This window comes from Sarcophilus harrisii, chromosome 4, assembly GCF_902635505.1.
Source record: "Sarcophilus harrisii chromosome 4, mSarHar1.11, whole genome shotgun sequence".
Classification (NCBI taxonomy): Eukaryota; Metazoa; Chordata; class Mammalia; order Dasyuromorphia; family Dasyuridae; genus Sarcophilus; species Sarcophilus harrisii.
This window is the reverse complement of record NC_045429.1, coordinates 118,924,549-118,996,637: the sequence shown is the minus strand read 5'-3', so window position 1 is coordinate 118,996,637 and position 72,089 is coordinate 118,924,549. Positions and strand designations below refer to the sequence as shown.

Genomic DNA, 72,089 nt, shown 5'->3' with positions numbered 1-72,089 from the left:
CAATGCCTAGATATTTCCAAGATAATGGGGAAATATAGCTTATCAGTTGAAAATATGAGTTCCATTTTCCTTTTTTTGTAGGGAACCAAAGGATATATCCTTAGAATCAAAAAATTCAAAAATTGGCTAGCACATTAAAAAATGTAATAAATTAAAGTTCTCACCTACATTGTTATCCATAGGACCATTGTTATAAACATAGAAATAGAGACTGTATTCCCAAAGAATTGATGTGATTGCTTGATGACTGTATGGTTTTGTCTATGAACTAATCCTCCTTATAGAGGAGGCTCTTTTGTCATATTCTCTTGTGGTTAGGTTTTGCTGTTCATAAGGCTCAACCATCTATGCTTATGTTGCTCAATTAAAATTTTCTATTATGAAACAGTATTTGAAACTATCCATTATACTAACTCAGAAAAGGAGAAATATGTGTGGCTAAGTATATGTGTGGTACTTATTAAACATGCAATATGTACAAAGGAGAGGCAACGAGGTGACACAGTAGATAGAAGGCCAGCTCTTAAGTCTGAAAGATTCATTATCCTGCATTCAAATCTAGCTTCAGATACTTATTAGCTATGTGACCTTGGGCAAGCCACTTAACCATTTTTTAACCTCAGTTTCTTTTTCTATAAAATGATTTGGAGAAGGAAATTGCAAACCTTTCTAGGATCTTTCTCAAGGAAACACTAATTGGGGACATGAGGAGTTGGACATGACTGAAAAATGACTGACAACAATGTACAAAGCACTGGGTTATGTGGCAATTCCCACTCTTAAGGAGCTATACTCGACTAAAAAAGAAATTATGTGTATACATATAAGGGTACTAAAAAGTAGAGTATGATAGTGGGAAGAGGAGATAGTTAAAATGCTCTAGTAACATTTATTCAGAAAGAATTGTCCTTCAAGTTGATAAGGGAAAGCTTCATGAAGAAAATGGCACTTGAAATAAATTTTGAAGGAAGATCAGGATTCTGAAAATCAGAGATGATGAGGGAATAGAAAATAGCACACCTGGAAATGGGAAATGTTATATTGAGTTCAGGAAACAGTTAGTAGGTCAGTTTCTTTGAAAGATAGAGTATATAAAGTGGAATAATTATATATATATATATATATATATATAATAGCTTTTTGTTTACAAGATATATTCATGTGTAATTTTTTAGCATTGACAATTGCAAAACCTTTTGTTCCAATTTTTCCCCTCCTTTCCCCCACCCCCTCCCCCAGATGACAGGTAGACCAATACATGCTAAATATGTTAAAGTATATGTTATATACAATATATGCATACATGTCCATACAGTTATTTTGCTGTACAAAAAGAATCAGACTTTGAAATAGTGTACAATTAACCTGTGAAGGAAATCAAAAATGCAGGTGGAGAAAAATAGAGGGATTGGGAATTCTATGTAGTGGTTCACACTCATTTCCCTGAGTTCTTTCACTGTGTGTAGCTGGTTCAATTCATTACTGTTCTATTGGAGCTGATTTGTTTTTTCTCATTGTTGAAGAGGGCCACATAAGTAGAATAATTATAAAAATGAGATTGTAAAGTTAGGTTGGAACCAGATAAGGAAAGAACATAAATTCTGAATTAAGAAGTTTGTATTAGTGATAGGCTTGGCTCTTTTCAACAAATGAAGTGATTCAAGGCAATTCTAATAGATTTGTGATAGAAAGAGTCATCTGCATCCAGAGAAAGGCCTATGAAGATTGAATGTGGATCACAACATAGTATTTTCATCCTTCTTTGGTTGTTGTTTATTTGATTTTTTCTTTCTCATTTTTTCCCCTTTTGATCTGATTTTTCTTGCTCAGCATGATATATGTGGAAATACCTTTAGAAGAATTGCATTTCTTTAATCTCTATTGGATTACTCTCTATTTGGGGGAGGAGGAGTATGAAAGAGGGAGAAAAATTTGGAACACAGGTTTTGCAAAGGTCAAAATTATCTTTGCATTTTATTTTGAAAAATAAAAAGCTGTTATAAAAAAGAAGTTTGTATTATTGCCTAGAGCAGGGGTTCTTTATTTGGAGTTTGTGAAATTTAAAAAATTACTTTATTTAAATATGATTGGTTACTTTTGTAAAGCTATATATTTTATTTTATGCATTTAAGATCATGATTATAAGAAGTGGTCCATAGGCTTCATCAGATCTCCGAAGTCAACAATCCAAGTGAATAAGTATATATTACACACTATTGTGTTTCAGGTACAGTTTTAAATGAGGAGGATTATAAAGAAAGGTAAAAATTGTCCCTCTCCTCAAAAAGCTCATATTCTAGTGGGCAGAACAATTCATGACACAAAAAAGTTTAAGACACAGGGGGCACAGGGGAAGGGGCATGATCAGATTTGCTCCTTAGGAAGGTAAAATGTATGTGGAAGATGAATTGGAGAATGCAAGACTGGAGGAAGAAAAGTCTCTCAGAAGACGATTAGAATTATCCAGATGAGAGGTGATAAGTGTCTCAACTAGGGTTCTAGCAGTATAAGTGGAGAGGAGAGAAATAGGAGTTATGCTGTGAAGACAGAGAACTTGGCAACTGATGAAGGAGAAAGGAAAAAAGGAATAAAAACTCATGGAAAAGGATTCACTTTGTACATAAAGCAGCAGATTGAAACTTGGTTATCTCTATTAGTCTGTTTGCTCTATTGTAAGCCTGGTAGAACACCTTGTCCTCTTGGATTTCAAAAGTAGCGCTTTCTCTCTCCACCGCAAACAGGAAATCATGCTTTAATATCTCCTGACATGTAATATGCCATGTACTGTTTAGAGTAACAGTAATCACAGGGTGTTGAGAATATTAAGAGAAAGTGGAAAAGTCAGAGGATAATAACTAGCAAAGCAATCATTTAAGTAGATTCAGAAGAGAGCCAAGACAAGAATACTTCTAGATGCTTTCCTTTTTCCCCTAGATGTTTTTATGAGTTAATAAAGTAAATACCTCCTTTCTAAAAGGATGTATTTAGGAAGCTAAACTGTTCGCCTTTTTTAATGAATGATCTATTTTACAGAGCTTAAAAATATGTCAAGCTTAACTGCAGTAAATCCTTCTCTTGCTGTAATAGAGTAATGTAAGCAACTTGGGTTGCCGTTTAAACAATTCCCAGTGTGTGGCACAGCCAGTGCAGTTTGAAATGCCTCTGTCTTTCTAAACAGAAACAGATGTTAGAATAGCAGAGCTGTGCAGAAGTCATTCTTCAAACAGTAGATTAAAACATCTGTCAGGAGTGCTGGAAGGGGCCAGACTAGAAGCAGTAACATCAGCTGGACCTGCCAATCATGATCCCTTACATAGAGAGGGGGAGGGCAAACGCGGGCATTGGTGGAGGAGGAAGAACCTCCAGGGAAGAAGAGTCCCAATCCCCTTGTATTATTTAAAAGGCATTTTTAAAGCTTGTTTTTGAAATGTCCATTGCCAGAATATCCTGCCCCAGGCCATAGAACTATCCCTCTGGCCTATCCAATAGCAGAAGCCCCTTAGACGGAATCTTTTAGGTCTTCCATGAATGTGCTACTCTTCTGTGCCCAGTGACATTGAAGCTGATATCTTAAAGGTGACTGGGTATGCCTGAAAAATAAACCAGATGATTTGGGGATTCCTGATGCACATGATCTCCAGGGTGCCCTTCCAATTTCTGGGAAATTTTTGCTTATTGGTTTAATCGGCTTGGGGAGAGTGACTGGTCCCTTTAAGCCTGCCTTAACTCAAAAACTATTCTTACCTTCATATTTCATGTAACTTGCTAATGTCTTGAAACTGTTAGAAAGGGAACATATCACAATTTCAACATCTAATATAGGTTTTATAAAAGGAGGAGAAGTAAGGGAGCATAGAAGCATTAAGTCCAATTTTATTACTATTATTATTATTTTAGAAATGAGGAACCTGATGCCCAAAGAAGCAGAATAATTCCTAATTTCAGATTCCTGTGGTATAGAACAAAAAACAAACCTTATCTCTGTAGTTGCCCATTAAAAGAAAAATAATACTGCGGATCTCTAATATGTCACAAGATTGTATGATTTTTTTAAACCTTTTCCCACATTGGTTCCCAGAACTTTCAACTTTTATTTGCATAGGGTTAGCTGCCATTGCATTGATAGTACAACCAGGTATATAATGGAAGTCCAGCCAAGACCAGGTTCTCTTAATCAAAACTCCCTCTTATAGAACATTGGAGTCTCTTCCTTAAGATTTCTGGCTCTTGCATTAAGCTCTCTTTTTGGAAAATATGGACCTGGGAAGGAGAGCACTTTCACTTAATTAATGCCTGTAGAGAACAGTGGCACTCGAAAATCATGTGAGATACACTAATATGCCACGAATTTTGCTAGATATAGCCTGAAATTTTGAATGCTGTCATTGAAGACAAAAAAAAAAAAAATTAGAGGGTCAGCGAGGTGGTGCAGTGGATAGAGCACCAGCTCTGAAGTCAGGGGGACCTGAGTTCAAAATTGGCCTCCAACACTTAACATTTTCTAACAAGATGACCCTGGGCAAGTCACTTAACCTCAATTGTCTCAGGAAAAAAAAAGAAAATTTATAAATAATTTTATTTGATATTTATTTACTTTAGATATGCATTATGATAAGCATAATATTCACTAAATAAAACTTGCCTATTACACATGGTTACTAAACTCAAAAAATTAAACCTTGAATTTGCAAATAATGAAAAGTGATGTTTTTAATAAACTACACAGTGAGCCTCTCAATTTTCTCGAACTCCTGCTAAATATTTAAAGTCCTGATAATAATGTATCCTTTAATAAATTTTGGGTCTCCTAATCACCTTCAAGAATAAATATAAAAGGGGCAGCTAGGTGGCTTAGCGGATAAAGCACCAGCCCTGAAGTCAGGAGGAACTGAGTTCAAAATATAATCTCAGACACATAACACTTTCTAGCTGTGTGATCCTGGGCAAGTCACTTAACTCCAATTGCCCCAGCAAAAGAAAAAAAAAAAAGAATAAATATAAAATCTTCTGTTGGGCATTCACAACTTGGGCTCCTCCTATCTTTTCAGTTTTACATCTTATTCTTCCTTCCTGTGCACAGGGCGATTTGGTGACATTGGCCCATTTATTGTTTCTCATACAAGTCACTCCATCCCATTCACTGTCACTGGTGTTTTCCCTTGCTGTCTCCCAAACCTACATTTCTATCTTCTTGTTTCTCTGACTTCCTTTAATTTTCAGCCCAAATCCCACCTTCTACAAAAAGCCTCTCCCTGATTCTACCTTACTACCAGTGCCTTGTCTCTACTGAATTCCTTCAACTTATTATTTCCATATCATTTTTGTACATAGATGTTTGCATGTTATCTCTCCCATTAGGCTGAGTCCTTTAGATGGGGGAATGTTTTTTTTCCCTTATGCTTTTCTTTATCTTCAGTGATTACATAGCATTCAACAAATAGTAGGTACTTTTACATTGTTGATTGACTGACTGCCATGAAGAAAGAGTTTGAGTATCACTTCTGTTGAAGGCATCCTAAAATACTGACTCTAAACACCAGTCAGATAGGGTGTCATGCTCTAGGATTCTTAAGATCCTTTCCTAGAGCAGCAAAGGAATAAGGGTCTCTTCTCGGATTCTTAGAAAAGGCCTGAGAATGTCTCTAGATTGTTATAGCTATGCTTTTAGCTGAAAGGAAGTTCAACATTGTAGATAGTCCATGGAGCATCATTACAGGGTACTGAAGAATGCTAGAACTAATTGATAATCTTCAATAGACCTTGTGGTCCTAGAAAATGGACAGCTTAGAATCTTTTAAAGAATTTTAAATATTTGTTTATGTCAACAAAGGAAACGCCTCCTTTCTTGATAATGTATATCCCACTATGAAATTTGCCTTTGTCCTTTCTTTCTCATATACAAGGCCCCCAGGGTTAGGACTATACAGTTTGGAAAAGCCACCTGGGTGAAGAATGGTATATTTGTTCATTCCTACATTTTGTCATTAATTATCATCTATTTAGCACCTGCTGTGTGAAAAATCATTGTGCTTCTCATTAATCAGAGATTCAAAGATAATTTTAGAACATGGGCCTTGTACTATTAATGGAGCTCACTGTCTATCAATAGTTTATCTACACTAATATATGATACTATATAAAAGCCATAATGCAGGTTTTAATAATTCAATTCAACAAGCATTTGTTCAATTTTCTATGGATTAAATGAGATAATATGCAGAAGACTTTGCAAACCAAAAAGCACTATATAGATGTCATTGTTATTATTGTTAAGCAGGAGTAAAGCTAAGCATTGGGAATACATAAACAAAAATGAATGTGTGGCCTCATGGAGGTCATCACACATATGTATATACAAACATAGGTATATGTATATATAAACACACATGTATATATTCACATGTATGTATGTTAGTTGGTTGATTGTTGTCCTTCATTCTTGAGGAGGACCAAAATGGCTTTACTATGTTACTTTATATTATGAGTCAAATTATAGTGTGTCCAATTGTGAATGACCAGACTAATAATACAAGCTTGGAATGCTCTGCCTCAGATTGGACACAATTAGTCCCTATGAACATTTGGGGTGACTTCTCTTACCTTGTACATCTTGCATTTCTTCTGAGCTAATTCAATTATGCTTTGCTCACAGAGCACAGCATCTTCTCTGATGAGGGCACCCTATATTGGGCGATCTCTCCCATATCATAAATCAATCCCAAGTTCTTAAGTGGGTCTTTGAGAGTGTCCTTGTATTATTTTTTGTGACAGCCTTGTGAGTGCAAGCCCTGTTTGAGTTCTCCATAAAATAATCTTTCTGGCAAATATACATTTGGCATTCAAACAATTAACATCAAGAAAGTACAGGTCCTCTGTCAGTCAGTACCACACCATTCATATGTGGAATAACCAGTTACAGCAAATGGAGAAGTTTTGAATTCTATGGATGAGTTCATTTACCTTGGCAGTATCCTTTCCAGGGATGTCCACATTAATAATGAGATGGACACATGCATTGCCAGAGCTGGCTCAGTGTTTGGGAGACTCTGAAGGAAAGTATGGGAAAGGAGAGGTATTAGACTCATTACCAAACTGAAAGTCTACAGAATAGTTGTGCTGACCTCATTGTTATATGCTTTGTATACCAGCACCATTCCAGGAAATTGAATCACTTCCATTTGAATTGTCTTAGGAAAATTCTGAAGATCACCTGGCAGGATAAGATACCCGACCCTGAGATAACCTTTCTCAAACCAAACTGCCAAGCATAAAAACATACATACTCACATTGTATATTATATATTCTCATTATTTCCTACCTGGCTGTTCTCCTGGTCTTCTTCATTGTCCCCAGAAACTCTTCTTGCAAGATCACATCATCTCTGAAAATCACATCTTCTTCTTATCCCTTGCCACTGGGGTCCATCTTTCCCTTTGATTAGAGAAGGTAGAAAGGGGACATCAGGAGAGTTACTTCCGTATTTTCCATTTAAGGAGAGTGTCTAAGGTACTCTTATTATTTCCCATCTGGCTATAGGACTTTATCATGCTCCTAAATCATTCTCCCAGGAAGTGTCCTCCTCCAATCCTCCCTCTCACTTTTCAGCTTTTTTATCTGTTATCTTCCTCAATTGGATTGTAAATATCTTGAGGGTAGGAACTATCTTTTGCCTTTCTCTATTTGTTTCTGCACAGTGCTGGTCATTTGTTGTTCTTCCCTTGTTTGACTATTCATGACCTCATTTACAATTTTCTAGACTAAGATATTGGAGTGGCCCTCCAATTCCTTCTCCAGCTCATTGGCAAATGAGGAAATTGAGGCAATAGGGGTTAAGTTACTTGCCCGAGTGATGTAGCTAGTAAGTGCCTGACACTTAGAAGGCATGACTGACACAATAAAAGTATATTATAAAGTGCTTTGTGTAATCTGAGAAAAGGAAAATCATTTCTTCCTGGAGAACTGAATAGAACTTTGTTCTCCTTGCTTTCTGGATGAGCTAAGTTGCACACAGTTCATAATCTTCCATGTATTTATACTTTATGTACTTCCTACTTATAAGAGGATGAATCAGATACATTTCTGGAGTTTTCCCCATGTGAATTCTATTGTCTCTAACACTGAAAACTGTCATGTTGTCATAGACATAAAAACTAACTAGTGTGCTATACTATAGGAAATGAAGAGAATAATGTGGAGAATTAATATCCAAGCCTTGAATAGCTCAAATACCTTCTTTACGACTGTCCTTCTTCCCTACTTTTCACATGTTTAAATTTTAAATAGTAGTATAGTAGCTTAGATTTTTGGTAAGTTTCTATTTGTACATTTTTATCCCCATTGTAAAAGAAAAATAAGAAGACACAAATTGAGATGATTTTGTCCAGTCTAACATTATACCAGGGAGGCAGTCACATATCTGGTTTCTTCTTATGATGTTGAATTTAGCAGATTAGTAATTTCCAATTATAGTGAAGGTACATGCATATAACCATACATTTCCTTATAACTAGGTTAGGAAAAAATGAGAATGGATCATGTGGAGCTCCTGGACTTGAAAGTTCAGATGTCAATAATAAAGACAGGTGGCTATGAGCACAAACTAATTTTTTTCCCCTAAGCAACATCTCAGTAGACCTTAAGTTACCATTTCTTCTATATCTAATTTTAAGGCTATCATTGAAAAACTGGTGGGGGGGGGGAGGGAACCCAACTGTTTTAAATTTGCTCTTCAAGGTGCCATGTCTGGAAACATCTGGATCATTGGCTACTTCTCATTTTTCATCCAGCTGTCTATTGTTGTATAGATGCAAATTGCATCCGCATGGTTAATCACTTAGGAACAAAGACCATGGTCTTTTCTATTCACTGTAGCTCTCATCTCATCATTGAGCTGTCAAACTGCCAGTCCCGTGTTTCCTTCCCATGAAAATGGCCTCACTGCACTGAGATGAGTTCATGTTTCATCCTAGTCTTATTTGGCCACACTCATTCATTCATATGGGTAATGTCCATCCACCCAGATCTGACTCAGAATCCCTTCATTTTGGATTCAGGACATCTCCTCCCAGGCAGCCCACATCCCACTGCATGTACTGTACTTGGATTGCTCCAGCCAGACCTTAATTTGGTTGATAGCTTTGGAATAAGTCAGAAGTTTTTGAATAATGGCTTCTATGCTCTCACAAAGGAGCCTTTAAGAGATAGGCAGTGAGTGCCCTAGGTTTTAAACAAAACTGCTGAGCCTTTAAGCCGAACCCCTTTGCAGCTGGTGTTTTGCTAGAAGTCCTTGTGCCAAAGAACTTGTTGGTGCAAATGAAAAGAATGGGAATAGGGGAATCCTGTGCAGTTGAATGTGGAGTGCATCATGCATGTTTTCCAACTACCCACACTTATATTTATGGCAAAGACCAAAGCTGTGGCTCTTTTGTGAATGCTTCTCCTAAGCTGCAAGATAACATTCACATGACCAAAACTGAACCACAATTCAGTTCTGTTCAATGCAATTCCTTCCTCCTTTTCTTCTTCCATCTCTTCCTTCCTCTCTCCCTCTTTCTTTCCCTCCCTCCCTTCCTTTTTTCTTCCTTTCTTCCTTCCTTCCCTTTTTTCCTTCCTTTCTTTTTTCTCTTTCTTTCTTTCTATTACTTAAGAAAGGACTCAGCATATAGTATGTGTCTAATAAATCCTTGTTGCTTGACTGCTAGAAATTTTCAATAAGCATTTAAGATAGGTCAACAGTTATTTAATAAGCACCTACTATGTTCCAGGCACTGTGCTAACTTAAGTATGGGAGATACAAAAAAATAAGAAATTGTTTCAGCTGTCAAGGAACTCCAAGTCTAATGGGGGAGACAATCATGTATAAAATACACATATACGTGATACAGTGGAGATAATTTCAGAGGGAAGGAACTAAGATTAAAGAGGAATAGGAAAGGTTTTATGCAGATGTGCTTTTAACTGTGACTGAAAAGAAGTCAGAGAAACCAAGAAATGGAAATGAAGAGGAAGAGAATGAAAAGAAAAGAAGCATGAGCTGCAGCTAGTGGAAAAAGCCAAGAATCAGAAGATAGAGTGTCTTGTGAGAAGAACAATAAAAACAATATTTTCATGGGATCACAGAGTATATATGAGGTGGGGATTAAGGTACTCCCAAGGGAGTTGGGGATTCTAAGAGGCAGGTGTGGTAAATTTCAGGTCTTCTGTGGATCAAATGAGATAAAATATGTAAAATACTTTGCAAGCCTTAAAGTACTATTTAGGTGCTGTTGTTATTCTAGACATTAACAGACATGGGGGATGATCCAAGCAAAGCCTAGAGATGAAAGATGAAATGAAGAAGAAAAGTACTTACCTTGAAAATGCCACCATTTGCCAGCTCTGGAACTTATCCATGGAGGCTTTACAACCAAAGCTTTTGCTTTGTATAGTGTTCAGCACAGTAATTCAGTGTTTATTTTTTTTATTTTTTTTTTGTGGTAGGTATTTTATTTTATTTTATTATTATTTTTTTAATAGCCTTTTATTTACAGGATATATACATGGGTAACTTTACAGCATTAACAATTGCCAAACCTCTTGTTCCAATTTTTCACCTCTTACCCCCCCCCTCCCCTAAATGGCAGGATGACCAGTAGATGTTAAATATATTAAAATATAACTTAGATACACAATAAGTATACATGACCAAAACATTATTTTGCTGTACAAAAAGAATCAGACTCTGAATTATTGTACAATTAGCTTGTGAAGGAAATCAAAAATGCAGGTGTGCATAAATATAGGGATTGGGAATTCAATGTAATGGGTTTTTAGTCATCTCCCAGAGTTCTTTTTTCTGGGTATAGCTAGTTCAGTTCATTACTGCTCCATTAGAAATGATTTGGTTGATCTCGTTGCTGAGGATGGCCTGATCCATCAGAACTGGTCATCATCTAGTATTGTTGTTGAAATATATAATGATCTCCTGGTCCTGCTCATTTCACTCAGCATCAGTTCGTGTAAGTCTCTCCAGGCCTTTCTGAAATCATCCTGTTGGTCATTTCTTACAGAACAGTAATATTCCATAATTTTCATATACCACAATTTATTCAGCCATTCTCCAACTGATGGACATCCATTCAGTTTCCAGTTTCTAGCCACTACAAAAAGGGCTGCCACAAACATTCGTGCACATACAGGTCCCTTTCCCTTCTTTATAATCTCTTTGGGATATAATCCCAGTAGTAACACTGCTGGATCAAAGGGTATGCACAGTTTGATAACTTTTTGAGCATAGTTCCAAACTACTCTCCCAAATGGTTGGATTCGTTCACAACTCCACCAACAATGAGTAATTCAGTGTTTAAATAATACCAATATGTGATGATAATGAAAAGGAAGTCAGGATACTGCTGGCTAAGATAGTGTTTGACTTAAGAGCAGGACTATTTAGATTAATTTCAACTAATCAAAGGATGCAAATACCTCATTTGTGTGGCTTATTGCTTGTGAGGAGATCTGTCTTTAAATGAATAGAATACTGAGCTAAGAAGGGAGTTTGACCTCAGCAGGTATGAGTGACTATCACTCTCTCTTTGGTTCTTATTGTTTCTATCCGGAGCTGCTTTTGGGGAATTTTAAAATTTGGTTCAAATATAATCTAGGTTATCAATTATATAGGCAAAAGGATTCCTAAATCCTGTACAAATATTGGTGGGAACAAATATCTGTATTAAGCTTGGACCATCTTTGTCCTAGAAAATGTAGAAAACATACCCCAAAAACTCACAGTAGCCCATAAACAATAGATATAATGCTCCTCCCTCTCCAGTGAATTCTGCCTCTTCTCATGGTCCTGTAGTCCTCCAGACACATAGCACCACCCTGTGGTTTGCCCTCTTTTTTTCCAGAAAGAAAAGGAACTTGGGGTTGCTAGACAGAGAAATGTCTTTCCATTCCAGCTAATCCCAGAAACCCCAAAGAAACTCACAGAGACTTCCACTTTCATGGTTTGGACTCTTCTCTAAAGGGAAACACACTTGGAGCTGTTAAACAGGAAATTCTTAGACAATTCTATCCCCATTGCTTAGGGTTACTAGTGAGTAACCTTCTCCTTCTTATAGAATATGCATTGTCTGAATAATTCATAACAAGAGCAGAGGGCACAAAGTCAAGGTCTTTTGTGCCTTATCTCTCCAATTGTGCTTTAGATTCCCCTGTGGTTTCTCTAGCTTCATGAGCCTAGAAGCTGGAACTGCCCAAGAACTCTTTTTCTCTGACTATAGGATTGGATTCTAGGAATCTTCCCTCTATCAAACACAGACCAAGAATTCCTCCTCTCTCTCTACAAAGCATAGTTAGCTTGCTGAACTCTTAGTCCCATGTTTCATTTCCATGAAGATGGCTTCATTTAGATTAGAACTGGTAGTTTTGGCCTGGTGGTCTGATTTTCACAACCTTCAAAATTGTGGTTGCTTGCAAGGTGATCATGAGACCGTATAGCCTAGGACCTCACCTCCTCTCTTTACAAATGTGGATTCTGATGCTGCCCAGGAAGCTGGAATGTAGATCCTCTTCCAAAAGCTAGGATTCAGGAACTCTCACCACACTGACAATGTGGTATTTCTCTCCATATGCCTTATCTCAGGCAAAGAGGTTGTATCACTGCCTTTTCAAATGTGGGATTAGGATTTGGAGTCCAGGAGCTCTCTCTTCAGTAGAGTTTTACAGTCTTGAGAATTAAGAAGGGCAGATATTATTCTTATCTTACAGATAAGGAAACAGGAGCCCACTGAGTATAAGATCACACAGCAAATTGGCAGTAGAGTTCATATTGGAATTCAGGTGTTCCAATTTGCAAAACAAACTCCCTTTTCTCTTTACTATGTTTGAACTAGGAGTCTGGATGGGATTTTCTTAGACCATAGAATTTATCCCTGGAAGTGTTGTCTGTCCCTCAAGGTATCTTATGCCTGGAGTAGGTTTCAATGAGAGGCAGAAGGAGACACTGTTTAATATTGATTTTATAGGCTGGGGGGAGGTTCCTATTTATTTTCCTTTTTGTGTTCTGAGTGTACTTCAGGGGTGATTATACTATTTATGGATACTTTCCAAATAAATATTGATTTATTGTTCTGAGGTATTCTTCTGCTTTTATTTTATATTTTGTAACTTTTATCACTGCAAATAGACCAGAATGGATTGGATTGTATGTGTGTGTGTGTGTGTGTGTGTGTAATGTACACACACCATAATTTGCTGGCTGATTTTAAAGTCAGACTGAAAGAGTTAACTTTTCTACTCACAACCCACCCCTACCTCTCTACCTCCACCCTCTTAAGGAACTGTTCTGTGGCACCAACTTGCTCACTCTTCTAGGATATTATTCTGCATGGGGAGTGGATAGGGGAAGGTGGGGTTCGGAAGCAATTTTTAGGGACAAACCCAGCAAGAGCTATTTGGTCTTCTATTAACTCTGCTGCTTTTCCTCTCTGCAGAGTTAATTACAAATCAGTTTAATTGTCCTGTCGCTCAATAACTTTCTAATCTCCCCGAGTTGTGTGGCAAGCACAGCAGGCTGTGGGGTTATGTTTTTATCACTTCTTTTCCCTGAACCCCACTGTGCTAGCCACAGGTCTGCTTGTCCCCCCCTCCCTTCTCCTCGCCCAACAACCCTCAGGTTTAACTATGACATTGATTTAAGTAGACTTCCCCAGACTGCTCGGTTCAGATGTTCCTCCTGGACTTTGCCATCCTCCTCCCTTCTTTCCCCCTACACCCCCAGCTCCTTCCAGACTAGTTAGGCTGTCACAGTGTAGGGTCACATGTGGCAACTTTTTGGCCCCAGACCTCCCTTCCAACTCCTGCCAAATCCTTTCAGGAGACAGGTCTGAAAAATTGTGCAGTGACACATGAAGAGAGTAGGATATTTGAGAGAGGAAAAAAAAACATAGAAGGTTGTCTGGAGAATGTGTCCACTGGAGTTTGAAGGAAAAAAGAAATCTGTCAGTCTATGAGAGTTTTATAAACTCACCTCAGGCTACTCATAAATGCCATTTCTAATGGCAGGTTCTCATTGCCTCTGTTCCCTTGAGACACAATGCTTAAAAGTTTTCACCTTTGGTAGCTTCGTTTCATTGGTGGGCCTGTAACTATAAGGGAAGGTGGGGGAATAGAATGCAGAGTCAAATGGTTCCTTGAATGGCCATATACCTGCAGCTATTACAACTTAATGGAGGTTGGTTTCAGAAGACCTCAGTGGAATGGGAAAGAGACATGGAAAGAATCTTCTGTTTGATGGTAGAACTTATGAAACTTTCAATTGATTTCACCATCCAATTAGCTATTTTCCTAATTTCTTTCCATTCTCAGTTAAACTTAAAAAAAAGTCCTCTTCAATTGATGTCTCCACTTTTCCTCTCACTAAGTTTTACATCCTCAATGTTCTGGCTTCTGATTTCATCATTCAAATGAAATTGCTGAAACTTATCAATGATTTCTTAATTGTCAAATCTAACAGTCTTTCTCCATTCACACCCTTCTTGATTTCTCTTTGACCTTTGACACCATTGGTCAGATCCTCCTGAATACTCTCTCTCTGTCTCTCTGTCTCTGTCTCTGTCTCTGTCTGTCTGTCTTTCTCTGTCTTTCTCTGTCTCTGTCTCTCTCTCTGTCTGTCTATCTGTCTGTCTCTGTCTCTGTCTCTGTCTCTCTCTCTCGCTGATCTCTCTTAGATTTTTTCCTATCTCAGCCTCCTAATTGTTCTCTTTACTACAAGTTTCTCCCCTCTCTAAGCCTTCCTCCATTCATCTGCCAAAGTGATTTTCCTAATGTACAAGTCAATAATATTCTCTCTCCTCCCCTCCTCTTCTCAATAAATTCTAGTAACTCTCCATTACTACAAAGATCAAATATAAAACCCTTTGGAATCTGAATCCCTTCAAAGCCTTGAATCTTCTAGCTTCCTCACACCTCACTGATATTCTTTCTGTCCTCACTTATGGCACTCCATTTCTCTAGTTGTTACAATATATGCTGGCTGTCAAGCCTGCAATGCTCTATTTGCTCATTTCTGTCTCCTAATCTCCATAGCTTTGCTTCAAGATTAATCTCAAAGCCTATCTTCCAACAGAAGTCTTTTCTGTTCCCTTCTCTGTCTTCCCTCTGAGATTACCTTCTATTTATTCTGCTTATGATATGACATAGTTGTACTCCCCTCATGTTGTCTTCTCCATTAGAATGGAAACTTCTTGAGGGCAGAGACTGTGTTTTTTGCCTCTCTTTGCATCCCTATGCTCTTTAATTGACTGTCTGAATAGGCCTGGTATCAAGGATGCAGAGATCATTAACTGTATTTGTTATGCCATACTAAAACCCTGAGTCAATGTGGATCTCCTTCAGTTAAGGAAACACCTAGAATTGATCTAAAAGACTACTTAGGGTGAAGGGCAAATCTAGTTTTCCTGGTGTCCCTTAGAAGAGTATGTCACTCTGTGGGCTTGCATTTTAGTTATTTTTTAGGCAGCTCAAATATTTCAATAAAAAAACAGTCTTTTAAATGTAGACATTGGGAGGTGAACATTGCATTCTTGGGTTGCAAGTATAACTCACTAGGTAAAGATTATAGGACATTTACTATATCCTGCGGTAGGGTTAGATAGAGGGTATAGTAGATGAGAGCGAATAATGGAGCTATATAATCATACAATGTTAGGCCTAGAAGTGACAATAAAGAATTTATAAACCTGGTCTTGATAACAAATGCTAGTGTTTTAGAATTCTCATAGTTAGGAGGTTTGACCATTTCTAAGAGGAACTTGGATGTTTCCTTGTTGGGGATGTTATAGGCATTAGTTTTCAAAGGAAGCTAAATGAGAAGATCTTGGAAATTACTTTCAAATCTGTACTACCATAAATCTATATGTTGCTGGGTTTTCATTACCACTGCTAAATTGATTGCATTCACTATGGTGGACATGTCTGATCACAAAAATAAAGATAATCTCTCCCAGCTCCTTAGTTCTCCACAAGGAAGGAATAAGGGATCAGATACCTAGAAATCCTTAAAGAAATGATACTAAATTCTAAGTAGAAGCCATTTAACATCAGCAGATAGGGATTCATCAGTTGGTGTTGTGAATATGCAGGAACTGTGAGACAACATTTTCTACATCTCCTCATTGTCTATAATTTCTTTCTTTATTCTTCTATAGATATTTTTGGAGGATGTATCCATGTAGATACCTTATTTTCTTTCTCTCTTCTTAGCTCCCTCTATGGGCTGGGAAATGATGGTGATAAAAGCAGACATGCTAAAATAGGGTGCAGCAATAACTGGGAGAGGTAGAAATGACAAGAGGCTGAGGTAGTTATAGCTGGAGCTGATGAGACATCACAGCACATAGGACTCAAAAAAAAAAAAAAAAACAACTTCTGGGAGCAGTTGGGCCAAGGCATTGGGTGCAGTGAACTGATGGAAGGTGACAATCAAGCAATTAATCAGCAAATATTTATTTAGCACCATTTAGGTTCCAGGGTAGAGGAGGAAAACTCCAAATGGTGTCATGACTGAAATGTTAGGCATGATTGATATGACTGAACAACAGCAACAGCAATTTTTCAGGTACTAGTTACTTTGTGATGGGAAAATAAAAATAAACATGAAAAAGTTCCAGTCCTCAAAGAGCTTTCATTCTATCAGAGGAGTCTCTATGGTTCTCTAGGCACATACAAAAGAGTATAACATAATTTGGAGAGTAACATCAGGAAAGGCTTCATAGAGAATGTAGACCTTGAGCTAAATCTTGAAGGAAACTGGGGACCCTAAGGTACAAAAGTGATGAGAAAGCACATTATAAGCATGGGGGATAGGGATTGAAGTTTCATGTACAGGAAAAATAAAAAGATTAGTTTAGCTGGACTGAAAAATGCATGAAGGAAAAGAATATGTAATAATGTGAAAAGGCATAAATGCCAAACAGAAGACAATGCAAAAACCTGTGAAAACAGAAATAAATGGGGAAATTATTCCTTCTCCCTTCCATTCTGCATTTTGTCTACAATTGAGATATGTTTAAAGATATTGAGAAAAAGATAGAAAATAAAGGTGGGAAACCTCTAAAAGGGGTGTTTTTTAGTATCTAGGTATCTCTTTCTCATGGCTTACTGACTCTAGCCAGCTATGGATTACTTTCTGGAGTATTGTGTTCTTTTCTGAGATGTACAATTCAAAAAGGATATTGATAAGTTGGAGGGTATTCAGATAGTGAAGGGGACTTGGATCCATGCCATATAAAAGGATCAGTTGAAAAAACTGGAGTTGTTTAGTCTGGAAAAGAGAAGAAGAGTACAAGGTAGCCATTTTCAAATACCTGAAGGGTTGTTACATAAGAAAAGAATAAGCCTTTTTTCTGTCTGGCCCCTAATGTTAGAATAAGGAAGATGCAAAGAAGAAACTTTGTGTTTGCTATGAGGGGAGGGAAAAAAAATCCTTTTAGTTAGAACTGTCCAAAATTAAAAATGGCAGCCTTGAGAAGGGCTTGATTTCCTCTCTTTAAATGTGTTTAAACATGATGCTAAGTAAGCGGAACCAAGAGAACATTGTATACAAACAAGATTATGCAATCATCAATTTTGATGGATATGACTCTTTTCAATGATGAGGTGATTCAGGAGAATTCTAATATACTTGTGATGGAGAGAGCCATCTGTATCCATAAAGAGGACTGTGGGGATTGAATGTGGATCACAACATAATATTTTCATCTTTTTCATTGTTTGTTTGCTTTTTGTTTCTTTCTCATTTATTTTCCTTTTTGATCTAATTTTTCTTGTGCACATTTTTCTTGTGCAACATAGATTACTTGCTGTCTAAAGAAAAATAAAAAGCCATTTTTTTTAAAAAGGGTGAATGTTGAAAACTATCTTTGCATATATTTTGAAAATTAAAAGCTATTATTTTAAAAAAGAAAATGTTAAGCAGAAGTCTGAAGATCATTTATTGGATATGTATGTTACAATGAGTATTCATTCCTATGTATATATGTTGCACTGGATGGCCAATGAATTCCTTTCTAATTTCTAATTTCCGATTCTGTGAAAAAATTACTTTAAAATATAATTTCATTATTATTCCTTTAAAACATTTTTATTTTGTACTTGTGTTACAATATTATAATGTGAATATTGTATCAGTATACTATATGGAATTTTATAAATAAAAGCTATTTTTTAACTAACAGCAAGGATGATTTTTTAAAAAATAATTATAACTTTTTATTGACAGAACCCATGCCTGGGTAATTTTTTACAACATTATTCCTTGCACTCACTTCTGTTCCAATTTTTCCCCTCCCTTCCTTCACCCCCTCCCCCAGATGGCAAGCAGTCCTATATATGTTAAATATGTCACAGTATTTTCTAGATACAATATATGTGTGCAGAATCAAACAGTTCTCTTGTTGCTCAGGGAGAATTGGATTCAGAAGGTAAAAATAACCCAGGAAGAAAAACAAAAATGCAAACATTCATTTCCCAGTGTTCTTTCTTTGCAGGTAGCTGCTTCTGTCCATCATTGATCAATTGAAACTGAGTTAGATCTCTTTGTTGAAGAAATCCACTTCCATCAGAATACAACCTCATGCAGTGTTGTTGTTGATATATATAATGATCTCCTGGTTCTGCTCATTTCACTTAGCATCAGTTCATGTGACTCTCTCCAAGCCTCTCTGTATTCATCCTGCTGGTCATTTCTTACAGAACAATAATATTCCATGACATTCATATACCACAATTTATCCAACCATTCTTCAATTGATGGGCATCCATTCATTTTCCACTTTCTAGCCACTACAAACATGGCTGCCACAAACATTTTGGCACATACAGGTTCCTTTCCCTTTAAGATCTTTTTGGGATATAAGCCCAGTAGTAGCACTGCTGGATCAAAGAGTATGCAAAGTTTGATAACTTTTTGGGCATAATTCCAGATTGTTCTTCAAAATGGTTGGATTTGTTCACAACTCCACCAACAAAAGCAAGTATGATTTAAAAAAGTTTGGAGGCACTTGCTGAAAAAAAAAGATTTGTGAATATATCACTGAATTTGGATCTGTATCAAAAGACACTGTATTTGTACTTGGATCAAAGCTCACAAACACACATACACTCTCTCTCTCTCTCTCTCTCTCTCTCTCTCTCTCTCTCTCTCTCTCTCTTTCTCTCTCTCTCTCCTTCCCCTGTACTCAGTCCTGCCCTCCTCTTACCCCCATCACCTGCCAAATTAGACAGGGGCATCTTCTGTTGATGTGGTGAGTTTGAAGAATTTGGAAGACAAGCTTTGGGAGAATTAAACAGAACTAACTAAAAGATTTTCCAATGCTGGCAAAGGAATATGAATTTTACTTTGTTCTTGCCTTAAAGAAATGTATATTTAGTGTCTTTTACCTGGTGTTTCCAGGGAAGTGAAAGGTACTTTGATAAAAATAAACTAAATTCTGACATTCTCAGAGTCTCTATCTGGGGTTATGAGCCATTGGGATTATTTTCAAGCGATTCCTCTGAAAACAAATGTCAGAGATCAATGGATGACACATGGATTATATATGATTCTTCTCACTCCTAACATATTTATGCTATTGCGATTTATATCATCGTGGTGTTGGATTGAGGCTAAGAACAGAGTCAAACTTGTGATATAAGTTGTCTGGAAAAAAGCATTGTGGGGGGGGAGGAGGAGTCAAGTAGTCTCACAAATATCAGAAAATATCCTTGTAATGCAGAAAATATGTCTTTTGAGCACTTAAAAAATAGAAGAAAGATACAAAGTGATACTGCAATAGGGACAGTGAAAAGCCATGCTTTCTCTTGGGAAAGGAAATTTTGATTAGGAAATTACTCTTGAGTCCTATTAAAAACATTTGTCCTACTTCAATAATATTGAAACCCTACCTGGAGCCACATATCGCTCTTTATGGAAGACAGAAAGGGTTGGGATATGTGTGTGTGTGTGTGTGTGTGTGTGTGTGTGTGTGTGTGTGTTTAAAAGAGACAGAGAGAAGGGGGGAGAAAGGGGGGAAAAGGAGAGAAAAGGGGGAGTTATGTTCATCCAGTTTTGTCCTTAGGAGCTATTTGTTCAAGTCATTTGTTCAATGACATTTCTATTTCTTAAAATGCCAGATATAATGGAACCCATCAGAAACCAAGGATAACACCTTTATCAGAAGCTGCGATTCATTGCACATAACTCTGTACATTCAGAGATGAGATTTGATAATGGATGCAATAGAATCAAAGGAATGGCAAGGTTGGTAGCTTTTTGCTATAATTGTAAACTACCTCGAGGTTCTTGGATACAAAGGTTATTAAAATAACAAGGCCTTTTTCCTGGTGGGGAAAAAAATATTTTATTCTAGGTAACACATAATTTCTTACCTGCAAGTTACAGTGTTACATGAAGACAGCTATAACTTATGAGAACCCTTCAACATCACCTCTTTTCTCCATTTTAGCTCTGCATTCTCTAGTAAGCACTGTTCTAAAATTCTTCATGAAGTCCTTTGAATGAGGAAATTCATTTTAAAAAATGAATCTGACAGGCAGAAGTGGTCCTGCTGAGCAAGTGGGCGGCAGAAGTGGTCCTGCTGAGCAAGTGGGGACCCTGTACCCTCAGGTTGACCTGCCTTTGGTGCCTCTGGCCATTATTTATATAAACTCTCTGACAGCATCTTTGCCTCTACATCCCCACTTCTGATATTTTTCAAGCTGCCAGTCTATAAGCTGAAGCAATGGATTCCCTCTTCTGCTGGTCTGTTTAGGTGGAAGTGCTATTTAGAACAATATCCAATCCCTGCAGGGTGGGAACAGGAACCTAACACCTGTTAGTGATTCTCTAACAGAAATATCATTAAAAGGATGTTCTTGTCTAAGAATCCTGTTTGTTATTTGCAGTAAACAATGTCCTCCCTCTGGTCCTTTTGGTTGCTATGTAAATGATCTAAATGAATCACATCTTTGAGATGTGGCTGCACTAATCCAATGATCATTCACACTGGAAGACCAGCCAGGCATAAAGCAAAAAGAGAAAAACTTGCTTGTCAGATTGGTGATTGGGGAATGACTTCTGAGTCCTATTAATGATGCTTATTCTACACATTAATATCTAACCTCTGCCTCCAGAGCCACATGGGGCTCTTCATGAGAAAGAGAAGAGGTTGGGAATGAGAGGGAAATTGTTCATCCAGCCCTGACCTTGGGAGCAAGTTGCTCAAGGGCAGCTCTATACTAACTATGGAAGTGAAATAGCAGACTAAGTCTTTGATAAAGGGGATTTTTCCATAGACAAGTAAGGAAAGTCAGCTAAGGTATACTTGATATTTTTGCTCCTCATATTACGGTATTATACATTATTACAAGGACAAATTTCTGATAAGAACCACCATATCCTAGAAAAGTTTTTAGCTCTCAAAAATTCTTCAAGCCTATCTAGTTGACAAATATTTCTATCTTCTAGAGTTTGGAATTTACTCTCTTCCCAGACACTATGCAACCTCTGTATTTGAAAAAGGCTCTGCAGAACCGGTCCTTGTCAAGTAATAGCTTCAGACTTTCTTCTGGCAGGGCTAACTTTTTCAATAAACTTTTATCATTTTCTTCTATCATCTTTACACTTATGATGATATTTTCCAGATACAAAATATTTTATACATAGTTCATATAATTAACCACCTTTTCCATGAATCTTTAAAATTAATAGGGCTCCCCAAAATTCTTTGGGGCCTGCATCTGACTGGTAAAATTTATTTGGCAAATGAAGTCTTTTTTGTTGTTCAGTCTTTTTTCAGACATCTTCAACTCTTCAAGACCCTATCTGGGCTTTTCTTGGCAAAAGACACTGGAGTAGTTTGCCATTTTCTTCTCTAGCTCATTTTATAGTTGAGGAAAGAAGGGTTAAATGACTTCCCCAATGTTATTCAACAAGTAAGTGCTTGAGATCAGATTTGAATCCAGGTCTTCCTGATTCCAGGCCCAGTGTTCTATCCACTGTGCCACCATTGCTGACACTATGAATGAAAGCTATTTTGTCCCTAGCTTCCTCTGCCTTCAGGATCTGATAGTACCTACTATGTAAATCCAATTAATCAATAGACAAGCATTTATTAACCATTCACTAACCATTTATGTGGTAGATAAGTGCTTGGCTAATCATTCAAAGAAATAGGAAAAATGGTTCTTGACTTCAAGGAGCTTACATTCTTTATTTTTACACTGAAAATCAATATCAAATAGATTATCTAGGTCATCATGACCTTATGGCATGGTGTCTTCATCCACATTCATTTTCTTCATCAAAGTCTGCTAATTCATGCATATTTGGGTCTTTGAAATATATGAACAAAACCCTTTGATAATGATGTTGACTTCAGGTGGCTTTTGAGGTTCTCTATCTCAGAGAGGACTAATTTTTTTGAGATAACTCTCAAAAATGTCAATAGTTATTGAGATAGATTATATGGTGCTACACGTTGGGCACTACTGTGTCTTGCTTAAAGTTTCTTCCTTAAATTCTTCCATTCTTTGAAGTGCAAGATTCAGAGTTTTGATGTTCTCTGTCCACTTTGTGAAAGGCAAATATTCCCAGAGTATCTAAGACCTGAGTTCTAGCTTGGGGCCTATAGAATACTCTATAAATACTTGGAACAGGTTGGAATTGTCCCAATCAATGTGATATCCTACAGTTTGTTCATTAGATCAGGACATACTGACATCGTGGTGTTCACATTCTTTCTGATTGGGTAAGAAGTCTCCATATCTAGCCCAACCAATACTCAGAATGCTGCTCAGTTAAATACTACCTTCTTTTGAAGGAATGAATAAATGAATAAAAAACACTTAGTAAGTGTTTTTTGGTTCACAAAGCTCTATGCTGAGCTCTGGGCATACAAATAGGAAAGAAAGACAATTATCATTTCTTCTTTAGTCTTTTAGTATTGTTCCTGAAGGTCCTGCCTTGAAATCTGGTCTTATATCCCTTCATTCTTGTGAGGGAATTGTCTCTGTCTATATTCTCATCTTCCATCTGATTCTTCCTGAGTTTTTAAAATATTGTTCAAAGGAATCTGATTCTTTTAAATTGACTTTGGTGATCCATATTTGTGACACCATCTAAAGCAATTTGGAACTAGTTTTACTCATTGTTTGCCTTTCTATTTGCTATCTTTAGTATTTTAATTTTTTATTAATTAATTTTAAAATATATAATTAATATTAATTTAATTTAATATTTTCACCATGCAAAGGAACTATACTAGTCTTTCCTATGTAATCAATGACAGGTTCTACCATATTTTTTATTGCTTTTATGAAGTATATTTGTAGTGAAAAATATAGCAAAAATAAAAGTCATCAATTTTGTCCCAATAACTGCAGTAGGGATAAACTTATACTACCTTATACCATCTCAGTCTCTGATGAGAATGGGCTCAAACTTAAAGCAATTTCTACATAGCACTGAGTCACGATGTCACAACTTCCAAAGTTGTTCAGTTATGTTGATGCTTCCTTATCTTCATGACTAATACTGTCCGTGGGGTTTTCTTGGTAAATATACTGGAATATCCAGTATATAAATGCAAACAGAGGTTAAGTGACTTGACCAGTCATACAGCTAATAAGTATCTAAGGTTGGATTCTAACTCAGGTCTCCCTGACTCCAGGATCCAGTGTTCCATCCACTGAGCCACCTAGCTGTTGGGATGTATGAGGTGTTTAAGGCAGATTAGCCCTTATCAGGGCTGCTCATTCATCTTTGGTATCTTTCTTTTATCCAATTCTTACCTTCAAGAAGCTGAAGCATGTATAACTGCCATACCTTAGCAAACATCTTGGCAGACAAATAAAATTAGGTTGAGAGTAACTGACAGGCCTCAAACCCATTAGGAGGATGTTTACCCCAAGTATATGAAGACTTTCCCCCATGGAATGGACAAATGAGAACAATTTGTTCCAACAACTATGAAGGTGACTGAAGCAGGCACTATAGAGTGCTCAGAGCTTGGTTAGATGTCAAAGACCCCAAGATCATTCACTGAATCCTGGACCATGACTAGTAGTCTTGACTTTTGTCCTGCTATTGGATTTCTTTTTTTTTTTATTGCTTTTTATTTAGAAGTGATATGCATGGGTAATTTTATAGCGTTGACAATTGCCAAACCTTTTGTTCCAATTTTTCCCTCCTTCCGCCCACCTCCTCCCCAAGATGGCAGGTTGACCAATACATATAAAATATGTTAAAGTATAAATTAAATACAAAATAAGTATACATGTCCAAACAGTTATTTTGCTGTACAAAAAGAATTGGATTCTGAAATAGTGTACAATTAGCCTGTGAAGGAAATCAAAAATGCAGGTGGACAAAAATAGAAGGATTGGGAATTCTATGTAATGGTTCTTAGTCATCTCCCAGAGTTCTTTCACTGGGTGTAGATGGTTCAATTCATTCCTGCTCCATTGGAACTGATTTAGTTCATCTCATTGCTGAAGATGGCCAGATCCATCAGAATTGATCATCATATAGTATTGTTATTGAAGTATATAATGATCTCCTGGTCCTGCTCATTTCACTCAGCATCAGTTGATGTAAGTCTCTCCAGACTTTCTGAAATAATCCTGCTGGTCATTTCTTACAGAACAATAATATTCCATAATATTCATATACCACAATTTATTCAGTCATTCTCCAGTTGATGGGCATCCACTCAGTTTCCTGTTTCTGGCCACTACAAAGAGGACTGCCACAAACATTCTTGCACATACAGGACCCTTTTCCTTCTTTAAGATCTCTTTGGGATATAAGCCCAGTAGCAACACTGCTGGATCAAAGGGTACACACAGTTTGATAACTTTTCGAGCATAGTTCCAAATTGCTCTCCAGAATGGTTGGATGGATTCACAATTCCCCCAACAATGTATTAGTGTCCCTGTTTTCCCACATCCCCTCCAACATTCCACATTATCTTTCCTTGTCATTCTAGCCAATCTGGCAGGTATATAGTGGTATCTCAGAGTTGTCTTAATTTGCATTTCTCTGATTAATAATGACTTGGAGCATCTTTTCATATGGCTAGAAATAGTTTCAGTTTCTTCAGCTGAGAATTTTCTGTTCATATCCTTTGACCATTTTTCAATTGGAGAATGGCTTGATATCTTATAAATTCTGCTATTGGATTTCAATGATTCTTGAATCCCTTCCAAAGCTGATGGCTTTGCACAAATGTGTGTTATTTAAATCCAATTCACGTGCAAGTCAAGACACAACTCCGTGATGTTATTGATCCTCTTTGACACTGAAGGACAAATAACAACTTCCAAGGGTTCCCTATTGCTAGGTTTGGCCCCTCAAATCATTTCTCAAAGTTTTGTGTCTGGGCTGATTGGTCCTAGATTCTGGCCTTTGGGCCACCTAGCTGTCTTAATATTCCTTTACTTAAAAGCAAGAAGAATAAATACAACAAGACAGAAGCAGTATCAAGCCTTTGTTGTCAAATGTGCTCCTCCTGGATAAGGAGATATGAAGACACAAGACTTCATCTCTCACTTTGTTATTTATAATTTTCCCTAGTGCCATACTCTACCACAGCTAAGCTGTAAAAAACAAAACCAAGAGCTGCCATCTGTTTCCAACATATATTGAATCCTTGGTCATCTAATCCAAACTGACGCTCCCTAATCATTGCTTCCTTGACTACCATCCTCTAAAGTAGTCTTTCCAAAGGTAAGTGTAAGGCTAGAACTTCTCCATACCATGTTGAATGATATTTAGAAACTGAACATAAGCTTCTGTTTTGCATACATTCTATGGCACAAAATTGTCTAATCTTCAGCTCTAAATACTCAAGTATTGTGATTGTGAATTTTCATGTCAAAGCCAGTCTTGAAGACTTTCTATTAACTTTCCAGATTGCTCTGAGTTAGTTCTCTTACACTACTGTATTACTTCAGTGGCATATCCTAGTAGGATTTAGGGCAGAAATTTGGTAGAAAGGAATTTTCTTCCCTATCCCCTCTAGAAAAAAGATGGTAGCTTTTCATACCTTTAGTTATGATTTATTGGCTAACTCTAATCCTAAGTATGGAAAATAAAACCTGAAAGTTGTAGGAGAATGTTATCACCACATCCTATGCTACTGTAGTTGATCCTTTTTCTCCATCTCTAACTAGCGTATTTCTCATCACATTTTAGTCATTTCTCCTCTCATGAAAAAACCCTCTGGCTCTTTCAGTAGTCCCAGAACAACAGTAGAGGGTTTACTAAGTAATTTCCAAACAGTCCCATTGAACATTTATCTCTTTAGAAATGCTAGACTGTATCACTTAAAGGGAGATTATTTAATAGTTACTGTTTCTTATTCATCCCTGTTTTCCTTGGCTCATCCTTCACATGCCTCCAAAATGTCCCCAGAATGGCATAAAGCCTGGACAATATCATCTTTGTTGAAGTCAAAATAGCCTCCCAAACTAATAATTCTCAATGAGGGCCAAGTCCTATGAACTAGCATAAATCATGAATAGTTATTTGGCTATAATTACTATTCAAATATATAATTTATGAAAGTCATTTAACAATGTCATTTCAACAACAAGACATATACAAAATTCAATAATTCTCAGTCATCCAACAATTAACAGTTTTGGTAAAACAACCAGACTGGTCAGAGAGAGATTCCATCATAAGCTTTACTATCTAATCATATTTTAGCAAATGATAGAAAAAAAAGCCTCAGTGAATCCCTGTAATGCCAGAATAATTCTCTCTTTTAAGCCAGTATTGAAAACAGAAAATAAAACAAAACAAAAAAGCAAAATTTAAAAACCAAGCCAAACTGAAAATAAATTTGAATGAAATTCACAAGTGATACTCTTTGCTATATCTAAATTTTTTTCTTCTCTTCCTCTTTCTCCTCTTTTTCCTCCTCCTCCTCCTTTTCTTTCTCCTCCTCTTTCATTTCCTACTCCTCTGCCTATTTTATTTTAGGGACTGTGCTAAGCACTTTGAAATATCTCATTTTGTCCTCGCAACAGCCTGGGAAATAGGTTAACACCTATTTACAGGTGAGAAAAACTGAGCTTAAGTAACTTGCTTACAGCCTGATTGCTATCTGAAGTTAGATACGAACTAAGGTCTTTCTAAGTCTAGATTTGGTGTTCTATCCACTGAGCCACATGTTTTTAGAACAAGTTTGGGTCAACCATCTTCTTAAATTCATAGCTCTAAAATTCCATTTCTCTGAACTTTCTTTTCCTCCTAATCATCTCTTTTGCCCGATGACCAAATGCACAATTTGGTAAAGTAAAATAAGAAATAAACTTAAAAAGGAAAAACTGAGGACAAAGTGTCCATCTCCTAGCATCTTCAGGCCCCCAGGGATTAAAATTCACTCCTTGCATTCTCCACTCCATCACTGTCATGCAACAGAGAAGGATGCGTGATTTTACTCACAGAAAGGTGAATGAAAACACATCTTCCTTTTTCTATTGACAACTTTCAGCACTGAAACTAGAGTGTATTATAGATATTATTATTGTTTATTTTTAGTGCAGTATCAATACTATACTCAGTATTGAATGAGGGGACTTCACACTCAGGTTTCTAAATTCAGTAAGTGTCAAAGAAACAATCTCATGCCTATCTCACCATCCTAATAGTATTGGTTCTTGCTAACTCCAGCACAAATTAGTTATAGAAGAGGGGAAATCTCTCTCTAGACCCAATAGAAAGAAGCATTATATGATTGGGAAGAAACTTCCTGAATTCACATTCATTTTCTCCTACTACTCTGGCTACATTTCTTCTATTTCAGTGTTTAAATAAGGCACATTACAAATATTTGCATCAAATTAATCTTTAATGATCAGTTTTCATAATACCTATATTCAAGCAGACATCTTCTCCATGAAGCCTTTCTTGGGATTCTCCTAATTACTAGCACCCTTACTCACAAACTATTATACATTTAATTACTTTGTATATATTTATATTGATTTTTATGTTTATTTTGTTGTGAATTTTATTTATATTTGCTTTTTCTTCCATTATGCTGTATTGTTCTTTGTACTCATATCACTAATGCCTAGGAGAATATCTGGATCACAGTAGATAGTTAAATAAAACTTGGTTGGTTGACTGACTTGTGTAAAAACTGAAGCAGCTCTGAAAACATTAATAACAAGGACAATATATTATATATATATATATATATCTATTGACCTACCTTTCTAGCCATATTTCATATTTTATTCATATTTTTTCATATATTTTCAATTCAAATTCATATATTTCAATATATTTCATATATTTATTCATATATTCATACTTTATTTTCTCTGGTTATTATGAATTTGGTGTTCAATATGCTGCTTACTGTATGTGTGTGTGTGTGTGTGTGTGTGTGTGTGTGTATGTGTGTGTATCTAAAAACATACATAACATAAACAAGCACATTAGTATATATACAATCTGTACCCTCCAAGAAAAGAAACTCTGGGTTTTGCCTCATGTGGATCAGGTTCAATTTTAGGGGAAGTCATTGTTTTCTGGCACTCTATGAGTCATTATGCTCCTAATCTAGAATCATAGGGAAAAGCTCTTTAATAAAACTTGGGTATGGCTTATATTTAGGTTCACCCCCAAAGAGAATAATAGGGTCCTTCTAGAAAGGACCTGATATTTCTTATTTCCACTTAAATGCTTAAATTCAAGACGTGGGGAGGATTCTGGAAAAATGATGAAGTAGGTTGGTAAATTTCAACCTCTCCAGATTTCCCCCACAAATAGAACAAATGTGTGTCTCAGGGTAAACATAGATTGGTGAAAAATCAGGAAGATTTGTGGGCAGAACAGGGTTCCTTCTGGTACAACCAAACAAGATCTGAAGAAAGACCCCAGATCTGGAATTAACTGTTGGGAAGTGCAAACACCTCCCAGCTAGTTTAGCAGAAACTTCAAGTAGAGACCCCTCAGGCTAGTTAGATGTGGCTGGAGTCTCAGCAGGAACCATAGAGGCTTTCACTTCCCAGTCTGTTTGTGGAATAGGAGTTTGAGTCTGGGAAGACTGAGGGAATTTGGGCTGATTGGGAATGCCAGGCCCAGATGTGCTGCAGAGATTATAGCTCTGAGCCAGAAGGAACCAGCACTGGTGAGTGCAGAAACAGTAGAGCAAGAACTTGCTATAAGTAAGAGTTATAGTAAGGTCTGTATATAGTATATAGTCTGGTCTGTATATAGTAAGAGTTATACTTACTAAGTATACTATAGTAAGTATAGTAAGAGTATAGTAAGAGTTACTATAAGTAAGAGAAACTTACTATGGGAACAGGGAAGACTGGAGTTCATCTTCAGAGGAGAGCACTGAAGTTAAAAAAAAAAAAAAAAAAGCTTCTACCCTAAAAAGTAATATGAAATGGCTTCCTCATCAAAGAGAATTTATAGAACAATTCAAAAAAATTTTAAGATCAAATGAGAGACATTGGGAAAAACTAAAATAAATAAATAAATAAAGACCATCCAGGAAAAACAAGAAGATAAGGGGAAAACATTAACCAATTAGAAAAGAAGATAGAGTCTCAAAGATGAAAATAATTCTTTGAAAATTAGAACTGGGTAAGGAGAAGCCAGTGAAACTTTGAGAGAGTAAGAAATAACAAAACAGATTATAAAGAATGAGAAAATAAAACAGCATGCAAAACATCATACAAGAAAAAATGACAAATCTGGAGGACAGATCAAGGGAAAAAAAAATAGAATAATTGGATTGCCTAAAAGTTGTGACCAAAAAGAGAACCTTGATACAATAATGCAGGATATAGCCCAAGAAAATTGTCTGGAAGTACTAGAAGATGAGGGAAAAGTAGAAATAGAAAAAAAATTCACCCATCACCACCTCAATGAAATCCTTTTTGGAAAACACACAAGAATATTATTGCCAAATTTCAAAAACCCCAGATCAAAGAGAAAATTTTGCAAGAAACAGACAAACAAACAAACAAAAAAACACAATTCAAATATGCTAGACTTACAATTAGAATTGTACAGAACTTATTAGCAGCTACAACAAAAGACTACAGGTCCTAGAATCATATCCACTGATAATCAAAAGAATTGGGCCTGTGGTCAAAAATGTCATATCCAGCAAAATTATAATACCGAATAAGAAAAAGATATTTGATGAAGTTGCAGATTTTCAGGACTTTCTATCAATCAAACCTGAACTTAACAGAAAATTTAACATATATGAGCCAATATCAAAGTTCAAGGAACTCAGCATGGACAAATTGTTTAAACATGGAAAAATTGTTTATGTATTTTTTACATGGGAAATTGTAATGTTCTCTGGTTCTGTTTCTTGGGGGTCTTTGAAGCAGCCTTCGTTTCAGTTCAGTAATCACCACACAGGTAACGAGGGGTTAAAGTGCAAATCCTTTATTATCTCTTTTAAAGTCTTGTCTCCTTTCCTGGGGCCCAGTTAGGTTTCTTAGAGGCTGATCTCTTTCCTTGGTTCTGAGAGCTTAGCTCCTGCCCCCAGTCCTTTGTCTTCTTTGTCTCTGTGAATCTCTCTGAATGAATCCTGGCTAAGGCTCCTAGTTTATATACTCTACACTGAGTATACACCAATCATTATATCACTGGGAAACCATTATTTATTGTAGGATTAAATCAATCATACTGAACCATGCTAAATTAGATAACCATTGTCTCCTCAATTCCACTTAATATCTTGTAAGCATCCTTTGTTTCAAGTTTAGAATTCTGGCCCATAACATCTCTGACTTTCTTTTGTTTTTAGAATATAGGGAGTCATGCTCTACCTGACTTCTCAAGGAAGTGAGAACCCCAAAAAAGGAAGTGATCACACCTTCCTTTTGACTCTTCAAAAAAGGGGTGAAAACACCATAAAAGGAAGTGATCATACCCTCCCTGATGTCTCAGGAAGGGAAATGAAAACATCAAAGGGAAATGGGAAATCAAATCAGATGAAGCGGGTTTCTGAAAGGTCTCACTTGAAATAAGTATACATAATATCAACATGAGAGGTATTATACATAATTGCATAAATTACATAAGCACATAGTAACACAGGCTAGTAGTGATGTAACAAACAACATGAATCAACATGAAGAGTTATACATGTCCATAATATCTAGAAATAATCCAGAAGGAATCTATTGTCCATTACTTCATGTGTATAGGGAATCCAATGATTCCTGCGGATTTTGAAGTCCTGTATCAGTCTTATCACTTATCATGTCTCAGAGAATCCAATAATTCCTGCTGGTTTTGAAGTTCTGCAACAGTCTTATCAACAATTTTTCATCTCAGTGAATCCAAAGACTCCTGCTGGTTTTGAAGTCCCGTTTTATCAACAATTTTTCATCTCAGGGAATCCAATGACTCCTGTGGGTTTTGAAGTTCTGTAACAGTCTCATTATCAGTCATGCTCTTTCAGTGTCAGATGTTTCTTAGGTCTTATCCTTTGTTTTGAGGTTTTTCTTTTTCTGTCTCTCTCCAATGGACAAAGTGGATATGGTTCATTGGTACCCATCTAATTCCTTCTCCGTCTGTTGAAATACAAGTAAACCCTTTCTTCCAAGCAGTTAACCTATCTAGTCCCTTCTATCTTACTACTTTCTAGATTTTTCCTCATCATCTGGCAATTACATTGGAGCTGCTTGTGCTGGACACTGCCCTTCTGTTGGGTTAAAAAGCCTGTATTCTCCCCAATTGTAATTCCTTTCTGCCATCTGATTGCTTTGCAGCTGATTGATCATGTAATTCCTTTCTTCTATCAGATTGCTTTCCTGGTGATTGATATCAGGGTACTGAACTTCTAAAGACTCTCTTAACCTCGGCTGCCATCATGCCCCACCTGTTATTTGTTTGAGGTCTTGGAGCTGGGCTCCACCTCTCATTTCCCTGGGTCAATCTACATTCTGAGGCCCAGTGGAAGCCTCAGTTGCATTTTGGACATAGGGTTTTGGGTCTTATTCTCTCACCCTGTCTTCTCACTCTATCTCTTTGTCTACATTGAGCTCTCAGATGTCCTATTTTTTCCACATTGAAAGCATTGGCAAGTCTCTCTAGAAGTCCCTTGCCAAGAGGGACCCCATTTCTCCATATTTTGGATCATAGTATGGGTATAATAAGCATTTGTGCCCATTGTGGCACAGTGTCTTATGATCTCCTCTAAAGGATCATCTTTGTGTAGTCCCCATATAATTCTTCTGCAAGCCCCATTAGCATTTTCCTTAGCCAGTTGTCTTATCATAATTCTTGTAGCTGCATTTTCTTCAATAGTTCTTGTGACAGCTGTGTGCAGACATTCCACAAAATCAACAAAAGATTCATTGGGACCTTGCTCTATTTTTGTGAAGGCTTCCCCTCCATCTTTTCCTGGGAGGGAGCCCCATGCTTTGATCGCAGCAATAGAAATTTGCTCATATGCTGCTATTGGGTAATTAATCTGTGCTGAATTGTCTGCATACTGACCTTTACCTTCTAGTTGGTCAAAGGTGATCTGCATATTAACTCCAGTTTGCCTACTTCATTGGGCTTGAATCCTGCATAATTCACTATATTCTGAAAGCCACAACAAGTCTTGTCCAGGTTCTAAACATGTCCTTGCTATAGATAGCCAATCACTGGGGGTTAAAATTTCATAAGCCAAATTCTCTAATATCATCTTAACATAAGATGATGTAGCCCCATAAAGAGTGCAACCCTTTTTCAAATCCTTATTTTTTTCCAGATCAAAAGGAGTGTATCTTTTCCTTTTTTGACCTGAAGAATCAAATTCTTCAATTACAGGGTATGCATTTATCAGATAAGATACATCCTGTACTACTTCTTCTTCTTCTTTTTTTTTTTTTTGCTTTAACTAGTGCCTTTTGTAATCTTGTCATAGACTGCTTCATATTTGGTGCTGATTGTATTATTGCCCCTTCCCCTCCTCTTTCTCCCTCCACCCATGAAAGGTTAATTGAGGAAGGTAGGTCAGGGTATGGGGAATGCCTTAATGGCTCCTTCTGTGAAGCACCACACTCCTTTTCATCAGAATTGTACTTAATTCCTTTTTTGTCTAACTCTTCATCCTTTTCACTTAGTTTATCTGTATCCTCCCCTTTCTGCACTTTCTTTTTTTTCTTATTATATATAATTTCCTAAAGCCAGTTATATAAAGTTATATATATATATATATATACTTTATATTATATGTATATATAAATATATAAAGTGTTTCTTTAGAAATTGAGTCAGTTATTATTGTAGTATTCACATAGGTGCTCTCCTACTAATTTCCACTCTGAATCTAATTCTTTTTCCTTTGAGAACCAAGGAGATATGTACTGTACTGTTTCTAAAAGTTCAATGATCTGCTCCCAAGTTACAATCAAACTTGGTTTTTTATAAGTTTAACAAAGCTTTCGATAAATTTTTCTTGCGGTGGAGAAATCTTTCTAAACATTTGTCCCATTTTAACTGGAATACTACTTTAGCCCTTTAAAAAGTTTCCTTCTTGTACTCACCCTAATTTCACAGATGAATATTTGTGGGCCCATGTTGGGTTTCAAAATGTAATGTTCTCTGGTTTGGTTTCTTAGGGGTCTTTGAGGCAGCCTTTGTTTCAGTTCAGTAATCACCATACAGGTATCCAGGAGTTAAAATGCAAATCCTTTATTATCTCTTTCAAAGTCTTGTCTCCTTTCCTGGGGCCCAGTTAGCTTTCTTAGAGGCCTATCTCTCTCCTTGCTTCTGAGAGCCTGAGCTCCCACTCCCAGTCCTTTGTCTTCTCTGCCTCTGTGAATCTCTCTGAATGAATCCTGGCTAAGGCTCCTAATTTATATGCTCTACACTGAGTATACACCAATCATTATATCACTAGGAAACCATTATTTGTGGTAGAATTAAATCAATCATACTGTACCATGATAAACTAGATAACCATTGTATCCTCAATTCCACCTTGTAAGCATCCTTTGTTTTAAGTTCAGAGTTCTGGCTCATAACAGGAAATGTATACTATATGTTTAAGATTCATGTCAACAATAGAGTAGCTCAAAAGAAAGACTATCAGAACTAAGGTAAAAATAGTATTTATGTTATACAAATCAGATACAGAAGAAAAATAAACACAGAAGCATTAGAGGGGGAAGGAGAGTTTGTAGTTATGAAAACCTACTCACATAGGGAATGAGTTAAATAGGCAACACTGCATATATACCATGAAGGGTATAGCAACCTCCAAAATCTATAAAGAAATAAGGGGGGAGGGATGGGCAGACAGAGAAGTGAAGTGTGAGGGAAGAAAACAAAGGAGAGATCTATGGGTGGGGGGAAGTTAAGTAATAGCAAGGCAAGTTAAGGAACAGTATTAAAACGAAGAATTAGCTGGGATAGGAAAGATATGTGTGTATGTGTCTGTGTGTGCATCTACATATGTATACATAAATATATCTTTTCTTCACTATAATTTACTTGGGAGTGGTGAGGGAATGAAAGGGGAAAAAGAATATAGTAAATAAGGTGAACAGCAGAGAACAAAAGAACAATTTACAACGAAGTAAAGAAAAATGGACATTTATAAATATAATTTCTTCCTATATATATATATGTACGTATATATATACTTTCTTGATCTGGTAATTTGTTGCTATATATTTTGAATCCTTCCTGATGTTCTGCTGAGCACATGACAATGTTCTCTGTTATTTTGCTTTCTTTTATTTTGTATTATTTTGTTTTTTTTTCCTTTTTTTTCCAAATAAAATAAATTTTTAAAAAAGAAAAAAAAATTAGGACTTACCAGTGGTGGTATATTTACTATTGTGTCATTAGAAATGATGAACTCTCAGAAAAACCTGGAAAGACTTACATGAACTGATGGCAAGTGAAATGAGTAGAAACAAGAGAACATTATAAACAGTAACAGCAATATTATAAGATAATTAATTTGAATGACTTATTTATTTCACGTCTGAAGGATGAAAAATGCCATCCTTTTCCAGGGAAAGAAATAATACAGTCTGAATATAGATCTAAGCATATTTTAAAATTTTTCTTTATTTTTTGTTTTGCTTTCTTTTCTAGCTTCCTTTCCTCTCTCCCTTCCTCTTTTCCTCCCTTTCTCCCTTCCTTCTTTCCCTCCCTCTTTCCCTTCCTCTTTTCTTTTTCTTTGTTTCTTTGTTTCTTTCTTCCATCCACACTTCTTTCCTTCCTTCCTTCCTTCCTTCCTTCTTTTCTTCCTTCTCTCTCTCTCTCTCTCTCTCTCTCTCTCTCTCTCTCTCTCTTACTGTTTACATCATGACTAATATGGAAATATGTATTGAATCACTACACACATATAACCTCTATCAAACTATTTGCCTTTTCAATGAGAGGGAAATTAAAGTTTACTCCAAGAAAAGAAAAAAAACACTTCCTGATAATTATGGAATAGGTTCTCTAAAGGGACAGTTGAGTTCCAATTCTCTGGAGGTCTTCAAGAAAAGGTTAGATGATTACTTAGCTATGTAGTAGATGGAGTTCCTAATTGAGTATGGGTTTGACTAGATCAATTTTGAGATTTTGTTAAAAAGTAAACATCTTCTGTCTCTTTACTCTTTTCTTGCTATATGACTGCCAAGTTACTGTTTTTCAGGTTGATTCGTAGAATGGTGAGAATTACAATGAAAGAAAAGCCTGAGGCTCTAAGTTTTAAAACTTAGAGACCAGCTCTCTGCTATTCTCTTTAAGAATCTCCCTATCTTGTACAGGCTGGGAGTGTAGGTGGGCTCAATACTGCTGGGACCAACTTGGAATCTTTGACCTGTTCTGTCTCTTATCTGGTCAGGTTTGACTTTCTTTAGGCAACCTGGTCCTTGATCCAATGGTATAATTTCAGCCACTTCAAGAAACATATTTTTGAATAGGAGTAGAAAGGTTTTCTGTTTTTTTGAAAGTCATAAAGCATAGATAACCATTTCTTTTATTCTTTCCGTTCAAAAGGTTGGTTTTGTCTTGCACTTACCTGGAAATGAAGGAGAGAATTAATTTACTGCATGATGTTTTGAGCACTTTACAGAAATCAATGATAAGAGAAAGCTCCTAAATGTAAAGGGAAAAGAAATTTAGATGTAATTTTGTCCAGTTTCCTTATTTTAAAGATGAGAAATCTGAATCTTACTGATTGCTTTGTCTAGCTAGGCCAAAAGACTTACCATACTAACAACCCACATTTGTGTTGGTGGCTCTGAGGTCTACAGAGAATCATTATGTGGTAAGATAGTCTTTATATCTTATCTCTTTGGTCAAAAGTGGAGCACTTTATCTGGGACAACATTCAGCTCATTCACCTGGGTTGAAGGTAATTTTTGGAAGGCAAAACTTCCTGCTTCCTGCCCTTGAACCATTCCCCATGACACCAGTACACCCGAATTCTCTGCAGGATGGCAGCTGCCATTATTTAGTCAACGATAAAATAAGACTTTAACAATTGGGGGAAATGCTTCACTGACCTGGTTTCTTTCTCAGTTATCACTAAGGAAAATATCCAACATAAAATTGTAGAGTTATCTTTGCAAAACTGCATTACAAAGAGTGAGGCTTTGGGGATTTTTTCTACTTTCTGGAAATCCCTTAGCATTGGCCCTGGTTCTAGGTGACAATGATGCTTTGTGTTTATAGAGCACCTTTCTCTTTCGGCCCACCCTTTTTCCCCCTCCTCCTCCCGCCAAAAAGTGCTTTATAGACATCCTGTACAACTTGCTCTGAGGGGAGGATAAAGAGGGAGAGTTTTTGAAAATCTATTGAGAGAGGTGTCAGGAAATGCTGGCTGTAGGGAAAGTGCTTTACACAGACAGATTCCCCCACTCTTCCCCCCCACCCCCCCCTCCCCCCGCAAAAAAAGAGAGTAGATAGAATAGGACTTGCTTCTCTTTTGAGTTACTCAGTCTCATACCTAGTGGTTCTCAGTGGAATAGCTCTTGCCCAGAGGCAGAGTGATCCTGCCCCTGCTCTGTAGTGGGGAGAGTTAGCTTCACTAAGGTAACCCCACCTGACGGCCCCCACTCTCATGCCTGCTGTAGCACTTTGTGAGAGTCTTACCTGCATTGAGACAGATGTCCAAAAGAGATAGGGACATCTCTAGTTGCTCCTTGTTACATGATGCCTGTGATATTTAGAAGTCCTGCAGATGATTTTAGTTGCAACCAACAATCCAATTTATCAGTCTTCTGAGGCAGCTGAATATAGTCAGAATTCTCTTTGGGGCTCAAACCATTGAAGATGATGAAAATGGGCTGGAAAGAGCTTGGATTTTGGAGGCAGCCAGGGATAGAGAAGAAAGGTTGAGAGTATATTTAAGAGATACTTTTTGTTGTTCATTCACATCCAACTTTCTGTGACCCTATTTAGAGTTTTCTTGGCAAGGATACTGGAGTGATTTATTATTTCCTTCTCATCTAATTTTCAGGTGAGGACACTGAGACAAATAGATTTTAGGGACTTGTCCAGGGTCACATAACTTGTAAGTGTTTGAGATAAGATTTGAACTTAGGAAAATGAGTCTTTCTGTCTTCAAGCCCAGACTCTAGCCTCTGTAACACCTGAGTATTCAGGGAGAAGTAACATCTATTGTTGCAGGGTCTTGCTGAGCCCTTTTCAGGGCTGCTCATGCACTTTTGTTGTTCACCTTCAGCCAACTCTCACCTGTGACTCCAAGAAGCTGTAGCAAGTGCAGTTTCCATCTCAGTAAACAATTAGCAGAGGCGCATCGAGGTTGGGGATAACCAATGGTCCTCACACTTGTTATTGAGTTAGAGGAATGTCTGCCCTAATTGTCTGAAGATCTCTTCCTGCTGTACATCCAGATGAGAGCATTTTGTTCCAATTGTCATGAACGTGGCTGAAGCATCAACTTTGGAGTATGTAGAATTTGGTCAGATATCAAAGACTCCAAGGTCATCCTGGGTCATCACCAGTTGCCTTGACTTTTGTCCTGCCACTGGTCTTCAATGACTTTGGAGGAAAGAGCAAGCTCTGCCTCACTGAAATCTAGTTCAAATCAAAACATCACCTTTGATGTCACTGGTTCTCTTTGAAATTAACACAACATTGTATTTCTTAAAGCACTATATGCTTTTTAATCTATGAGCATTATTAAATTACTATTATGAAAGACAGTATTCTATAGTGCATCCTTTAATAATTAGAGTTAGAGCTAGAGGCATTAAGATTAGAGTTAGAGTATAATGATTAGAATTCAAGTCTTGCATGTTTGTGGCAGCCTTCTTTGTAATATCCAGAGACTGGAAACTGAGTGGATGCCCATCAGTTGGAGAATAGCTGAATAAATTGTGGTATATGAATATTATGGAATATTATTGTTCTGTAAGAAATGTCCGTCAGGATGAATACAGAGAAGCTTGGAGAGACTTACATGAACTGATGCTAAGTGAAATGAGCAGAATCAGGAGATCATTATATACTTCAACAACAATACTATATGATGATCAATTCTGATGGACCTGGTCATCTTCAGCAATGAGATGAACCAAATCAGTTCCAATAAAGCAGTAATGAATTGAACCAGCTACACCCAGTGAAAGAACTCTGGGAAATGAGTATGAACCACTTCATAGAATTCCCAATCCCTCTATTTTTATCTGCCGGCATTTTTGATTTCCTTCACAGGTTAATTGGATTTCAAAGTTCAATTCTTTTAGTACAACAAAATATGGATGTATATACATATATTGTATTTAACTTATACTTTAACATATTTAACATGTATTGGTCAATCTAGAGGAGGGGGTGGGGGTAAGGAGGGGAAAAATTGGGACAAAGGTTTTGCAATTGTCAGTGCTGAAAAATTACCCATGCATATATCTTGTAAATAAAAAGCTATAATAAAAAAAAAAGAAAATAAAAAAAAAAGAATTCGAGTCTTGCCTCTGAGACAATGGTTATGCAAGCCTGGACAAGTCATTTAACACTCAATTTTCCTGGTATTACAGAAAGGATGTTTAATCTATATTGGAATAGGGAATTTCCTCATTAAAATTTCTTTATACCCAGGCACTCATAGATCTGATACCTTACATTCTCTACCAGTCTCACTTCCTTTTCTCCCTCCCCTTCCCATTACTATTTAAATAACACTGAGATATGGACACTTTAAGCTTGTGGTCAGAAGCTTCTGATCCTTAACTGATTGGGTTATATTCCATACCCCCAGACCATGGTAATCAAATGACTGGGATCTCCTGATGTAAAGGGAACTTTGGACTCCTTTTGAACTTCACTATTGCAAACAATACTAAAATGAAACTATAGGGAAGGTTTAGGTCTGGAGTCTGACTAAGGAATCCATTACCTGAGTTGAATTGATATCGATCAAGATAGTCAGGCTAAAGGACCTCTGTCTGTCAACCAGAGTGGGCAACTTTCCATGATATTAAGGCCACCAGCCAAGATTTCGATGCAAAATGCTTCCTTATCCATTTCCACCCTGCAGTGGAACAGGGAAATGAGGCTGGGTGATGTTGGTTATAGAAAGTTAGGAGAAAGACTAAGAAGTGGCAAAGAGGTGCCCAGTGAGCTTAAACTTAAGGTTCCCCCCCCAATGACTAGAATATAATTTTATTGGAGAGAATTGAAGCTTTCATTGAAAATTCAAGATCATGTGTCTTTGTCTTTCCAAAAATATCAACATTGTATTTCATGTTGATACTCCTTAAGGGTCCAATCTATATCAACACAGGAACTAGTGATGGACCAGGTCTGGTCTGATCTGGTGATTAGGAATTATGCATAAGCCATGCTCCCGACTAGGGATCTTTAACTAGGCTGGCTTTCCTGCACAATAAGAAGCAATTGGTGGAGATAATTGACCCTACCAATGGAATTGCCTCCTTTTCTGATGGCTGCCTGAAGAATAATCAAGTATAAATTTTGATCCAAAAAGTTACCAGGATGGTGAGTAGAGACAAGGGAAATTGATTAATGGGTCCAATACCAGTAACTGACCAACTGTCATCAATGGGCAGGTAAGTCAAAAGAATCTAGCAATAGTAGAACCTCCAAAACCATAACAAAGAGGCAGTTGGGAGCATGGCTTATGTCATCTCATGCAAGCCGCCACCACCATGTTGACCATTACAACTCCAAGTATTAACCAACTCCTGAGGAGCCACAAATTTTAAAGACCCTGAAAAGAAAATTCTCACCACCCAAATCTTTGGCATTGCCACTAGGTTCAACATCAAAAACTTAGTGAAGATATTATGTAATGCCATCTGTTATGCCTCAAAGGACCATGGGATCTTCCCATCTGACTTTCCAATCAGAAAGTGTGTTCTCTGAGAATAACAGTTTTACTTTATGATGCCCTGAGGTTACACAGAAGTACATCAGAAGTGCTCCATAAGTGATTTTTTTAGTATTATTCATTCCTTCAAAGAAATTAAGCAGCTTTCTGAATTTGGGTTGGATTAGATTTGGAGATCTCTTATTAATCAGAAACTCAGAGCCACAATTCGAGAACTGGAATGCTGGTACTGGGTCTGGATCTGGATTCAAGGAAGAGATAAATAGTAACATCAGACTACTTAGCATGAAGATAGCCAGAGTGTATATTCTCAGTCTGATACTGTTCCTGGCACATAATAAGTACATAATAAATATTTGTTGAATAAATGAATGAATGAATGAAAAAATAACCTTTCCACAGAAAGGGGATATGGTTCAAATTATGGTCTGAGAATGTATAAATCTGAGTTCCCAGTGTTCCCAATTCAAAGACAAGGCAAAAGTTGTGATGGACTTCATACTATCAGTCCAAAGATATGGAAATCAGCTAAGAGTAGGCAAGGTAAAACACAATGTGAATAGATTATTAAGAAATGACAAAATTATTATTTGTATCACACTAGTTCTGAGAAAGTGGCAGCATGTTGCCCATATTCTTTCCTCACTTTGATGCCGCACTATCACCAGAAGACTCCACATACACTGTCACCAGCAATATCTGGTCCCATTCCACACCCTGGAGCAGTCTGATTTATTGTGCTCTTTATGTGTGCCATATGATGCTCTTAAGGGCTGGACTGTATGCAGAAACAAGCCATCAGGATGCCGTCCAAGTGAGTCTTGGTAAAAATAACCATTGAATATCAGTCTTTGTTGAATGAAATTAAGAAAGAAGGACTCAGTGTTGAAACTTAACAGAAGTAGGAGGTGATTAACTTCTCTGAAAAGACCCATTTAGGAATATTTTAATGAATAAGATTTGCATAGATGGGTATCATAAAACATATCCTCAAACATGCATCAATGCTCTATGATTTCCAGTTGTTTTCATATAGATTTAGTGTTTCAAGCTTACCTATGGCTTGTTATACATGCAGTGACATGAAGAAACAGGGAGGAGAAATGAAAGCCAGCATTTCCATTCCACATCACTTGTTACCATTAGGGATTTGCTGAATAAGAGCAAAACAAGGTGGTGAAGACCTAAGCCCCTAAACTACTGTACATTCCTCAGCAGAAAAGACCAGAAAAATATACGTGTTGATTAGTGACTTTAGTCAATTTGTAATTTATCTTGGTTTGAACCCAAACAGGCTGCAAACCAAGACAAACACTCTTTGATGTAATCAACCTGTGACTCAGGCCATTTTCATGATGGTTCCTGTGCTATGGTTAGAAAAAGAAGAAAAAAAATAAGGCCTTGAACATTTGCCAGGAAAAGCTTTATGTTTGGCTCACAAAAGAACCAGTAGATTCCTGCCACTTTATGCCAAGGTGGCCAACTTTAAATCTAGCTTGTCTTAAATAGGTAATTTGGTATGTTAGAATCTTAATCTATTGATTTTTCATGTAGCAGTTAAAAATGTATGATGGCCTCCATGTGGATTGAGAGGCACTTGGATTGGAACTACCTTGAATTAACCCTCCATGTGTTTTGGGGTCAGCAACCTGCTGAGAAGCAGTTTACCCCTCCTGCTTTCCTTCTCTGTGCTTACTTGATTTTTTTTTAAACCCCAGTGTATTTTCAAGGAAACTTGATCCATATGATTCCGGTTTCTTTAAACTCAGCTCATTAGACATTTGATGGTCTAAAATTCTTTTGATGAGTTTTTAAGCCTCTGCTCCTAGAGACAGGAAGCTGCCTTCCCTGCCCCCCCTGCCAAGACTAAACAAATTCAAACCCCTAAAGATTTGATGAAACTCAGAATCTACGGGGGCTGAGAAGACTTGGAACCTGGCAAATGTGGTTTCTCATCCTTAACCAGAGTGCTTCCCACTCCTTTTCTAGGCTGAAGCCTGTTTAGTATAAATGCCTGTTAAATCTTGAGAACTGCTTCTTTTCAAAGACATGGTTTTTGCCCATTGACTTATCTTTTTATTTCAGCCCTATTTCTTTTTCTTACTATTTCCCAGAGTGCACAGCTAACCTTAATGGGTAGAAATTATAGAGATAAGTTTAGGCTCTAAAAAACTTGCTAATGTGTAGTAATGTACTATTGTAGTAATAAATAATAATAATCAGTATTTCTATATCACCTTAATATTTGTAAAGTACTTTATAAATAGTATCCCATTTGATCCTAAAGTTGAGAACTTGCTGCTATTATTACCCCCATTTTTTAATTGAGAAAACTGAAACAGTTAAGTGACTTACCTAGGATCACATAGGTAGTTAGGGTCTAAGTTTAGATTTACACTCATTCTTTCTGACTCGGGGTCTAGTGTTCTATCTATTATGCCCTTCTATCTGCAAAAAGGTGGAAGGGGATGCCTCCAAAAGGAGAATTTTTCCTCTCACTAGGGGACCTTCAAGCAAAACCAAACTGAATGAACACTTAGAAGGTATGTTGTATAAAATTAGGTGATGATCAATGGTGATGGACTTGGCTATTTTCAACAATGAAGTGATTCGAGGCAATTCCAAAAGACTTGTGATGGAAAATGCCGTCTTCATTCAAAGAGAAAACTCTGGAGACTGAATGTGGATCCAAGCATAGTATTTTCACCTTTTGTTATTGTTTGTTTATTTTTCGTTTTTTTCTTTCCATTTTTCCCCCTTTGATTTGATTTTTCTTGCTCAGCTGAATATGGAAATGTTTAGAGGAATTGCACATGTTTAATTGATATAAGATTGCTTGCTGTCTTGATGGGAAAGGGGGAGAAAAATTTAGAAGATATATTTTGCAAAGGTGAATGTTGAAAACGATCTTTGCATGTATTTGGAAAAATAAAGTACTATTAAAAATAAAATATGTTGTAGATTCTTGTAAAATAATAGTCAACATTTATGTAGTGTTTGTTATATACCAGGCACTGTGCTAAACATATAAGATTATTACCTCATCTGATCCTTACAACATTGAGATAAATGCTATTATCACTTCCATTTTACAGATGAAGAAACTGAGGCAAACAGATTAAATGATTGGTCCCAAGTAACACAGCTAGTAAGTGTCTAAGGTTGTATTTGAGGTGTTACTGATTCCAGTCCAGTGTTATCTACTTACTACTCCACCTAGCTGCTCCTATAAGTACGGAGCAAGATGGTCTTTGGGAATCTGTTCTTTAAAAATAGTGTTTTCTAGGAAATCACTTAAAAAAAAAGATGTTTCAACCAAAACAAGAACTATATCTCACACAGAACAAAATTTCCTTTAAACAATTTGGGGAAAACAGCAAAAGTTTGTATTCTTAATCTGCAAAATTTGTAGATAAAATACACTTTGTAGATGAAACAGAGTATCATTCCTATTTAATAGATAGGAAAATTAAAACACCTAGGGGATATTTAAACATGATCTCACAAATGGTGATGAAGCTGAGAATAGAATTTTCTGGAAAATTGCTTCAATTTCTAATGATAATTTTTGATATTTGAGGGAATAAAGAATCGAATGGTCTTTGTAACATGCTTTACAACCATGCTCTTTAAACTTTAGAAAGTCAATACTTTCTGTCTATTGCATAATAATGAAGGGAGAACAAATACAGATATAAAAATAACAAATATAATTTTATTTGTATTAATTTAGGGTTCTGTCCTGTGACAGTCAATGCTGGTACTATTGGTATGACAGAGTATTGTTTGATGCTTCTTTTTGTCGAGGTGACAGGATTTGGTAGATGATTACATGTATGTGTCAGAAACATATCAGTGAGGTGATGACTCGGAGGATTTGAGGCTGTGTGACTAAAAAAGGTAGGGGTTCTTTCCAATCTATTTAATTCTATTGCTCACTTATAAATTTGATGGGTCAGACCTGTAGCTCTGCCTTGACCAAGATGCAGGGAAGCAACTCTTCTGCTGAGTGCAAGAATCCGCCCATCAGAGATTCCTGCATCCCTGTTGTGATGTTGTACATACACACAGTGGAGTCTTTTCTGACCATATCGGTAGGTTATAAGACACCAAGGCTATTCTCGCCATGCTTTGCTGAGAAATGGCTATAGGGTAATTTTCTAAGGGTTTCTGGCATGGGTCAAAAACAGCACGAGTTTGTTGCAAACTCAGCTCAGCTCAGCACAGTGTCCACAGTGCTTCCTGCATTCCTGGTTATTGGAATCTAACATTGCTGCCCCCTCAGTCCCAGTTCAGAGACATTACATTGGCAAAGGATGCCGGAAGGAGAGGAAAGGCATTATAAAAGCTTTCATGGCTTGGATCCGAGCCAGGCTGGAGCAATGCTTCTTTAGAGACAGGAAACCCCCAAGTTTCTCCTAGAAGAGCCAATGTTCTGAGCTTCTGGGAGCATAGGGGAAATACCAAGTCCCCAAATGGGGCACCATTGTTTCTGCAGAGAAGAAAGAACAGCTCAGTTCTCCTCAATATTGAAGGGGGTTGAGGGAGTGGGTGGGTGGGAAGAGAACTATCTATTTTTGTAAAGCAGAACTCCCTTGATTGGCATATCCTGGTGGAAGCCCCAAAGGGCCAATTAAGTGACCATCCTGAGAATCAAAGGCTCATGGGGGTAGATTGTACTGGGAGATACTGGCTTGCTTTTCATGAATTGCTCCAAAAATAAACCCTTCAAACCACAGTTCACTTTCGAATAGCTACTACTTTTCTGCCTGCTCTCCAAATGAATGGTTTTGAATTGTAGTGATAGAACCATGTGAACATTTTGATAGAGTACGATTGGTTGCCACCTTGTGGGAACATAGGTTTCCCAAACCAAAATCAGCCAATGGTCATGGACAAATCCCTCCTTTTTTCTCCTCCTCTTAGGGAGTTGACTTTCTTAGCAATTTGAATTTCCTGAATAGCATATAATAATTTTTTTTCTTGTAGCAAAAGCATGATTGCTTTGTTCAATGAAAAAATGAGCAGAATCATGTTAAGCCAAGTGTTAGTATTCTATCCCATCTCTTCCCTCTTTATTATCTTCTGGCCTCTTCTGCAAGGAACATTTGCCTGCTTGTTCCTGGATTAACAGGAGAAAGTTTTTTTCTCTGTGTATGGGGAGTCCTATGTGACAGGAGCAGCTTAATAAATATTTTTTGGTTGATTGATTGATTGATTGTCAGTAGAGAAGTCTCTGAACCTGTTTTCCAAGTGGGTAGTGGCCCGAAGTAATTCTATCCCTAAGGATAGGAATCTGGGATCAGAACAGAATCGGGGGTGAGATAGGCAGTGGAGGTATAGCCCTGATGACTACACTTTCAGAATGAAGGCAGCCCTACCTCTTCCCCAGCTCCATCCTTCTTTGTCCTCCCTCACCATTGATTGTTCCTTTTGAATCTTTCTTCTTTTGTGAACAAATTCATTCCGGATCTCTTCCTTTCACATTCCTTCATACTTCTGATAAGAGGAGGAATTGGCAAACTCTTTGCCTCCCACTGCCACTCTCTTTACCACCATCACCCAATAATTATTGCTTTTTTTTAAAAAAAAAAATCGTTCCATTTCATTCTTTAAAGAGCTTTAAATTTTTAAAATTCTAAATATAACAAATACCAAGTAAACGAAGCATTTTCACATACATATTAAAAAACAAAGTATTGTACATAAAATTGTGGATCACATTTTTACAGGTTGTTTCTCTTTTTCAATGTATAACAAATTAAACCTGTAACTTAAGAAACTGTCTTGTTTGTTCTTTATTCTTTCTAGCCTTCCTTATGTTATTTTCTGTGCATGTAAAATTTCTTCAATTACCTTTTTTCTTTTAATTTTCTTTGTTATTATTATTACATTAATCCCCTTCTAGATTTCCCTCTTTTAATAAAAAAGGAAAATAAAATCATTATTAAAAATCTGAAATATGCATAGTCAAGCATGTCCAGAATATGTCTTATCCTGCATCTTGACTCTATACCTCTCTATTAGGAAATGCATAGTATATTTTTCAAGATTGGGCCTTTGGAATTGTGGCTGGTAATTTTATTGGCCAAAATTTTTAAGTTTTTCACACCCTTTTGTCTGTTATTATTGTGTAAAATTTTCTTCTGTAATTATGAACTCTACATTTGTCAATAGATTCAACAAATTCTTTCACACTCCTTTAATTTGATTATGATGTCATTTTTATATTTAAATTATGTTTAAACCCATTTTAAGATACTTGGTATACAATGTGTGGTGTTGGTCTCCATTGAGTTCCTACCTGGCTCTTTTTCCAATTTTTGTCCAATAGACAGTTTTTCCCTAATTTCTGGGATTTGGGGTTTGTCAAACAATTTTCCAATTAACATATCTTATTCAGTACCAAATTTATTGACAGTTATAGTTTTGTAGTATAGTTTGAAATCTAGTACTGCAATGCTCCTTCTCTTCCCATTTAAAAAAAATGATTCTCTCGATATTCTTGACATTTTGTTTCTCTAGATGATTTTGTAATTTTTTCTGGTTCTATAAAGTAGTCCTTTAATGGTTTAATTGATATGAAACTGAATAAATAAATTTTATATTGTCTGTAGTTAAATTAAGTGAATTTCTCTTTCTATCTCTCTCTATTGGATTTTGTTGGTAATGTGTAAAAACGAGGAAGGTTTATATGGTTTTATTTTAGATCCTGAAACTTTGCTGACCTTGTCTATTGTTTCAATTAGTTTTTTTAACTTGACTCTTTAGGGTTCTTTAAATAAGTCATCATATTATATGAGGCCTCATTTGGTGATTGTTTGGGTTTTGATGGCTCAGAGTGAGTATAAACAGCAATTATTTCTATTTTGGCCAGAAACTCTGAAGGTCTTCCCCTCCCAAATTGATTTTTTTTTTTGACTAAGTAAAAGAGACTATTCTTTACCTCATTTCTTATCTAGTTTTAATCTCAGAATGGGCCTTACTTCAGTTAGACTGAGACCTGGAAAAGACTTTAGCTTAAAAAGGCCAAGATCTCTCACTGCATCAGGTACCATTTCCAGATGAACTGATCTGTATCTTGCTACTGGACCCAGATGACTCTAAAGGACAGAGACTGGTGACTTTGCATATCCCTCTCTCCCTTAAATCTAAGTCATTTCCAGTCATATCATCATCTTCTTGTTGTCATGGTCCTCTGATTGAGAATGAAGGACAAATAAGAAGCAACATATACAAAAAATGATAGTTTTGTTTCCTCACTGATTATGCTTATTCTTTCAATATTGTTTTTTCTTCTTACTGCTATAGTTAGCATATCAAGTTGAATATTAAATAGTAATGATAATAGACATCCTTGCTTTATTCTTTTTTTTTTTTTTTTTTAAACTGGGGCAATTGTGGTTAAATGACTTGCCCAAGGTCGCACAGCTAGGAAGTATTAGTTGTCTGAGTTTAGATTTGAACTCAGGTCCTCCTGACTTCAGGGCTAATGCTCTATCCACTGCACTACCCCGCTGCCCCTTTGCTTTACTTTTACCTTATTAGAAAAACTTTTGGCTTCCCTATTACAGATAATGTTTGTTCTTGGCTTTAGATAGATATTACTTATTTTAAGGAAAGCTCCATTTATTCTTATGTTCCTATGTAAAATTTGCATTAATATTCATTAAGGAAATTGGTTTATAGTTTTCTTTCTCTCTTTCAATTTTTCCTGGTTTCAGACCATATTTGTCTCATAGAATGAATTATAGTACTCCCTCTTTGGTTGTATTTCAAATAATTTATATGATATTAAAATTAAATATCCCTAAAATATTTGGTAGAATACGCTTATAACTCAATTTTGTTTATTTTTTTGTTTTTCAAGAGTTCATTTCTTGAACTCTTTTTCTTTTTATTTCTTTTTCTAAGATAGAGTTATTTAGATGTTTTCTTTCCTGTTTTGTTAATCTAGGCAATTTTTATTTTTGTAATTTTTCTACTTCATTTAGATGATCAATTTTATTGGCATATAGTTGTATGAAACAGCTTGTTATAATTGCTTTTATTTCTTTTTCATTAGTTGTAAATTTTCTTTTTCATTTTTCAATACTGGTAATTTAGTTTTTTCCTTTTCAAAAATCAAATTAGCTAATGGTTTATCTATTCTATTATTCTCCTCTCACAGGACTCCCCCCCACAAAAACAACTTCCTGGTTTTATTTATGGATTCAGTGGTTTGTTTATTTTCAGTTTAGTTAATAAATAAATCCTTTGATTTTTCAGGATTCATATTTTGGTATTTAATTGGGAGTTTCAATTTATTGGCTTTATATTGTCTCTCCATTTATTTATCTATTATTTCTCTCTTTTATTGATATGTTTAGTGTTATATATTTTACCTTAAGTAGTGCTTTGGCTGCATCCCACAAATTTTGTTATGTTGTTTCATTGTTGTCTTTATCTTTGACGAACTTTGCAATTTTTTCTTATGATTTGTCCTTTTATCCACCATTCTTTAGGATTAAATTATTTAATTTCCAAATAATTTTTAATCTATCCTTCAAAGACCCTTTACTGAATGTAATTTTAATTGCATTATGTATGGGAAAGGATACATTTAGTATTAATATAAGTAATATAATTTTAAAATTATTTCTTCTACTTCTTTGGACAATCATGTTTTGGGATTAAATTATTTAATTACCAATCAATTATTAATATTTTCTTTGGAAATCCTTCAATAATCCTTGGAAATAAATTATTATTTTTTTTTTACTGTGGTCAACAAATGATGGATTAAATATTGTTATTTCCATGTTGTTTTATGTATTTCTAAATCAAAGTATTTGCATCTGTATAAGACAGGCAGACAGGGACAGAGACAGAGAGATAGGAGGGAGGGAAGGAAAGAGGAGGAAGTAAAGAGAAGAGAGGAGACTAGAGGAGAGGAGAAAAAGAGAAGAAGAGAGGAGAGAAGAGGAGGGAGAGAGAGAGTCCAGTATTCCTTTGTCAAGTTCAGAAAAAAGTGAGGTTCATAGTATGCCTGGTTCCCTCCATTTCTTCTTCCATACACATATACTACTCATCTGATACTCTCTTATTTTCTGCTCCCCTTACTTCTTTTTTCTTCAGCATAATCTCCTGTTCCCCCCATTTCCTTTTTCTTCTAAGGCAATCAAAACAGACCAATACCACCCTTGTCTTATTAACTTTTTATATAATTTGTAAAGACAGTAGGCTATGAAATGCTACTGTTTCATCTCCTGCTTTTCTAATATAAACAACCCAGTCCTTTATGTCATTTAAAATTCACCTTTCTGTTTTAGAATTATATTATTTGGCCAAATAGATGATTGTTTATAATTTCAAGTCTTTATCTTTGGACTTTTGAAATATAAATATGCTAATTTTTTCTCTCTTTTATACTGTTAGCTGTCAACTTGTGTTTAATTTTGACTGTGGTTGCTTAGTTCTTGAACTCTTTCTTTTTGACTGCTCTCAATGTTTTTTTCTTTTATGTGGAAGCTCTGACTTTTGGTTATAAAACTCCTGAGATTTTTAACTTTGTGGCTTCTCTCAGGAAGTAGCTGGTGGATTCATTATATTTTTCACATTGCTCTCTATTATCTAGACAGTTTTCAATGAAGATTTCTTGAAATATGTTATCCAGGTTATTTTTTCTTTAACATGATTTTTCAGATAATTTTATGATTCTTAGATAATTTATTCTTGACATAGTCAATTATTTTTAATAGGAGATTCTTTACATTTCTTCAGCTTTTTCAATTTGTTGATTTTTGGTATAATATTTCTTGTCTCATGAAGTCATTGCTTTCTTTTTGGCTCAAACTGATTTCAAGGAGTTCAATTCTTGGGTAAGATTTACCACCACATGGTAATGTATTAAATCTTCTTGTCATTCTACTATCCCTGTAATAATATTCATTTAATATTAGATTCTGTATCATTTGAATAAATGCCCTGAATTTTCTCCAAAGTTCCATTTGTATTTATGAAGTTACCCTCTTCAGAATCTACTTTTTGGGTTTCTCTCAATCTATAATTTTTTCCATTGTGTTTAGTGATTTTTTCTGTTTACTTGTATCTCTGTCTTTCATTGTTGAATTGGAACTTTGTGCTTGGATCAGATTCTGCTCCTTCTTTTAATCTTGGATTGTGTTCTGCTCCCTCATCCTCCTTCCTGAACTCTTGTTCTTGCTTGGTTGGAAATATGATAACTTAGATTAGACTCCACTTCCTGCTTCATACAGCAGTGCTTGGATGATAGATTGTCCCTGTCTCTAGCTGTGGTTTTGTGGGAGGCATATATGATAGAAATTCATAAATATCTAGGTTAGATTATAGATTTGGAAATCATCTTCATAGATGTTACAATTAAAGTTATAAATGAGGTTGAGTGTGATCTTCAAGGAAGTACAGAAAGGCAACTGAGGGAAGAAGAATCAGCCTTGTGAAACATCTCTGAACTAGAGTATCGCAGTTCTTCTCTTGATAATGTGATAATATATTTGGTGGGATATTGTTGTAGCACAGAAAACTCCCTGATTTTTTTTTCCCCAAACTTGTTCTTTCTTAGTCTAACAAGCTGTTCTGTGCTCTAACCAACCTTTCTTCATGTGTAGTACCCCCTCCTGTTCTGCTTCTTCTTTGAGGATCAAAGGTTACATCTAAGAACTCCTAAATCTGAGTCTTCTATGCATGAAAGCATCCAGGCTAGAAGCCTCTAATTTCTTGGATAATTGACACTTTCTTGCCTGTGACCTCAGAGGTGGAAGGTGACTAGAACTCCTCTGAGAAGGATCCCATTCCTTCTCATAAAATACCTCAATTCTCCTTCTCTCTGAAATGTGCTGCTGTACCATACCAAGTAGTTGGGTTAATCATTTCACATTTCTGTGCCTCAGTTTCCTCATTTGTAAAATAAGGAGTTGTGATAGTTCTAATTCTGGAAGTCACATTAGGCTACAATCTTCTATGATTCTAAAATGACACAATTTTTTCTCACTTTTGGACCACACTGTGACATATCATTCTATTTGCCATGTGTTCTACATTTCCCTTGGCTTATTTCTTGTCTAATATAAGATACTAGGCAAAAGAATTGGATCAAATTCCTTATGTTCTCTGTCCTTCAGAAAAGCTGATTCTTTATATTTATGTACATACACACACGCACACACAGAAAATTTTTGATTTTTCCAACTACATTAAAAGATAATGTTCTACAAAAGTGAATATTGAAAACTATGTTCCAATTTTTTCTCCCTTCTTTCCTCTTATCTCCCTTTCACCTGCCCTAGATAGCAAGCAATTCAATATAGACTAAACATGTGCAATATTTCTAAACATATTTCCATATTTGTCATGTTGTACAAGAAAAATCAGATCAAAAGGGGGAAAAATCTATGAAAAGGAAAAAACAAACAGGCAAAGAAACCACAACATCACAACAAAAAGATGAAAATACCATGCTTTGAACCACAGTGAATTCATCTCTCTCTGGATGAGGATGACACTTTCCATCACAAGTCTATTGGAACTGTCTTGAGTTATTGTTGAAAAGAGCCAGGTCCATCACAGCTGATTATCACAATCTTGTTGCTGTATACAGGGTTTTTTTAGTTCTACTTACTTCACTTAGTATTAGTTCATGTAATTCTTTCCAAGCTTTTCTGAAATGAGCCTACTAATCATTTCTTATAGAACAATAATATTCAAAGCTGATTCTTAATAAAGATGATTCTCTGAGCACAAGGGGACATACAGTAATTCTTTTGTGTCTGTAAATACTGCTTTAAAAATATTACTTTGGATCTAAAGTTTCCAAATCTGAATTCCAAATATTAACTTAGATCTAGGGAATAGCTTAAATTAGTCTTTCAAATAACCATTTGCCTACTTGACTAAAAGTAATAATTTAAGCCAAGTGAATAGAAAGAATTGTTTTAAAATTTATTTTATTCTCAGTGGTATTTCTGTTATAGGAGACAATATATTGATTGGGGGGGAGATAGGGGAAAAGTGCAATTGTGTGAATACTCACAGAATCAGAATTTCAAAATTCAAAGAAACTATTGAATTCATCTTGTCCAACCCACCTAGTTTATAGATGAACAAAAATGAACCATGGAGAAGTTAAGAAAACTTGATCAAAATTGAATAGGTAGATTAATGACGAAGCAGGGAATACAATCCATAACTTTTGATTCCTAATCTAGTGTTTGCTATACTCTGAAAAATTCTCATTCAATTAGTATGCATTATTATTGTTGTAGTGATTGTAACTGGAGTCATAACTAGGTTGTGGTAGAGGGTCTTTGATCCCAGTCCATTCCATTTTCGAGGGCGCAAAACTTTAAATTTTACATGATATTAAAAGTTCTTAGAATTTTAAAATATGCTAAATTTATACAATGATTGTTTTCATTGGTATAGAATCAACAGAGTATGGCACTTCTTTAGCAGCACTAGAATGGAGATTATAATATGACCAATCTCATAAAAATTTTGTAAAGATTTTATATAAATACACATTCATATATAAAGTGCCATATTATATAAATGTTAACTGTTATTGCTAATTTGAGTTAAAATAAGAAGCTACCAGTATTATCTTAGCAGCCTGTCCTTGCTCTTCTCCACCATGGTATATGCTTCAAGGTATAAAAGGGTCTCTGTGTCTCTGTATCTGTTTCCTACTAGACATCCCCAGGGATTAGTGTCCCAAACTTATCTTAATTACTTGTCTTATTTCCATATTGTGAATTGCAAAGTTGATATGAGGCACATTTGGCCTTGCCCTAGGCACTAAAATGACTAGTTACAGCTCTGGTTGTTTTTAATAGTAATGAGGAAGAATTAAAATTCAATTTTCATCACTTTTCCTGAAATTATCCCAAAGGATTTGGGGTTTATTTTATTCCAATTTACAGATAAGGTTGTGAGTTTTACTGAAAGTGGCCCTTAGTGCTGTACTCCCTTGCATGTGGTCAGACTTTTCATTTGTCAAATTTTAGGTGGCTGACACCACGCACAAGCAAATCTAGGCTCCTTAACTGGCCACCAAACTGGCAAAGAAGTAGCAATATTGCTCTGATTTGGGTAGCACACTTTGAACTTCATAGTCAACTATTTAGCAACCTATTAAGCTCTCTGGAATTCCAGATACAACAATGGAGAGAATAAATTTAACACTAACTCACAGCAGACCATATTGTTGGAATTCCATCATTTCCATGTTTTCTCTCTTTGCTTTTTATATGTGAATGTTTATGCCTACTTTGGAAAGTAACCATAGTTTATCCCTTGCAGAAGTCAGATGGGTCAGTATCTGTGGATTCAAGATAAAGTGAAAAAAGAGCTAGTCCTGGAGAATAGGCTTGAGATAAATGGCAATCTGAAAGATAATAGATTTGCCTGACATTGTTAGCCTCTGGGAATCATAACAAAACTTCAGAAATCTGGATGTCATCCAGGAATTGTTGACTTTCATTATTGTCTCATTATCACTCTCTTTCGGAAGGTAAAGTGGAATATAGTTTACTTAGAATTAGAATATTAATCAATTCTTAGCCATAAGAGGCTTGAACAACACTTCTCTTGAAAAGGAAAATGGAGTTTCTTTTTGATGTTAGGTGGAAAGGAAGGATAGGATTGTAAACTACTAAGAGTAGCTAGAAAAAAAAAGCCAAAGTTTCCCAGAACACCTGCTGTTGACTCTTTGCTCCATGACTATTCCTTTCTTTAGCTCTTTAAAAATTTTTCTAAAAAGGATTTCTCTATACCAGGAAAAACTAACTCTTGAAATTGATACAGTTAGGAGGCTGGTGAACCATCTTGTACTTAAGAGAGGTGACTGTTAAATTTTCAGTATAAGTACATATACCTTGGAAATTGGCAAGTGCATCATTTATTGTTCTGTTGATTGTATTAATTAATATAGTGATAGAAAAGTGTTAATAATATAAATTATTAGTATTCAGATTGTATTTTCTATATAATCCTCCTTGCCCAAAGTCAATTGTTAAACATTTATCAATGTACCACTCAAATAAATGATGGGTTTTGCTACTTCATTGTAGCTTTTCTTTTTTCCAGGATCTCAGAGTACAAACACCACACCTATGAATAGAAGTATTTTATTTGGAACTATGGAAAGAATGGTGTATTTTAAGCCATAGGATTTGGGTCTTCTACTTATTGAATAACCTTTGGTACGTCTTATCCTCAGTTTTCTTATGTGTAATTAGATCTAGGACTCTCAGATCCCCTCTAGCCCTAGGTCATACTATCTAAGAAAATGATAAAGAGGGTATATATGTTTTACCACCATAGCTAGAAACCCTGAAAAAAGTAAGATTCGAACTCAGATCCAAGCTTCATCTCTTTCTACTCTATCACATTACCTTATTTTACAGATGACAAAGCTAAGGTGAAGTGATTTTCCTAGAGTAACATTTGCAAGCAGCAGAGTCGCGACCATAGTCATCATCAAGCATTTGAGGAATTGTTAAATGTCAGAAGAAATTCTCTTGCTGTGGGCCGGGAAAAACAAGAAAGATTGTGTCCAAGTGGCAAAGAGTCAGATTTAGGCTTAAGTTGAAGAATAAATTTTCTAACAATTAGAGCTAATTCCAAATTGAAATGGGCTGCCTAGGGAGATTAATAGTAATGATATAAATAATAGCAAGTAACATTTATACTTTAAACAGATTAACTTATTTGATGCTTGAAACAACTCTGTGGGTTCTTATGACCCTTATTTTACAGATGGGGAAACTGAGGCAAATGGGTTGAGTGGCTACATAACTAATAAACTATCTAAGATAGACCAGTGATGAACTCAGACCTACCTGACAACAATTCCAACATACTATCTACCCAGTCTCTGATAGTTTTCCAGAAAAGACTACATAACTACTTGTTAGGGATGTTTATAGGGATTATTCTTATTGAGGTATGCAGTACACTTGCTGAACCTTGGTTACACTAAGCAATTCTGAAATTCTAGGTTCCTCCTAGACTATAATGAGGAAGCAGAGGAGGAGGGAGGAAGATAGAATAGAGACTTTTAAAGAAGGATGAGAGAGAGAGAATTCTAGTAACAAAAAGCCTAGGCTTGGGGTTAGAAGTGGATGGAAGAGACAGGGTAGGGACAGAATAAAAGTGAGTCCTCTCCTCACTTCTTTGAGGGAAGAATTTAGAGCAGCTCTCTGAGAGGCTACTATGGCTCTGGGAACCTGTAGGTTGGGGTTAGGTTGTGCTTTTGTGCTACAAGGTAGCATGAGCCAGAGTTAAGTAGAGAGCGAGAAGTCCACAGTACATAGAGATGATGCAGAACAGCACCAGGCATGATATTATACTGAGAAAGAAATGCATGTCCCACCTCTCAGATAACAGCCCTGGGGAAAAGCCCCACTGTCCCATTGCTTGTCATAGCTCTAACTAGAGTGGGGAAAAGTAACAGTGAACCAAAATCTTTTACCAGGGCAATGATTAGTAACATTTAATCACTTTTCTCTGTAGACACTTGATTAATTTTTCTTTCTATTCTTTTGTCCTTCACTCTTTCTCCTTCTTTTATTCCTTCTGTCTTGCTCTTATTTTCACCTCTCCCTTTCATTCTTTTTTTTCCCCCTCATTTCATTGGACTCAAGGCTAAAGAGGTTCCTGACTCCTATACTAAACTAATGATTTAATTGTGAAACACATCATCTCTGTGTACTATGGACTTCTCTTCTTATGTACTCCATCCATCACCATCCCCCACTCCCACAAAACTGAACTGTCCTATGATTCATTTATTTAGTTTGCATTCAATTATTTTAAAAAGGAAATAAAGGCAGAAGTCATGTGCTTTCAGCATTTCCCAAAAGTCTTTGTGCAATTTTAAGGTAAGCTTAAAACTACACAAAAGTGTTTTAGCTTGTTTTAACCACACAAAGACTTTTTGGGACACCATTCATTTGGTATCTAACACTTGCAATGCCTTCATATTGCAGTGGAAAGAGAACTGAATTTAGATTCACTAAATTTGAGTTCAAATCTTGGTGCTGTTACTTATTACTTGCACAATTTAGGGCAGGCCTTTCAATCTCCCATTTTTCATCTGTAAAGTGATAAACTTTCCTTAATTGTAGATCTGACCATGATTTTCCCCTACTCAACAATACTCATAATTTCCTATTGTCTCTAGAGAAACATACAAACATTTCTCTTTGGCTTTTATAGATTTTCATTGCCTGGCTCCATACTCTTCTCTCTAATCTTTTTAAACATTATTGGGAATTGATCTCATGCTACAACATAGCCAACTGGTTCTCTCTATTGCCTTTACATAGTACTTCAGTGATACATAATCTACATGCCTTTATGTTGGCCATCTTCAACACCTTGAATGCCCTCCCTCCTTAATGCCAATTCACAGAATCCTTCACTTCCTTTTGGATGAAATTCAAGCCAAACACTTTTATGTATATGAAGTATTTCTTGAACATACCTCCAATCGCTGTCTTCTGAATTACCTAACATTTTATTGTCTTGTATTTATTTTCTATATATTTAGTATATAGTTGTATAAGTAACTAATATTTCCCCTAATAGAATGCAAGTTCATTAAGAATTTGGGCTATTTCTTTTCTCTTTTTCTTTGTATCCTGACACATAGAAGGTGCATTATAAATGCTTATAGATTGGTTCATTAATTAGATGATCTCAAAGGTCCTTTCTAGCTACGAAATTCATTATCTTACTATCCTTTTCTATTCAACAAAATATTTACCAAGTGCCCATAATGTACAAATTTCTATATGAGATCTGAGGAAATAAATGAAAATTGCCACTTGCCCTCAATCAGGTGGTAGTCTCCTAGGGAAAATAAGACATGAACACGGGTAAAGTATGCTACTATGGAGAATATGATGACATCAAAAACAGGATATCTAGGCAGCAAAGTGCCACAGTGGATAAGCACTGGACTTGAAGACAGAGAGATCTGAGTTCAAATTGAGCCTCAAATATTTATCAGCTATAGGACCCTAGATAAATCATTTAACTTTCTCTGACTCAGTTTCCTCACTGTGAAGTGGGGATTAAAATAACATTTACCTCCCAGGTTTACTGTGAGGATCAAATGAGATAATAATTGTAGAGTGTTTAGATAGTGCCTGGTAAGTAATAGGCACTTAATAAAAGCCTGTTTCCTTCCTAAGCAAAATAATACTTTGAGGAAGGAGAGAACTCATTCAACTATGAAGATCAAGAAAATTATATGAATAACAGCCACCTGAAATGGACCTTGAAGCAACAGAAAGATTTCCAAAAATATGATAAAGAAAGAGTAGATATCACACAGGGGCAGGGGTGGAGAGGAGATTGCTGTTAAAATGCAAGATAAAATTGAAGCAGAGTTAGAACAATGATACATATTTTTAGTAAATATATTAATCAATAATCGAGAGTGATTACCAGTTGGTGCCTTATTTAAAATTGGCTTTCTCCCCTCTTCTCCTAATTGTTTTTTAATATTAAATGCCTTAAATGAATATAACATTAGCCAAAAAATTATTTTCATCTTTTTCCAGCTTGGGTAGGTGAGATCTGTCTACTTAAATCAGATTATAATTCATAAAATGATTTTGATATCCAAACAATAAATTTGTGATAATTTTACATTTTTGTGGGCTAAGATTTCCCAAAAAACAAAAGAGAAAAGTGCCAATTGTATGTTTTTCTCCCATCTCTTTGGAGTTTCGACTTTTACAAAATTCCAGAACAAGGAACTAGTTTGACTTAAAGGCAATCCTGAATGTCACAATCCATTCACAAAACTGAAACCAGATCTTGCTGCAAAGAACTGAACTGACTTTTACCAGTATACTTTGAATGAAGTTTTCATTTTAAAAAAATGCCAATTGTGACACATCAACATGTTTAAACAATAAAATAATCCTTGACTTCAAATTGAAGTCAAATCCTTTTACTGGTTATCTTCTTTCCCATATTGGTACAAGTTGGTGGTTAATGTCGGGGAGACCCCTAGGCTATGTCTACACAGTGCCAAAACATCTGGATGAAAATTGAAAAACTTCAATCATACACCTGGACAGTCTGGTTTCATAATGCCACACATCTGGAATTGTGAAACATCTGGATGTTTGGCTAAGAGTATTTTCCTTTCTATCTGCCTGTTTGGTGTCACTTATACACAGCTTTGGTTTCTCTGCTGGGAAGAAGAATTACATAAGATATGATGAATTACTCTTCCTTTATTCTTTCGTTTTTGCTCAAGCTCACATGGTGAGTTAATGACAAAGCCAAAAATCGCAACCCAGGTCCTTTGACTGTCAGTTTAGACAAGAGAAGCCTCAGCCATAGAGATGAATTTAGAACTTTGCAGGAGTTACACTATTTTGTAGTAAACTAGAATTAAAGTAAAGGCCATGTTTCAGGAATCTGAGATAAAAGGAAGACAGGATGAGGGATATTTGAGATAAGGCATGGAGGGACCTTAGAGATTATCTAACCCAATTCCTTCATTTGATAGTTGGAGAAACTGAGACTCAGAGGAAGAAAGGGCTTTGCCTAGGATCTCATACTAATAAGTAGGCACCTCATAATTAATAACTAAGGACAGAGCTGGAATTTGAACACAAATAGGCATGCTTTCCATTGCACCAATTAGACTCTATTCCCTGAACCCTTTCCCCCCACCCCAATCTTTTCTACACATGTGTAACCAGGAAGTCATGAAATATGAGAGTTTGAGATGATGAAAGATGATATAAATGAACAAAAAAAGGCTGTAGGCTTTTTTTGGAGCCAGTCTAACTATATGGCATTTTTCAAAAGCTATTCATCCTCTTAGAAAAGAAATGCACAACTCAATAGAATTGCACAAACCACTGGTTAAAAAAATCGAATCAATTTTACCTTATACATTGTCTATTGAAACCTAGTATCTTATACAACAATCATTTTGTTCCAAAGCAAATAATATTAGCATCTAATTTACTTCTTTATCTTTAGACATATTCCACAGCTCATCCAAAAATAGCCATTTGTTGGATACACACAATTTAAACTAGATATGTCCAAAACTTAACTTCCCTATTACTTTCAAAGGTACCACGATCTGCCTGGCACATAGTAAGTACTTAAATGCTTGTTAACTTGATACACACACCCACAAACATTCATTCACACACACATTTGGCATTTTATTTCCATGCTTTTTCATTTATTCATTAATTTATTTACCAATTTATTCATGTTTCATCTCCATGACTTTGTGCAGACTGTCACTTATGCCTAGAATCCATTGTTTCATAACCTTTGTCTTTGAGAATCCCTAATTTCCATGAAAGATGAGCTAAAGTGCCATCTCCTGGATGAGCCTTCCCTGATTTCCCCCATTCTTCCAATAGCTAGGGTCTGTATTTACCTTTTAAAATATTATCTTGTAATTATTAAGCAAATAACTAAGTGTGTTCATATTGTCTCCACCAGTAGAATGTAAATTCCTTGACAGACCAAAGATTTTCATGATTGACTTTATATTCCTAGCACCTAGCATGTTGCCTGATTTAATACTATGAAATAAGGAAATTGGGGTTTCTATCTAAATTATCTTTGAGAAAGAGCAAACTGAGGTTTGACTATCTTGCTCAAGGTCACTCAGTGCATTGCAGCAGAACCCAGGTCTCCTAATTCCCAGTTTAGTGCTATTTATACTCCAATAAAGAGCATATGGTGACTATGTTGGGAAAGCCAAAAAGAAGAAGAGGGTATCCATGACTCATATTTCCTCTTGGTCTTGGGAATAAAAACCATTCTGACAGAGTTCAGGAGCAAACTTTGACAAGGCCATCTAATTTCATGGATCAGAAGTCTGAAGGCTAGGATTTTCCACTACATTGTCAAATTTACAGCCCTGTTAAACACTTCCTCATATAAGGTCCATCCTAGTTAGAATGACAGCCTTAAGAATTGCTAAAGCTGGGAATTTTCCCTAAAAGTCAAAGAGAATAAAGGAATGAATAACATACACATGATTGGAAAGCACCTGGAAATGTAATGACATCTCATCAATTATTAACAGTAATAAAAACATTAGTATCTGTTGAATGATTTTTTAGAATGAGATCAGCTCTTGCCTGTGATTTAACCTTATATTTAGTAATTCCTACTTCAAAGGAAGCTTGGGACAGGGAGATTTGTTGGGCCTAAGAGAAGACTTGTTTATCCTTCATTGAGGTTTAGTATTTACAGTTAAATTATCTTCTTTAGAGTAAAAGCAAATGTTTGTTTATTTACTACTTCTCCACTCATAGGTCATCAGGACTTTCTGAGTACAATATGTATTATTTATCTAGAGCTTAGATTTTTCTAATCTCTATCCATTAAAACTATATTTACAGAGGACAAAATGGCACTAATGGTTGTTATAAAGATCCTAATGAAAACTATGCACTTTGCTACAGGACACCTAACTATCAATCTTACCAAATCTTTTATAGATAGTGAATTCACAACAAACTTGGCTATTCAGCTTCCTTCTGATTAGTTGATTCAGAATGACAAACCATAAAGTTTCTCTGGGTTGGAGATGGGGTGAAAGTTAGACATGATGACCATAGGAGAAGTGACTGGAGAGAGGCAGAAAAACTAAAAACACACAATGATGACTTTGTAATATAAAAGTGATGTCCACAATGCTGACCCTGGGTCATATCAATACAGTCGTATTATGTTCAGCATCCTCTATTTAAGAAGCAGAGAAGTGGAAAATCCATTTTTAAGACATGCTCATTTAAAATAATGGACATGTTAAAAATTGTTTTGGTACTTGATAAGTTTCAGTTGTTTGGAAGAGTTACTCCCATGGAACATTGCATTCCACTCTGATATTAGTTAAAAGATCAGTGCAGCATTTGGTGGAAGTTTGTATAGATCATATATTTACAATGAGCAAAGGGAATGCTGAATTTAGAGTCAAATGATCTGGGTGTGAGTGCTACTTTTGTTACTTATTATTGAATTACCTTAACATTCCTGGGCTTCAGTTTTCTCATTATAAAATTAAATGATTGGATTTTAGGAAATGTGGTATGATGGAAAGACTATGGGTTTTGAGTCAGAGGACCTAATCAAATTCCAGCTCCATCTTGGAAAAGTCTCTTTCACATTTCTGGATCTCAGTTTCCACATTTATAAAATAAGAGGTTTGGATTAGAAGATCCCTGAAGTCCCTTTTGACTTCAAACCTAAAACCCCTCAATCTCAAAACCCTCCTCAGCTTTATAGATCTAAGAACCCCAAGATTTCAGTTTTTTCCAGGACGTGGAGGATGGGAAGCCCGAGGAAGAGACAAGCCTGGACAGACATGCTAACTCTCTAAGTATTTGAAGAGGGATTAGGATTGTTATACTTGACCCCTTAGGAAAAGTAGGAGCAATGGGAGGAAGTTTCAGAAAAAAGATTTAAGCCATAAAAAAGATTTTTTCCCCTAACAATAAAATGCTAAGTAACATGTGTTATTGTGGGTGATAGTGGAGAACTTACAGCAAAGACTAGATAGCCTACTTTAAGGATTTTGCGTTGGGGGAATTTTTGTTCAGCTACAGCTCAAATAGATGGCCTCTAAGCTCCCTGCTAACTGTAAGATCTTGGGGGTTCTGTGACTAGATGTAGGTGTTCCCTTCCAATTAGTTAAGGGGAAAAAGATCTGGAAATGTATCTTTTTGGCTATCTGCCAAATTGATATTATATATAAATTTATATCAATATATATTGATATTATATATCAATTTAAAGATAGAATTTACTCATTCTGTAATAGGAAAAATTATTAGAAATTAGAGAGTACCATGTAGTGGTTAGCCCATTGAATATAAAATCTGGAAGAGCTGGGATTGAATTCTGCCTTAGATATTTAAAAGCTCTGTGAAACAGCATGTCATTCAACTTTTCTGTGTCTCAGTTTCTTCATTTATTAAATGAGGAGATGAAGAGACTTTTCCAAGATGGAGCTGGAATTTGGTTGGATCCTCTATCTCAAAACCCATATCCTTTCCATCATATCACATTTCCTAAAATCACCTCTAAGGTCCCTTCTGGCTCTTTTTGATATTTGTTTTTTGATATCTATCTGTTTTTGATAAGCATTCCAAGATCCTATGATTAAGCAGGATTTTAGGATTCCTAGACAGTATTCTTAGCTCCATTGTTGAGACATGAAACTTCTTTGAATAATAGTTGCTGAATCCCCTTTTGCCTTAATTTTTCCAGATATAAACATAGGGATACTAAGGTAGGCAGCAGCTCTATAGACCACAAGAGTGAGAATCTTATCAATAAATTTAGTCTAAACCCTTGATTTTGTTTATGATGCAACTGTGTCAGTTGGGTGGTACTATGGAGAGAGCATTGCGTTCTAGAGACAGAAAAACAGGATAAAGATTCAGAATATAGATAGATAATCAGATAAACAGATAGATAAAGACAGATAAGATCGACAGATAGATGGATGGACAGACAGACAGAAAGACAGAATAAGCAGGTGTTCAAATCTAGCCTCAGGCATGCCTAGCTGTGACTCTAAGTCACTTTAATCTATTTGCTTCCATTTCCTCAACTGTAAAATGGAGATTAAAAATAATACCCACTTCCCAAGGGTGTTGTGAAGATCAAATGAGATAATATTTGTAAAACTGCTTAATGCATAGTAGGACTAAATATTTTTTTTTCCTTCTTCCTTTCCTGTGATCCATAGAGAGACTAAATGGTTTTCCCAAAGTAATCCCAAAGGATCACATGTCTTGGGTCATGACACTCATCATCTTTAGGCCCCAGTTATACATAAACAATGAGGATATGTGTGTGTGTGTGTGTGTGTGTGTGTGTGTGTAATTACACATAAACAATGAGGACCTTGGGCTAGAGATCTCTAAAATTTCTTCCAGCTCTAAAATTATATGATTTCTCCTCCATTTTATATATTGATATTCTCTATAATTTTGTCGGGGTTTTATTCTAAAGCTGTGAACTACCTGGGACTTTCTAATTGTACTTTCCATAAAGACCAGGGATTGATACCATCCTGAGACCCATCTGTTTCAGAATTAAGAGGGAGAGAAAGGGCATGGAATATGTTCATCCCTGCAGTCTATTGAAGGAAGAGGATCTTCTCAATCCTTATATAGAGAAGTTCTTATAGGTCACGAAGACCTTGAGGCTAAGAAGAGTTAAATGATCAGCTTTAGGTTTTGCAAGGAATAGGTATCTAAGGTAGGATTTGAACACAATTTTTCCAGACTCCATATCTAACATTCTATCCTTATCATATCAAATGTAGTTAGATTTATTGCAATGCAATCTTAGATTACCAGAGGACCCTTGAAGCAAATATTCTCAAATGGTCACATATATTGCTAAATGAAATTACTCCCAAGGAAGGGCTATATCATCTGACACTCTCTACCTGTGTGAGTGTAGACAAATTCCTTAACAACCATGGTTTCCTTTCTCCCTTGTTTGCAAAATGAGAAAGCAAAGAATAAATTACTTCTTTGATCCCTATCAAATTTAGATTAATAATCCTCAGATCTTTTAAAATTTTCAGTCTCCCCATAATACAATAGGCTATCCATAAATGCTCAATGAGGATTTGTTGATTGCCAGATTAAAGAAAGAATTATTCAAGAAGAATTGAGATATTGGTATTAGAGCTGGGGCTGGTACAAATCTAGAGGGATTTTGTCTAGAAGAAGCTATAAACTGCGTGATCTTAGTGTGGACCAAGTGTTATCTACACCACTCTCAATGCTCATCTATCCTTGATCACAGTCAATAAACTGTGTATTTGGATCCCTGATCCAATAATCTCTGATTTGGAGTCTAGTATTAAGAAAAAGGGCCTAAATTACTACAATTCCAGACAGATAATTCTGTGGTCACCACACATTATTGCAAGTCAGTGTTTTGCTAAGTACATTATAACAAGAATACATGTATGGATGTACGGATGGGAAGGGAGAGAGAGAAAGAGAGAGACAGAGAGAGAGAGAGAGAAAGAGAGAGAGAGACAGAGGCAGAGACCCACACAGAGAGAGACAGAGATAGAGAGAGAGAGAAAAAGACAGAGACAGAGACAGACAATACATAGATAGACAGACAGAAAAACAGGATAGACAGACAGGATATAAAAAAGTAGATAGACAGACATATAGAAATATAAATAGAAAAACAGGATAAACAGGATATAGATAGGTAGATAGTAGATAGACATACAGGATAAAGACAGGATATAAATAAATAGATAGACAATTAGTAGATAAATAGAATAGGATATAGATAGGTATATAGATAGATGGATAGACAGAGAGATAGAGAGATAAATAGATAGATGGCATGGTGGATAGAGCATGGGTCTTGAAATCAGAAAGACTGGAGTTCAAATTTGGACTCAGATATCTCTTATTATGTGATCCTGGACAAATAATTTAACTTTTTACCTCATTTTCTTCATCTGTAAAATGGGGGTTATAATAGCATCTCCTTTTTAGAGTTGTGATAAACAATTGAGATAATAACAGTGAAATGTTTATTAACTACATAATAGTTAGCTATTGAATACATGTTAAATACTCCCTAAGAGCCTGGCCCTATGCTAATATTAAGCAACTATGCCAAACATTCCACAACACTCCCAACTCTGGCTGAACCAGATTTAAAAATGATTTGAAAATATTTAATAAAATAAATAAAATTATGATAAAACATAAATAAAAATGCAGTTTAAAACAAAGTCACTAGGTGTCCTGGGGAGATCTTTATATATGGATTAATGCCCCCCTTTCTATCTGAGTCTGACTCCAATGATTAAGATTTGCAGAGCATTTGGCATATATCATCTCACTTGATAATTATAACACAAGATTCACCCTGCAAAAGGTGAGCCTGCTTCCCTCGATCTGATGTTTGTGATGAGGGAACAGTAGCATGAATGTCTTTCTTTTGGTCCTTCCTATGTATTTTTCCTCCTTGTGTGTGAAAGGCTCTTAGCTATGAACACTCTCCATTATGTGGTTGCAGGTGCAGACCCAAGACCAGGGAGATGTGGGAGGCTTGGTTCGGAAGGTGGTTAGGGAGTTTGTGTTACAGCTAATTTTCACCATTTGTTTAATCTATTACCAAGGGTCGTTTGTCAAGCTGCTGCCGCTGCTGTTATCCTCCTCTGGAATCCCTGTTCCCAGAGACGAGGGCCTGGGAAGGAAGAAGAAAAGCACTTTCCAGGGACTCGGCTAAGAGGAAGAACCAACAACAAAGTGGCCCAGAGAAAGTGAAAGAACCCGGGCAGGCATCAGTTCACAGGCCACAGGCATTCCACAGGCACCTCGTCAGGAAATTAGTCTAATCGACACCAGCTTACAAAGAGAAAGGGAAAACACTGGTCCCGGGAGGATGCCTCCTCTGTCCAGGTGACCGTATCACCAAAGCCTTTGCTTTTTCTTCCCCAGATAAGGGAGGCCCAGGATCCTTCAGCTGCATGGGAATTGCATCCAGGCCACATTGGCGATCAGGACTTAAAATTTGTTGCCGGTCAGTCGTACAAAGGTTTCCCTTATCCTGATTTACAGCTGCTTGTGCTTACACCTCTCCTACCCAAGTACCAGCAATAAATATCAATCATGTTCCTTATTGACCAATCACCTTCATTATCCTCCTCTAACAGTGCTCCACAAGCCATGATAAATAGGCAAATAAAATGAGGAATACTTGTTTTCAGTCAAATAGGCTTTTACAGGATCTCGGTTCTCGTGTGAATAAGATATTCATATAAATTTACTTGAGTGTACACGTGTTGATTATAAATCAAGGAACCTGATTTATTGATAAATCTAGCAGAATGCATACTCCATTGGTACCTACTTTTGATATTTCAAGAGAAAATGAAGAAGGAATTAACATTTTGGGTAAACACTCTGTGGCAGATTTGTGGGAGGGCATAGATGGGCATTTCCCAGGATATGCAGGTATATACTTCCATTTGTTTGGCTGGAGGGAATATCTACATCGAGGAGATCACAGATCCATTTAAAGAGTATGTGTGTACAATTCAGTATAGATGTTAAAAATAGTCATGTTTGGGGTCAGCTAGGTGGATAGAGCACCAGCCCTGAAATCAGGAGGACCTGAGTTCAAATCTGACCTCAGACACTTAACACTTCCTAGCTATATGACCCTGGGTAAGTCACTTAATGCCAATTGCCTCAGGGAAAAAACTAGTCATGTTTGGAGGATCTGTGTTTGACTCAAAGATACTGTCATCAATTAAAACATTTTTGGTATTAGTGATGAGTCAGAGAAAATATATGCTTATTTTTTTTTTTTTTTTGGAGTGTGGAGAAAGAAGACTTGCATTAAAATTAAGCATTCAATTGATCAATTGACAAACATTACTTATAAAGTATCTAATATGTACTAGGGATTGAGATATAACGGAAATGAAACAATCTCTGCTTTCAAGGATTGAAAAGAAAGTTTAAAAAATCAATTCTAAAATCTTACTCAGATCCACAGTTTTTTTTTTTCGAATACTCTTTGAAGACATCCAACCTATTCTATTTTTGTTGGGAAGGCCATTCTATTTGCAAAAATCAGAATACTCACCTCTTTCAGTGCACTTATCAAAGATTGTTGATTGTTTCTAAAAATCATATCCAACTCTAAATACAAAGATTTGGCACACCCGAGAATACTCAAATGAAATACAGGCTCTGAAATACATGTCCTAAGAAATGTTTGGGGTAATGACAATTTTTTTTTTTAAGATGACTGCTTCTAAGGAGACAGTAATTTGCATATATATATATATATGTATATGAGTGTGTATGTGTGTGTGTGTGTGTGTGTGTGTGTGTGTGTGTGTAAGTCAAAAAGCACTTATTAATTGCTTATTATATTAAACGCTGGGGATATAAAGAAAAACAAAAAGAGTTCCTGTTCTCAAGGACTCCCATTCCAATGAAATGTGAGTGCGGTTTTTTATTTTTTAGGTTGGTATCTCTTTGAGTGTGAATACAGAGAAGATAGAGAGTAACCTGCCTTTAATTAGCAAAATAGCAAGGGATTTAGGAATATTATTATTATTATTAATAATTGTTATGATTAGTGCTCATATTAGCAGTTAGATTTATGAGTGCTTTGAGGCTTGCTAAAATCTCTACATATGTTATTTAATTTGATTCTTACAATAGCCTTCTGAGGGGGTGCTATTGTTCTCCTTATTTTCAGAGGAAGAGACTGAAAGGGAAAATTTAAAATGATTGACTCAAGGTCACATGGCTAGGAAATGGATGAGACAGGGTTTTAAGTCAAGTCTTCCTGACTCCAACTACTGTATCACCTACTTGCTTTTAGATATTTAACTATTAAACTTCTTTATGAGGATTTTATATCATTGCATGTACAAGAGAAATATTTAATATTTTCGCTGTCTTAACATGGGTGAAATCTGATTTGAATGAAACAGAAGTTGGGATTGATTGATTCAAAGGAAGTTCATAGGAAATGTTTGCTTTAGAGGGGCTATCTTTACTATTATGATGTGGACTATACTGTTTTGGCTGTTGTGTAGATATACTTTTGACAGAGATAGTTTGTCCTCTCTTGAAATAAAAGTACTTCTAGGAAATATAGGAAGAAGGACCAAAGTCCTGCCTGATAGCTACATTGATCTGTGACTGGGTTGATTCATCCCCCCACACACATGCACATACACATAAGTGTATATTTTATTATATATATATATATATATATTTTATTATATATATATATACACATATATACACACATATATATATATATATATATATATATATATAACACATCTTTTGTTATATTCTCCAGACTCTTGGAGTCTGTGAATTCCACACTAAATGCTTGCCAGATCTGATGGTATGACCCAGGAGCCAGTGTAGAATCTAAAGGTCATTTCACTGGGATGGAATCCTTTCCACAAACAATTGCACAAGTTCAAACGCTTGTGTAATTAATTCAGTTTTTCCCCAGAGTATCAATTGAGAAGCTACTAAATTTCCTTTTTTTAACCCTTCAATGGACAAGATCTTGAGATTCTATCTGCTCTGGACAGGAAGGTCTGTGTTTAAATCTTCAATTTGTTATTTGCTATCTATATGATCCTGGGTAACAATAATAATAACAATAACAAAAACAACTGTGGATTTTATTTTCCTTATATATAAAATAAAGGGATTGGACAAGGTGACTTCAGTTCCCCTTCAACTCTGGATCTGATTCTATGCTTAAATTGAGTGGTGGAGCTGCAATTATTTTTGAGATATTCTTGACGCTCCTAGTAAATCAATTGACTTGCTATATTATGGAATCATAGAAAGATGTGTTTCATGGAATTGGCTATTGATCTCACATTTCCTTTAGCACATTTGTGGTGAAGTTGTTTTTGTGGGTGTTGTTTGTTTTGTTCTTTTGGTATATAATAACATTATGAACCTGAAGTTCCATGGCTAATTACATTTAATGGCAGGTCTCTTCTCTGCTGTTTTCCTTATAAACCAGAATGTTAATAAATAACATTATCCATAATCCATAATATCTGACTGTCCAGTGAGGAAATCTGCAATTGGTTTATATGCAGGAGGGTAAAGCCATCTCCATAATAGAACTTTAACAAAATATGGTCCTTTATTATTTTGGTTGGGAATAAATTGTGGGGAATGGGAAAGAGAAATGAAAAACAGAATACAGATGGGAGGATATATATATACACAGTATATGTATGTGTATGCACACATATATTAATAATTATAAGATATTTTCAAAGGTGATTAAGTAGTTATATCCTCTTCCTTACAACACACACAATCCTGAGTTAAGCCCCAAGGCCAAGGATTCCTTCTGTATTGATTATAACGAATAATGAGGCAGTTAAGCAGTGCATTGGATAAAATGATAGCAAAGTAGTTATGAGAATCTGAGTTCAAATTTTCCCTCAGATTATTATCTGATCCTGGACAGATTATTTAATCTTTCTGGACCTTAATTTCCTTATCTAATAATGATGGGGGATGGGGGTATTTGTCTTTAAGGTCCCTTTAACTATGATCCTATGACATGAAAGTGATCAATAATGATTTACTTCAACAAGCATTTATTAAACATTTACTACTTTCCAAATATTATACTAGGTGGAGATACAAATTCAAAAATGAAAATAGTCTCTAGCTTTAATGAACTTACATTTTTACTTGGAGAAATAGTATTAATTCTGATGATTCTGTATGAATCAGTACATATGTACTGAATATGTTCGAAACAATAAAAACCATTATTAAGTTCAGAGGATATTGGGGTATTCTCCTTCTCCAATGGAGGAATTCTGACACAACAAAGAAGTGGGTTCTTTTTATTAGATTTTTTTGGCCCTGTACACACTAATCCTAGAGACAAGATAAAAATTACTTGAAGCTTAAATCTGGCTTAATTTCTCTCCAAAAAGGGGAATAAAAGAGTACTTAATGTACAGTATAAGTCAAGTATAGGACACTGTTTATTCTATTCTATTCACTCATATATCTACTTATTTATCTATTTTTTCTTCACAAAACAAATATCCACATATAAGATTCACAAGTATGTATTGATAGAAAAATTTAAATAAGGAAAATCAGTAACATAATTTCTATACTTTCCTAGATGTTAATACTTAAAACATGATACAGTTTATAGGACTGCTGAAAAATTATTTAAAATTCATCTTAATTTTTCAATGTTTAAACAGTTCCCTCCAGTTCAGTCGGTTAGTGAAGCATTTATTGTCTCCTTTGTGCCAGGGGCTTTGCTAAATGCTAGGATACAAAGAAAAAAAAAAGAAAGTGCCTGCCCTAGAGGAGCTTATAGGCTAATGTGGGAACAAAAAGCAAACAAATATTTACAGATAAACTGTGTTTAGGATGAATAGGAAGGTAAAGCCCTAGAATTGAGGGATAGGAAAGGCCTCCCATAGAAAGTAGGATTTCATTGTTGATTTTTGTCCTTTGTTCTCAAAGAGAACCAAGACTTCAGGAAGGAGATGCTATGACGTGCAAGTGAATTGGATTTAAGTGAGGGAGAACTGCATAAAATCACCGATCTCACTTTCTCCTTTGGGGTCAAGTTCAAAGAAATCTTGACTGACTAGAGCAGAGAGAATCTCTAGGTCTTTTTCAATTAGGGGAAAGAAAAGAAAATTGACAGTTTCTCAGTTAATACTCTGTAGTAAAACTGAATTAATTGCATAAGAGTTTGAACCGATTATGGTAAGGATCCCATCCCAGTGAATTAACCTTTAGATCCTATCACTGGCTCCAGATTCCCAGCTCCAGTGGCAGGCCATAATCATATCTGCAGGAGACAGTGGAGAAATTTCCGAAACTTGGAATGAGTGAATTGGACTTAACCTCACAATCCCTGGAACCAAGGCTACCTGATCATTAAACATATCTCAGGACAAGATTGATTTCTGGCTATGCACTTAGTACAGAATTTACAAGAGCCTGGAGAGTATACCAACATACCAACTGATGATCTTTCTCTCTCTCTCTCTCTCTCATTTTATTTCAAGAGGGGACAAATTATCTCTGTCAAAAGTATACACACAACTAAAACAGTATAGTCCACATCAAAATAGTGACAGCCTCTCTAAAGCATTTTCAATGAACTTCCTCTGAATCAATCAATTCTAACTTTTTGTTTTCATTCAAATCAGACTTCACCCATGATAAGATAGTAAAACTGCTAGATATTCTTTCTTGTGCATGTAATGATATAAAATCTTCACAAAAGTTTAATCGTTAAATATCTAAAAGTAGCATAGTAGTTAGTTTGGATTTGGAGTCAGGAAGACTTAACTTAAAACCCTGTCTCATCATTTCCTAGTCATGTGACCTTGGGTCAATCCCTTTAAATTTTCCCTTTCAGTCTCTTCCTCTGAAAATAAGGAGAACAATAGCACCCCCTCAGAAGGCTATTGTAAAGATCAAATGAGATAACATGTAGAGACATTAGTAAGCCTCAAACCATTTACAAGTCTGTTAATATCAACAGCAATCATAACAATAATTAATAATAATATTGTTTAAGTCCCTTGCTATTTTACTAATTAATTACTAATTACTCTGTACTCACATACTCATTTATCTATCAATGATTGTTGGCCGTTTCAAAAAATCAAATCCATCCTTTAGGGACAAAGATTTGCCATCTCTGAGAATATGTAAAAGAATGGAGTACAGACACTGAAAGACATTTCCTAAGGAATGTTTTGGGTAATGGCATCAGTATTAGAATAAGTATCTATTTTTTAAGATGACTCCTTAGATTAGTGGTTCTTAAACTTTTGTTTTCAGTATCTTTATCCTATTAAAATTATTGAAGATCTCTCCAAAGCATTTTTGTTTATCTGGGTTATATTTATAGACATTTACCATATTGGAAATAAAAACTATTTTTGAATTTGTAGACCTTCTAAAAGGGTTTCAGAGATCCCCAGGATTCTCTAGACCATATTTTGAGAACCACTGCCTTAGATGAAGGATTTCTTTCCCTCTCTTCTTGTAAGCTACTGGTAACCCTTGCCAAGGGTTGTATTCTTCTCCAAGACACCTTTCATATTGCAGTTAGTATTTGAGGATCTAGAATCTTTGGGCTTTTTAAACTCAGGAGACTGCTTC

The 72,089-nt window shown here is 36.0% G+C and overlaps 1 long non-coding RNA gene across 1 annotated transcript; it reads left to right on the top strand.

Annotated features, from left to right (window-relative positions):
- The first annotated feature begins 20,135 nt into the window (after positions 1-20,135).
- LOC116419120 lies at positions 20,136-66,250 on the top strand. The gene is made up of 3 exons (XR_004229383.1): positions 20,136-20,282; positions 25,596-25,748; positions 65,534-66,250. It is a non-coding gene; the product is annotated as an uncharacterized LOC116419120 (long non-coding RNA).
- The last annotated feature ends 5,839 nt before the right edge of the window (positions 66,251-72,089 follow it).